The sequence below is a fragment of the Bombina bombina genome, chromosome 5 (assembly GCF_027579735.1).
Source record: "Bombina bombina isolate aBomBom1 chromosome 5, aBomBom1.pri, whole genome shotgun sequence".
Taxonomy (NCBI): domain Eukaryota; kingdom Metazoa; phylum Chordata; class Amphibia; order Anura; family Bombinatoridae; genus Bombina; species Bombina bombina.
The window spans coordinates 680,863,241-680,935,329 of record NC_069503.1 but is presented as its reverse complement, the minus strand read 5'-3'; the positions used below and the strand labels follow the sequence as shown (position 1 = coordinate 680,935,329).

Genomic DNA, 72,089 nt, shown 5'->3' with positions numbered 1-72,089 from the left:
TAAAATGTCTACTAGCAATCCTGGAGCCTTAGATCCTACAAGCGGCTGCTAACTGAATAACCCCTGAAAACTGACAGGCTGAATTGCAATCAAGCTGAACAGTCAAAGGTGCCGTGGGCCAAAATTCAGATACGCCGTCTGTCACAGGAATACCGGCTCTATGCGAATAGAGATAGTGACTCCGTGAACGGAGTGAATATGAGCAACGCGTTTCAATTTTTCAATCTTTGTCAAGCTCGTTACCGGAGGACTCTTTCCCGGGTAAATATATACCTGTATCTACTTTCTGATTGGATGACTTCATAACCAATCGGAATAGCTGTAGGCGCGAACTGTCAATCATTCCTTGTTCTATGCCGCGGCCAAAAATACAAACGGCATATTGCCATGCCAACACTATAAAGTTACAGCTCGCTATATACAAACCACTACTTTTAAATGTCAAAGTCTCACTTAAAAATTAGAATATAATTGACATCATGAAAATGTGTAAAAACCGATATAAGGAAAAACAAATCAAATAAAACTGCCAGAGGATATCACATTTCATAATTTAAAAAGTTTTAGAAGCTTAATTAAAATATTTATTTAAAATTCTTTCACTAGCTCTTATATGGTGATAGTTAATGATAGAACTCCATCAAATATTTCTAAAACTTTTTAAATTATGAAATGTGATATCCTCTGGCAGTTTTATTTGATTTGTTTTTCCTTATATCGGTTTTTACACATTTTCATGATGTCAATTATATTCTAATTTTTAAGTGAGACTTTGACATTTAAAAGTAGTGGTTTGTATATAGCGAGCTGTAACTTTATAGTGTTGGCATGGCAATATGCCGTTTGTATTTTTGGCCGCGGCATAGAACAAGGAATGATTGACAGTTTGCGCCTACAGCTATTCCAATTGGTTATGAAGTCATCTAATCAGAACATAGATACAGGTATATATTTACCCGGGAAAGAGTCCTCCGGTAACGAGCTTGACAAAGATTGAAAAATTGAAACGCGTTGCTCATATTCACTCCGTTCACGGAGTCACTATCTCTATTCGCATAGAGCCGGTATTCCTGTGACAGACGGCGTATCTGAATTTTGGCCCACGGCACCTTTGATTGTTCAGCTTGATTGCAATTCAGCCTGTCAGTTTTCAGGGGTTATTCAGTTAGCAGCCGCTTGTAGGATCTAAGGCTCCAGGATTGCGAGTAGACATTTTACTTGTAATTTTATATCAATATTTATACCAATATCGTAATTTTACTTTTATCCCATATATCAATACAACTGTCATCGATTGTATGGTGTGGTGAACCTTTGGGACTTATCCAGCAAACAGTATATGCACCTGGGCAATATACTTTTGCAGATATCAACTTTCTTAACTGTGAGTACAGATTATATAGATAAGGCTCTTCACACTGCCTTAAGGAATCTGTCCTTTGTCAATAGGAGGCTTGTCGTCTACACGGATTCTCAAGTTTGCAAGCACAAAGGACTTAAAGACTCTTTTATAGACAATCTAACATTTGTTCTATTGGATACACAGTATCAAACAATTGTATTTTGTTTTTTGTACACTTATTTATTTACTTTTCTGTATTGTATTTATTGATGCATTGTTATTTAAGGTCGACCTTTTATTTATTGTATTAAATGTTATTTTTATGAATTTCAGTATATCTATGTAATGTTCTTTTTAACATATATATGAATTGCTCTATATAAAATACCCATTTTATCCGCATTTTTTATTGATTGCATTTATTGTAGTTATATATTTGCAGTATTTCCCAGTACATATACATATTTAGGACATATAGATTAGGCATTTGTGGTTAATCTTCTGCGCTTGCTATAGTCTTTTCATATCTGGTATATTATATATCTGTCCAATACGGCTGTACTTTAGCTCTCCTCGAGCGCTCCATATTCCACAATTTTAATATTTGCTAGTTTCTATAGAATTTGAGAGACTTCTATTTATTTTGGAGTTTGTGTAGTAGTTTTATTTTGGCGCAGTCTCACACCTTCTGTTTTCCCAAATCTTCAGACAGCAATACTGGTGATTCAGGAGAGAGGTGCTGAGCTAAGTCAATAATATATCTTTTGAGGTGGTCAGGGGTCACATCTTCTGGGATACTGCAGAACCTCAAGTTGTTCCTACGTCCACGGTTATCCAAGTCCTCTATTTTATCTTGAAGAGATTGTACTTTAGAATCTTGGATAGAGAGTTGTTGCGTGTTCAGGCTGACCAGGTTGTTCAAGGTCTCCTGACCTTCCTCGAGATAGTCCATACGAGCCCCCATTTCATTAAGGTCTCTTTTGAGATCCCTCATCTCCTCCTTAATAAAAGATTTGAGAGAGTCCAGGTCAGACTTAGAAGGAAGCGCGGCAAGCCTCACCTCAATAGCCTGCAGCGGGTCCTGTTGGTCATTTGGGTTTTCAATTGGGCTTGGGGGGCTCGACTGGTCCTGTAGGGTATCAGATGTTATTGATGCGGTATCTGATGTCTGGAAGAAGGAGGATACCAATGGGGTTTGCGATGACGATTTGGCTGGTTTATCAGATCTCTGTCCCTTTTTTGAGGCCATATTGGACATAGATAGAGGGGGAAGGTTGTCAGAGTCTGTTGTCTTCTGATGTGATAAAAAGGCAGTGGCGGGCAGACTGAGGTGTTTGCTAGCAGGGAATAGGGGATAACACTATACAGTGAAGAAAAACTGCAAAAGACATTTCACACACTCAGCAGCAGCCAAGTGAGGAGTGGGTGCAATGATAGAAATGTATGTATATTCTTGTGACCCCTCAATTCTATAGTTGGGAAGAGGTGGTCAGGAGAAAGGTCCTTTTGATCAGGTGTGAAAATTGAAAGTTGGGCTTAATTATGTTTTATGGGGAGTCCTCTGGGTGTTTGTTCAAAATGCCACGTGGCTTGCGCGGGCTGAAGGAGAGATGTATGCTTCTCAGTAAAGGTATAAAAGTCACTTCCCAGGCCACCCGCAGAGGCCAACTGCCAACCACAGCCCAGCAAAAACTGTAGATACCTCGTTGTTGTGGTCCCGATAGGGACCGGCGGGCAGGTATGATCCTGCGGAAGGAGACTCCAGCCGTGGCGTCGGCTCACAACAAGACCGCAGCGTTCGGCCGTGCGCAGTAATTCCCAGGTGCACACAAGTAGAAGCAGCCTTCGCCGGAGGCACCGGTAAGTCAGTCGGGGACCCAGGAGCTAGCAAGGTGAGCTTGAGGAGGGTAAGGCGATCTCGGCTGTTGGGTTATGTCGGGGGTAGCAGCGCTATGGCTCCACAGCTGAGGCGGCGGGCCCGCGGCCCCTCAAGGTGTTTATTGTGATGCTAAAGTTAGAGATCCAAAGGCTAGCTTGCAAGAGGGTTTCTCACAACTCCCGGCATTAGTTAGGTTGAAGTCCTGTTTAAGCTAATGTTGCTAAGAGAAAAAGCTGACACGGAGCTTTACAGATTTGCGGCCATGTTCCTGCACGGCTTGGCTCCGCCCCCCCTTTAAATTAAATTTAAACTAAGAATTTGCACAAGATTTTCTTAATCTAGAGTAAATTAAATAGACAGACAGTTGAATAGCCATCACATCAAATTCACTTAAAAGTATATATTATTATTATTATTTACTGTGACTCTTTGTTTTGTCATCCTGTTCCCCAGTCCTGCATAATATAATATCGTTCACCAATTTCTTTACTCTGGCCTAGTGTAGTTAGTGTAGTTTTGTTGACTTCTTTCATATACAGTATATGAAAAAATCTTCATTCAGTGTTTTTGAAATATTTATACACAAAAAAGTTTTATTTGAGCATATAATCCAAACCCTCTTAAACATTGTCTTACAGCAAATCTACCAACAATTTAACAATTCGAATTCGGAATTTAATCCGGTTGGAACCCTAGTCTTTAGTCTGAAAATCCGGAAAGTTTCTCTTTGTGCCAACAGATCATTCCTATTACCTCCTCTCTTCTTCTGCTTAACTTGTTCAATGATAGTCCACTTTAATGTATCCATTCTCTTGAATAAGAATTTCTTAATACCCTCCACAATAGGTACATGAGATTTGTTTTTTAAAAATAATATTTGTTTATCCCTATAATCATCTGATAAATTTGTATATTTGTGTACATATGCTATATTAATTGATTATTATAAAATATAAATAAAATATATTTATAAAGTATAAATGAAATAGGAATTGTTTATGATGCACATATCACTTTATTATGCACATATCACTTTAGATAAACAATTTAAGTTGTTCTTTATTTATTATGAAAATACCACCTTATTACAGACCATCTATGAACTTTTTGATTCCACCTTAAACTTTGGAGAACGGGAAACCTATCACAAGCACCTTAAGGATATATATGAGTGGCCCTTAACACATCAAAGCATCTTGATAAAGCCCTATAAACGGGTGAAACGCATTGAAGGCAAAGGACTGTGGGGTGCCAGTGTGATTTCAAAAGTCTTTTGTCAAGTTTTTGAACTATTTCCACTTCAAACAAACCAAACAAGAAAAACAGATTTGCACCAATCAGAAGGAACTTATAGGTCATGTGACCGGCCGTACTTCCAATCACGCACATTATTGCACAGGAACAGAGGAGCAGGTAACCTCTACTCTAAGTAAGAGTCAAGAAGAGAGGAACTCCCGGTTTCCATTTGGCAAGGTAAAAAGGATATTGTGATGCAGCAAAGGTAATACGTTTTTTGTCCTCAAAGGTTGCAAGCAGCCGATACGGCACTCACTTGTGGAAATTTTACAAGTGTGACTCTCCAGGATTGTGTGTATATATACACTTCGCTGAGCAGAAATGTTCTACTTTAGGCTGCTGGGATACAAACGGCTGGATTACGAGTCTTGCGTTAGCCTTGAAAAGCAGCGTTAAGGGGTCCTAACGCTGCTTTTTAACGTCCGCTGGTATTACGAGTCAGGCAGGTACAGGTGTACCGATCACTTTTTTTCCGCAATTTTATCTTACCGCAAATCCCCTTACGTCAATTGCGTATCCTATCTTTTTAATGGGATTTGCCTAACGCCGGTATTATGATCGCTGGAAAAAGTGAGCGGTACACCCTCTCCTGTCCAGACTCCTAACGCATTTAAAAGTCAGTATTTAAGAGTTTTATGGGCTAACGCCGGAACATAAAGCTCTTAACTAAAGTGCTAAAAAGTACACTAACACCCACAAACTACCTATTAACCCCTAAACTGAGCCCCCCCCCCACATCGCAAACACTATAATAAAATTATTTAAGCCCTAATCTCCGGACCGGACATCGCCGCCACTTTAATAAATGTATTAACCCCTAAACCGCTGCACTCCCGCCTCGCAAACACTAGTTAAATTTTATTAACCCCTAATCTGCTGTCCCTAACATCGCCAACACCTACCTACATTTATTAACCCCTAATCTGCCGCCCACAGCATCGCCGCCACTATAATAAATATATTAACCCCTAAATCTAAGTCTAACCCTAACACCCCCTAACTTAATATAATTTAAATAAAACGAAATTAAATTACTACAATTAAATAAATTAATCCTATTTAAAACTAAATACTTACCTATAAAATAAACCCTGAGATAGCTACAATATAAATAATAATTACATTGTAGCCATCTTAGGGTTTATTTTTATTTTACAGGCAACTTTGTATTTATTTTAACTAGGTACACTAGTTATTAAATAGTTATTAACTATTTAATAACTACCTAGCTAAAATAAATACAAAAGGACCTGTAAAGTAAATCCTAACCTAAATTACAATTACACCTAACACTACATTATAATTAAATTAATTACCTAAACTACCTACAATTAAATACAATTAATTTAAATAAACTAAATTACGAAAGAAAAAAACTAAATTACAGAAAATAAAAAAAGAATTGCAATTTTTTTAACCTAATTACACCTAATCTAATCCCCCTAATAAAATAAAACAGCCCCCCAAAATAATAAAATTCCCTACCCTATATTAAATTACAAATAGCCCTTAAAAGGGCCTTTTGTGGGGCATTGCCCCAAAGTAATTAGCTCTTTTACCTGTAAAATAAAAGACAATACCTCCCCAACATTAAAACCCACCCACCACACACCCAACCCTACTGTAAAACCCACCCAATCCCCCCTTAAATAAACCTAACACTACCCCCTTGAAGATCACCCTACCTTGAGCCATCTTCACCCAACCGGGCAGAAGTGGACATCCAGAGGGGCAGAAGTCTTCATCCGATCCGGCCAGAAGAGGTCCTCCATGCGGCAGAAGTCTTCATCCAGGCGGCATCTTCTATCTTCTTCCATCCGGAGCGGAGCGGGTCCATCTTGAAGACATCCAGCATGGAGCATCCTCTTCCTTCTTGATCCGACGACTGAATGAAGGTTCCAAGATGGCGTCCCTTCAATTCTGATTGGCTGATAGAATCCTATCAGCCAATCGGAATTAAGGTAGGAAAAATCCTATTGGCTGATGCAATCAGCCAATAGAATGCAAGCTCAATCCTATTGGCTCATTGGATCAGCCAATAGGATTGATCTTCAATCCTATTGGCTGATTGCATCAGCCAATAGGATTTTTCCTACCTTAATTCCGATTGGCTGATAGGATTCTATCAGCCAATTGGAATTGAAGGGACGCCATCTTGGATGACGTCACTTAAAGGAACCTTCATTCAGTCGTCGGATCAGAGAGGATGCTCTGCGTTGGATGTCTTCAAGATGGACCCGCTCTGCTCCGGATGGAAGAAGATAGAAGATGCCGCCTGGATGAAGACTTCTGCCGCTTGGAGGACCTCTTCTTGCCGGATTGGATGAAGACTTCTGCCCCTCTGGATGTCCACTTCTGCCCTGCTGGGTGAAGACGTCACAAGGTAGGGTGATCTTCAAGAGGGTAGTGTTAGGTTTTATTAAGGGGGGATTGGGTGGGTTTTAGAATAGGGTTGGGTGGTGGGTTTTAATGTTGGGGGTATTGTCTTTTATTTTACAGGTAAAAGAGCTGATTACTTTGGGGCAATGCCCCGCAAAAGGCCCTTTTAAGGGCTATTTGTAATTTAGTATAGGGTAGGGAATTGTATTATTTTGGTGGGCTTTTTTATTTTATTAGGGGGATTAGAGTAGGTGTAATTAGCTTAAAAAATTGTAATTAATTTTTTATTTTCTGTAATTTAGTGTTTGTTGTTTTTTGTACTTTACTTTATTTAATTTCATTGTAGTTAGTTTATGTAATAAATTTAATGATAGTGTAGTGTTAGGTTTAATTGTAATTTAGGTTAGGATTTATTTTACAGGTAAATTTGTACTTATTTTAACTAGGTAGTTATTAAATAGTTAATAACTATTGTACCTAGTTAAAATAAATACAAAGTTGCCTGTAAAATAAATATAAATCCTAAAATGGCTACAATGTAACTATTAGTTATATTGTAGCTAGCTTAGGGTTTATTTTATAGGTAAGTATTTAGTTTTAAATAGGAATAATTTATTTAATTATAGTAAATTTATTTTGATTTATTTAAATTATATTTAAGTTAGGGGGGTGTTAGGGTTAGGGTTAGACTTAGGTTTAGGGGTTAATAAATTTATTATAGTGGCGGCGACATTGGCGGCGGCAGATTAGGGGTTAATAAATTTATTATAGTTGTGGCGACGGTGGCAGCGGCAGATTAGGGGTTAATAAATTTATTATAGTTGTGCGACGTTGGGGGGGGCAGATTAGGGGTTAATAAATAAAATGTAGGTATTGGTGATGTTGGGGAAGCAGATTAGGGGTTAATAAATAAAATGTAGGGTTTGGCGATGTTGGGGGCAGCAGATTAGGGGTTCATAGGGATAATGTAGGTGGATGCTGTGTCCGGAGTGGCAAATTAGGGGTTAATACTATAATGCAGGTGTCGGCGATGTCGGGCGGCAGATTAGGGGTTAATAAGTGTAAGATTAGGGGTGTTTAGAGTCGGGGTTCATGTTAGGGTGTTAGGTGCAGACATAAAAAGTATTTCCCCATATGAAACAATGGGTCTGTGTTAGGAGCTGAATGTTGCTTTTTTGCAGGTGTTAGGTTTTTTTTTCAGCCAGCTCAGCCCCATTGTTTCCTATGGGGAAATTGTGCATGAGCACGTTCAGCCAGCTCACCGCTGACTTAAGCAACGCTGGTATTGAGGTGGGATGTGGAGCTAAATTCTGCTCAACGCTCACTTTTCTGAGGCTAACGCCGGCTTGCAGAAAACTCGTAATACTAGCGTTATCTTAAGTGAGCTGTAAGAAAAAAAGGAGCGTTAGCACCGCACACCATTACCAACAAAAACTCATAATCTAGCCGAAAGTTTCTATAGACATATACAGGCAAATTTTGGCCAAAGTGAAAAAGGTGGTTTTGAAACTAGTTTCTGTGGCTTTTAAGTGTTTTAAACATTTTTAAAACGTCTTTTAACATTTTATTTATTTGTGTTGTTGTTATTTGGAGATTTGTCTTTGTAAAATAACTAGCTCATTTAAGGGAGACGTTCCAATATGATATTTTATATTTTATGCTAATAAAACGAATATCGTTTATATTGTTAAATAAATCCTCAATTATACACCCATACGTCATTACGGTAGGAACTATACATATTAGGAGTTTTGAGACATATACTATATATATATATATATATATATATATATATATATATATATATATATATATATATATATATATATATATATACATATACAAGTTTGGAGACATACTGTATATATAGATATTTTGTATTAACAGTGTCAGCTGTATAAGCTCCCTTTTCTTTCTGCACTAAATTCAACCTCTTATCTCCTATAAGCTAGTAAGGAGCTTATTTTGAAAAGAAGCTAGACACCTTCTGCGCCTACCTTTCACACACTATTATACTATAGTTAATATACAGCCAATCTCCAGCCACATGGTGACAGGCCCCATCGCAGTGCATCTACCTTTATGACCAAACTATTCCAGAGAGAGCATTCCAGACCGCTGGACTATCCCAGACCAGACCCAGCACAGTCTCAAGGTTATGGTATACACCATAAAATATAGTATTCCAAAGGAAACCCCATATTGCCCTGTAAGCTTATAACTTATAAACACTACCGCAGACGCTTCTAGAGACTGCAAAGTATTTAACAACTATAATAACTATAGAGCCTGCATCTAGCACAAAGGGCTTACTCTATACTAAACACTATATATATATATATATATATATATATATATATATATATATAAAAAAAACTGCAATACTTCTTCACACAAAAGACTGAGGGGCCTATCTATTAAGCTCCGAACGGAGCTTGACAGTCCGTGTTTCTGGCGAGTCTTCAGACTCACCAAAAACACAAGTTATGGAGCAGCGGTCACAAAGACCACTGCTCCATAACCCTGTCGGTCTGCTCTGAGCAGGCAGACAGGAATCGCCGGAACGATCGGGTTGATTGAAACCCCCTGCTGGTGGCTCATTGGCCGTGAGTCTGCAGGGGGCGGCGTTGCACCAACAGCTCTTGTGAGCTGCTGGTGCAATGCTGAATACGGAGAGCGTATTGCTCTCCTCATTCAGCGATGTCTTGCGGACCTGATCCGCACTGTCGGATCAGGTCCACAAGACATTTGTTAAATTGGCCTCTGAGACTTTTGTTCATAAGATTATCCCACAATATTTGCAAGATGAACTATAAGCATCACAGTCTTAGCTACTTTCAAACCTCACAGGTAACCTCAACTGTAGAGCCAAACATCATCTGCCTGTTTGCAATACTGCTTTTTTTTTTTTTTTTAAACTCTGCAACATATAATCCTAAGACTATTTCCCCCAGAGCAGCTACACCTACTATACGCACACCTGATAACCTACAACATATACTATTTACACTAGAATATGGTCCAACCCTTTTAAATTCCCACCATGGCATCCAGAAGAGCCCTTGAACAGGACAAAGCTACCAAACCTGTGACAGGGAAGTCTCTTACAATGACATCTTTCTTACACGGTGCAGACACCTCTGATATCTCCCCCGCACATCCCAGCAGAGTATTAAATCCTCTATCCCCTCTACGCAAGAACATACTACCAATGAAAAAGAAATACAACTTCCAGCTTCTGTATTACTTAATTCGCCTTCTAAGCAAGATATTGCTGATATTGTGCGCACATGTATCAGAGATGAATTTCCCATTATGAAGCAAGATATCCATACCCTCTGCTTCCAGGTAGAATCTCTAGAAAACAACCAAGACATTATAAAAGAAGACATTCAACAATTAACTGACCAAGTAACCTTGCAGCAGAAAATGATACTCACTCTCCAGGAAAAACAAGGAAAAAAAACGCATCAGGCACAAAAACATGAGAATCAGAGGAGTACGTGAGTCAATACTATAGATGCTATAGAGTCTTGGCACATAGTGAACTCCAAAATGAGTGGAACACTAGAAACACATCACAACATGCTCAACCTAACAGCTATATATTCTCCTGCCAGACTCAAGTGAATTGTAAGGCCACTCTTATCCAATAGAAGGGCGAGTACTAAAATATCTCTATATTTTGACTAGTTTAACATTCTACAGGTGGCCCTCGGTTTACACCGGTTCAATTTGCGTCGTTTCAGAATAACAACCTTTTTTTTCAGTCATGGGACTGCTATTGAAATGCATTTAAAAAGCAGTGCACTATTTAAAATAGCCAGTAGGTGGAGCTGTCCGCTTGTGTTTCAGCAAAGTTAACAGCCTGAAATTGAGCGGTGTACATAGATCAGACCAGAGCTATCGAGCAAGATCTTGCAGCTACTTCCCTATTATCTTCCTGTCCAGCTGCTTGAGGTGAGGGTGCCTAACTGCTTATTGATCACTGCAGTTTGAAATGCATAGAATAGGTGCAGACCCAATATTATCTAAAATTCTAACAATGCAGAGAAGTGTTTGCAGAAAAATGCAAGTAAAAAACGTTTTTGTTCATTAAACTTAGTTTGATGATGATGCAATCTGTTGTGTAATTATTTTATTAGGTGATGTTTAGCAAATGTTTTTTTCATTAAACTTAGTTTGAGGATGATACAATCTATATTATTAGGTTTATAATGCTGTTTAGTATTTAAAGTCTTCATTTCAAGCCTTTAAAAATAATGTATTAGGTGTTACTTATGACAATTTTGAGAGGGGCCTTGAACCCAACTCCCTCACTTCCCATTGACTTACATTATAAACTGGGTTTCAATTTACAACGGTTTCGATTTACAACCATTCCTCCTGGAACCTAACCCCGGCGTAAACTGAGGGCTACCTGTACATAGTTAAAATATGCACATGAGCTAAGATTAAAGAGTTTATCTTTAAGACAATTTAACACCACAAACTTTTTTTTCTCTTTTTACCTGATGGCCAGGATTTACTGTTCTATTATATACCAAGAAGATTTAAATATCCTAAATAGGGCTAGTTGTGGATAATCCCCTTATTCACTCTCATTATGTCCTACATTAGGAAAAGAGGCTTGTTTTTGTTGTTAATGTTATTTATGTTTGTATTATGCTGTTTATTGTTTTCCGTTCTAGGTTTTCAAAACGTTTCTATATTTGACAAATACCTCACATATTGTAAACATTACCTCACATCTAATAATACTATACAACCACAATCGTATACATTAGACGGACCTCTCCCACTCATTATAATGCCTCATTCTGACAATAGCAAACTCCAACACCTGACCCTCTTAACCCAAAATGTAAAAGGTTTAAATTCACCTAACAAATGGTCAAAAGCTTTTATTGATGTCAATAAAAGACAAATAGATATTATTTTCCTTCAAGAAACTCACTTTAAACGCAATAAGGAACAAAATTATTTTGGGAAAATGTGCACTACACGCTATTACAGTTCTGGACTCACCAAAAAGAGAGGAGTTATTATTCTACTCCATAAATCTCTTCTCTTTTCCTTAACACAAATCACTAAAGACACGGAAGGCATGTTCCTAGGCCTAGTTGGTCTTCTCTATGGGAGACCAGTCACCCTAATCAATGTGTATGCTCCAAACACAGACCAAATCCTTTTTTTTTTTTTTAAATATGTTTAACAAAGAACTAGATATTGCCAAAGGCTCTGTCTTCATCACAGGGGACTTTAACACCCCACTACAACCATCTAAAAATAGTTCAAACCCTAAGATTCAAATCTCAAAAAAGTTATATTCACACTATGAAGAGGACTGAAAGATCTCAACATTTATGACACCTGGCGCTTCATACACCCAAACAAACAAGACTTTACCTTTCTCTCACATCCTAATAAAACACACAGTAGAATTGGTTATGTCTTCACTAACCAATTGGGTTTATCCTTTGTAAACAATGTGATATCTCCCCTACAGCTTCATCGGATCATGCTGCAGTAAAACTTAAATTTACATGACATAACACCCCCATGACACCTTATCGCTAAACATTAGATGACACCCTCCTAGATAAACCAACAGCACTTACTAATCTCACTAACATTATCACAGAATACTTCCAACTCAATTCCGAGTCGGTTGATAGTACGCAAACAATTTGTGAAGCGCATAAATGCGTATTGAGAGTTGAGATCTTAAAGTTCAAAACCCAATACCAAAAAGCACACTGCAAAACTTACAAAGAACTTACTGAAAAATGTATCCGCTTAGATTACGCACATAAACAAACCCCCACAGACCTTATCACAGCTACTAACCTGCAAAAGGCAAGAGAAGAATTAGACAATTTCCTACACATAGAACATCAAGCTCTGCAACGCAAAACCAATAGTATGTTCTATTTTGAAAGCAATAGAACCGGTAAACTATTAGCCAGAGATTTAAAAAAAAAATTTGATGAAATCATACATCTATGAAATCCATCAACCAAATAAAATCACCCTTGAGACCACAAATGATATCCTAAATTAATTTCATGAATATTATACCACATTATACAACCTTCTTCATGAGACTCCCACAAATGATCATCACGCCAAAATGCTATCATATATGAATAAATGCCAATTACCAAGTCTGACATCAGAACAAATACTAACCCTAAACAACTGAATTTCCAATCAAGAAACTTTAACCGCAATCAAAACATTAATGAATGGGAAAAGTTCAGGTCGAGATGGATTTTCGGCAAAATCCTACCAAACATTCTCATCAATATTATCTCCATACCTTACTGCAATATTTTATGACACTAACACAGACAACCCTTTCCCACCCTCCATGCTTGAAGTTCAGGTAGTAGTAAGCCATAAGCCTTGCAAACCACCCACAATACCAGCAAACTTCTGCCCTATATCCCTACTGAACTTAGATATCAAATTGTTCACAAAAATGCAAACCACCCGCAGTTACCTACACCCAGACAGGTTTCACGCCCCATAGAGAAGCAAGAGACAACACCACTAAAATGATTCACCTTATGGAATTTGCCACTTCCCTCTGTATTGATTTCAATGGATGCAGAAAAAGCTTTTGATAGTCTAAATTGGTTATTCCTTAAAACAACACTCCTTAAATTTGACTTTGATAAGGATTTTGTAGGGAAAATATTCACCTTACACAATAACCTGCAGGCATCTATTAAATTAAATGGATCATTATCCCACCCTTTTCACATTTCAAATGGTAGGAGACAGGGTTGTCCCCTCTCACCCATATTTTTTGTCCTCGCCATGGAAACCCTCTCTTCCATCATTAGGAACACAACAACACGGTCAAACACTCTCTCGGCAGCATCACAGAACCACTACTTGACAAACTTATCCTCAAAGTAGGTACTTACCAACACAAGCCTGTAAATATAGCTTATACTTTCATGCGTGCATTCTTGTACTGCAGCTTAGGAAAGTCACACTGTACAACAACCTTTATACCTTCCGTGTCTCATTGTATCAGTTGCTCATTGTCAGCATGCTGGTGTCCTCTCAGACACTCTGTGTAACTTTATCACCAGACCGTTGTTTATTTCACTTGTTGCCAGCATATTCATACAGAATAATTACTTTCTCTTACGTTATTCACTTATTGAGTCCACAAAAACTAATGACAATACATATATAAGAATGCTAAGAATAAGAATAATATATAAGCTAAGAATAAGAATCCCTAGCGAGTGGGTACCTAACCGCAGCACTAAATACATTCACTCACACAGAACCTGCTGGTGCATCACAGAAACTCATCCCCCCCCCCCAAGTATTCCCAGCTGATATACAGGAACCTCGGTATCGGTCTGGGGGATGTGTTCGAGGCGACACCAAGCAGACAAGCAGGCACACAAACGCGTTTTGGCCCATATACGGGCTTTTTTCAATGTGACTTGTGCGAACGGCAATACCTGAATGTTAACATTACACTCAGGTATTTCCAGTTTTTGGGAAACCACCCCTCACATAGCATCATGGAAGTGCCAATGAAAATCCACTACACTCTGTGTTTATTTGTTCACGAAAATCGATTAGACTTTAGGGGGTGTTATCAAGAATAAGTAGCAACATTTTTGTAAACACCTAACACATGGCTAGTGTTTACATTCTAAAACATGCGTGTCATGATCATCTTCATAAATATTATTACAAGGTACAGTTATATACAATGTTTTAACAGAGTTATAAAATCAAAACATTTTTTATTATTGAAGATCTTTTTACCTTTCTCCATTTTTATATATACATGTATCCCTATTCTTACTGCTTGTACAACCGTGTATTTAATCATGAGCTGAATTCGCAACTGATCCTATCAGCAGCACTAGTTGCACATCTATGTCTTGCAACTAGTGCTGCTGATCAGCTGCAGGTTCAGCTTGGAATAGCAGTGCATCGCAGGTCCAATGCGGGAAAACATCTACTGTGTGTTTAACCTCTTTGAGGAAGTTAAAGGGACAATCAAGTTAAAATGTAACTTTCATGATTCAGATAGGGAATGTCGTTTTAAACAAGTTTCCAATTTTTATCATCAAATTTGGTTTGTTCTCTTGATATTCTTAGTTAAAAGCTAAACCTAGATAGTTTATATGCTAATTTCTAAGCCTTTGAAGGCAGCCCCTAATCTCAGTGCATTTTGACATATTCTCATAGCTAGAGGGCGTTAGTTCATGTGTGCCATATAGATAACCTTGTGCTCATGTCTGTGGAGTTACCTGGTAGTCAGCACTGATCTGTCAAAAGAACTGAAATAAGGGGGCCGTCTGCAGAGGCTTAGATACAAGGTAATCACAGAGGTAAAAAGTATATAAATATAACTGTGATGGTTATACAAAACTGGGAAATGGGTAATACAAGGATTATCAATGTTATTGAACAATAAATAGATTGAAGTAGACTGTCCATTTAAATACACAGTAGACCAGGATCAATAGTCCAAAAATGACATGCTTTAAAGGATTAGAGCTCAACTATGATGGCCCTTTAAAAAGCTGGTCTATGTGCAAAATTGCAATTGTTTAAAAAATAAATAAATAAAATAAAAACACACACATATATATATATATATATATATATATATATATATATATATATATATATACACTGTATATAAAGCATTTACTACCCATTATCCAGCTTTGCATAACAATTATTGTTATATTAATATACTTTATAACCTATAACTTTCCCTGATTCTAAGCCCCTGCAGCCTGCCCTTTTTACAATCCTTTAATACAGCCAGACAGTGCAAGTTCATGTGTGCCATATAGATAACATCTTGCTCACCACTCCCGTGGAGAATGATAATGTTATCGAAGAACTAGCAGTGTTTGGCTAAAATGCAAGATTGTTGAAAGCCATGAAATAAGGGACAGTTTGCAGAGGCTTAGATACATATGATCATAAAGGTAAAACATATATTAAAAGGACACTGAACCCAAACATTTTATTTTGTGATTCAGATAGAGCATTCAATTTTAAGCAACTTTCTAATGTACTCCTATTATCAAATTGTATTCATTCTCTTGGTTTTTTATTTGAAAAGCAAGAATGTTTAGATGACGACCCATTTTTGGTGAACAACCTGGGTTGTTCTTGCTGATTGGTGGATAAATTAACCCACCAATAAACAAGTGCTGTCCAGTGTCCTAAACCAAAAATTGTCTGGCTCCTTAGCTTAGATGCCTTCTTTTCAAATAAAGATTTATAATAGGAGTAAATTAGCAAATTAGCAAATTGCTTAAAATTTCATGCTCTATCTGAATCACAAAAGAAAAAAATTGGGTTGTGTGATTGTGTCCCTTTAATATAACTGTGTTGGTTATGCAAAACTGGGGAATGGGTAATAAAGGGATTATTTATCTTTTTAACCAATAACAATTTTCAAGTGGACTTTCTCTTTAATATACGAGGTGCAAATTCCGATTATCCTAGCTTTAGTGTAGCTATAATCTAAATTTTATTAAAGACACAGAGACAAATATTTTACTTTACTTTCAATTTATTGCTCTGACAGCTTTTAAAAGTATACATTGTTAGTATTAGTAAACATAAAACAAGTGAAACAACCGAGAAAACAAAAGAACCAAAAAGGACAAAGCCATGGATGTGGAAGATGAAATCAGCCAATCAGCATACTCATAGTGTCCATAAACAGTCCAGAGTGCACCAATACCTCCTCTTTCTTGTTTAAAATGAATAAGTAACAAGGACATTAGCAAAGGTAGGAACAGATTACAACACTATAACAATTGGAAAAGGAACAGCCAATAACAGAAAGTCAAACTATTTCTGAAAACAGGATGGAGAATCTTGGAGTTGAGGCAGGAAAGGATCCTTCTAGGAATCCGTCTAGGCTAGAGGAAGATTTCAAACAGATGGTGTAGATTTTGAGGAATGATAGAAGAATCCAAATCAGTTGAAGGAGACGTTTGAAGAGGTTGATGCTGAAAATAAAATATATATTAATAAACCAGTCAGATAAAATACCAATAATAGGAGGGAACAGAATATTCACCAGGGTGGGAAAATATTCATCTCTGTGTCTTTAATAAAATCTAGATAATAGCTACACTAAAGCTAGAATAATTGGAATTTTATTACAAGACCAGAGACTCATATTTTGCTAGTTTAACGCAAAATGGTTCATGAAATTAAGGAAAAAGCAGCGTTATTGATAGGTTTAAAATAAAATTGTCTAAAGGTAGAGTTTGAAGACCAGTCTGCTGCATTTAAAATATCTTGGAGGGAAAAGGATTTTAAAAAGGCTTTAAAGGCAGAAGCTCCACAAACGGAGTGAGGCGAAAATGACTCTACCACACCAGCAAGAAGCATAATCTATTTTACCGACCTGGCAATAGAAGTAGAGGAGACAGGTTTGAAAGGAGAAATTAAGGAAATGAGAAGTTGGGAAGATGAAGAAAGACGTAAGGGTTGAGTATGAGACAAATACTCTTTTAGACTAAGAACAACACATAAATTTGGTTGATCAGAGAAATAAGGGTAGAAAATAGATTGAGAAGACACTTTACGGCTAGATTTAGAGTTTTGTCGGTAAAGACCCGTGTAGCTAACGCAGCTTTTTTTCGCAACGCACCCTTAAGACAACGCTGGTATTTAGAGTTGTCTGAAGGGCTGCGTTAGGATCCAAAAAGGGTGCGTTGAGCCGAATGTACCGCCACTTCAACCCTCAATACAAGCGTTGCTTATGGTAGCGGTAAGGTGGCAAAACGTGCTCATGCACGATTCCCCCATAGGAAACAATGGGGCAGTTTGGGATGAAAAAAACACCTGTAAAAAAGCAGCGTTAAGCTCCCAACGCAGCCCCATTGTTTCCTATGGGGAAACACTTTCTAAGTCTGCACCTAACACCCTAACATGAACCCTGAGTCTAAACACCCCTAACCTTACACTTATTAACCCCTAATCTGCCGCCCCCGCTATCGCTGACCCCTGCATTATACTATTAACCCCTAATTTGCCGCTCCGGACTAAGCCGCAACCTACATTATATCTATGTACCCCTAATCTGCTGCCCCTAACATCGCCGACCCCTATATTATATTTATTAACCCCTAATCTGCCCCCCCAACATCGCCACTACCTTACCTACACTTATTAACCCCTAATCTGCCGACCAGACCTCGCCGCTACTCTAATAAAGTTATTAACCCCTAAACCGCCGCACCCCTGCCTCGCAAACCCTATAATAAATACTATTAACCCCTAATCTGCCCCCCCCCAACGTCGCCACCACCTAACTTCAAGTATTAACCCCTAATCTGCCGACCGGACCTCGCCGCTACTCTAATAAATTTATTAACCCCTAAAACTAAGTCTAACCCTAACACCCCCCTAAATTAAATATAAATTTAATCTAACGAAATAAATTAAATCTTATTAACTAAAGTATTCCTATTTAAAATTAAATACTTACCTGTAAAATAAACCCTAATATAGCTGCAATATAACGAATAAATATATTGTAGCTATTTTAGGATTTATATTTATTTTACAGGCAACTTTGTATTTATTTTAACTAGGTACAATAGCTATTAAATAGTTATTAAAGGGACATGCCACCCACATTTTTTCTTTTATGATTTAGAAAGAGAATGCAATTTTAAACATCTTTCTAATTTACTTATATTATCTAATTTGCTTTATTCTCTTGATATTCTTTGATGAAAAGCATATCTAGATATGCTCACTAGCTGCTGATTGGTTGCAGCACATAGAAGCCTCATGTGATTGGCTCACCATGTGCATTGCTTTTTCTTCAACTAAGGATAGCTAAAAAATGAAGCAAAATAAATAATGGAAGTAAATTGTAATGTTGTTTAAATTTCTATTCTCTATCTGAATCATGAAAGAAAGATTTTGGGTTTAGTGGCCCTTTAACTATTTAATAGCTACCTAGTTAAAATAATTACAAAATTACCTGTAAAATAAATCCTAACCTAAGTTACAATTAAACCTTACACTACTCTATCAATAAATTAATTAAATAAATTACCTACAATTACATACAATTAAATAAACTAAACTAAATTACAAAAACAAACACTAAATTACAAAAAATAAAAAAAGATTACAAGAATATTAGGCTAATTACACCTACTCTAAGCTCCCTAATAAAATAAAAAAGCCCCCCAAAATAATAAAGGTCCCTACCGTAAAATTAAATTAAAAGGGCTTTTTGCGAGGCATGCCCCTAAGTAATCAGCTCTTTTGCCTGTAAAAAAAATACAACCCCCCACAACATTAAAACCCACCACCCACATATCCCTACTCTAACCCAAACCCCCCTTAAATAAACCTAACACTACCCCCTGAAGATCTCCCTACCTTGAGTCGTGTTCACCCAGCCGGGCACCGATGGACCAAAAGAGGACATCCGGAGCGGCAGAAGTCTTCATCCTATCTGGGTAGAAGAGGACATCCGGACCGGCAGACATCTTCATCCAAGCAGCATCTTCTATCTTCATCCATCTGGAGCGGAGCGGAGCCATCTTCCAGCCGACGCGGATCCATTCTCTTCAACCGACGCCTACTCACCGAATGAAGGTTCCTTTAAATCACATCATCCAAGACGGCGTCCCTCGAATTCCGATTGGCTGATAGGATTCTATCAGCCAATCGGAATTAAGGTAGGAAAAATCTGATTGGCTGATTAAATCAGCCAATCAGATTCAAGTTCAATCCGATTGGCTGATCCAATCAGCCAATCAGATTGAACTTGCATTCTATTGGCTGTTCTGATCAGCCAATAGAATGTAAGCTCAATCTGATTGGCTGATTGGATCAGCCAATCAGATTTTTCCTACCTTAATTCCGATTGGTTGATAGAATCCTATCAGCCAATCGGAATTCGAAGGACGCCATCTTGGATGACGTCATTTAAAGGAACCTTCATTCGGCGAGTAGGCGTCGGTTGAAGAGGATGGATTCGCATTGGCTTGAAGAAGATGGCTCCGCTCCGGATGAATGAAGATAGAAGATGGCTCTTGGATGAAGATGTCTTCCGGTCCGGATGTCCTCTTTTGGTCCATCGGTGCCCGGCTGCGTGAACACAACTGTTCTGCCAGTCTGGATGTCCTCTTCTGCCCCATCGGATGAAGACTTCGGCCCGGCTGGGTGAAGACGACTCAAGGTAGGGAGATCTTCAGGGGGGTAGTGTTAGGTTTATTTAAGGGGGTTTGGGTGGGTTAGAGTAGGGGTATGTGGGTGGTGGGTTTTAATGTTGGGGGGGTTGTATATTTTTTACAGGCAAAAGAGCTGATTACTTAGGGGCATGCCCCGCAAAAAGCCCTTTTAAGGGGTGGTAAAAGAGATGGTTACTTTTTAATTTAGAATAGGGTAGGGACCTTTATTATTTTGGGGGGCTTTTTTTATTTTATTAGGGGGCTTAGAGTAGGTGTAATTAGCCTAATATTCTTGTAATCTTTTTTTATTTTTTGTAATTTAGTGTTTGTTTGTTTTTGTAATTTAGTTTAGTTTATTAAACTGTATGTAATTGTAGGTAATTTATTTAATTAATTTATTGATAGTGTAGTGTTAGGTTTAATTGTAATTTAGGTTAGGATTTATTTTACAGGTAATTTTGAAATTATTTTAACTAGGTAGCTATTAAATAGTAAATAACTACTTAATAGCTATTGTACTAGTTAAAAGAAATACAAAGTTGCCTGTAAAATAAATATAAATCCTAAAATAGCTACAATATAATTATTCATTATATTGTAGATATATTAGGGTTTATTTTACAGGTAAGTATTTAGTTTTAAATAGGAATACTGTAGTTAATAAGATTTAATTTATTTCGTTAGATTAGATTTAGCTTTAGGGGTTAATACATTTATTAGAGTAGCGGCGAGGTCCGTTCGGCAGATTAGGGGTTAATACTTGAAGTTAGGTGGTGGCAATGTTAGGGAGGGCAGATTAGGGGTTAATACTATTTATTATAGTGTTTGCGAGGCGGGAGTGCGGCGGTTTAAGGGTTAATACATTTATTATTGTGGCGGCGAGGTCCGGTCGGCAGGGGTTAATAAGTGTAGTTAGGTAGCGGCGACGTTGTGGGGGCAGATTAGGGGATAATAAATATTATGTAGGTGTCAGCGATGTTAGGGGCAGCAGATTAGGGGTTCATAGGGATAATGTAGGTGGCGGCGGTGTGCGGTCGGCATTTATTATAGTGGCGGCGAGGTCCGGTTGGCAGATTAGGGGTTAATAAGTGTAGTTAGGTAGCGGTGATGTTGTGGGGGCAGATTAGAGGTTAATAAATATTATGTAGGTGTCGGCGATGTTAGGGGCAGCAGATTAGGGGTTCATAGGGATAATGTAGGTGGCGGCGGTGTGCGGTCGGCAGATTAGGGGTTAAAAAAATTTATTATAGTGGCAGCGAAGTGGGGGGGACCTCGGTTTAGGGGTACATAGGTAGTTTATGGGTTTTAGTGTACTTTAGAGCACTGTAGTTAAGAGATTTATAAACTGGCGTTAGCCCATAAAGCTCTTAACTACTGACTTTATTTTGCGGCTGGAGTCTTGTCAGTAGAGGCTCTACCGCTCACTTCAGCCAAGACTCTAAATACCGGCGTTAGGAAGATCCCATTGAAAAGATAGGATACACAAATGGCGTAAGGGGATCTGCGGTATGGAAAAGCCGCAGCTTGAAAGTGAGCAGTAGACCCTTTCCTGCCTGACTCTAAATACCAGCGGGCAGCCAAAAGCAGCATTAGGACCCCTTAATGCTGCTTTTGACGGCTAACACAGAACTCTAAATCTAGGCGTTTCTTGTTTTAGAAAGGATCAAGGTGACACCAAAAGGAGAAAATATCTGAGAATTAATGTTGATGGACAAACATCAGAAACTCTGCGAAAAGAGAGAAGGCAGAGAAGATTGGCAAGTTTAGCTGACAGTTGTTTGAGAGAAAAAAGATAGTTGGAAGGCCAATTTCTAAGAAAAGAAAGAACCAAATCCACGTCCAAAAAGAAAGAGTACTTAGAAGATGGAGGTTTTTGGATGCGATTCGCTTTGAGAAGCCTGCAGACCTGATGAATTTTCCCAACAGGGGTATTGTTAATAAGGACATAACCAGCAGAGATAGCAGAGTGAGCTATATTGATAGATCTATAGGCAAGACCTGAGTCGAAAAGAAAAGAAGAATAATCTAAAATAAAATTTAAAGGAGCTGAAAAGAGATCCATGTCCCTTTAGACACACCAGCTAGACCACTTGGACCAAGCTGAGAGATAACATATTTTGGTTCCTGGAGCCCAAGATTCCTGTAATAAAGATCTAGCACATTCCAAAAGTCAATCGAGAGACCAAGATCCCCTGAAAGCATCCAAGCTACAAGTTAGGGAACCTGAAACCAACAGGGGATGAGGGAAGCCTAGGGGATCAAGGAGGAGGTGAAGGAGGGAAGGAAGGAGCAGGAGAGTAAGGAAAGAGAGTTCCAGAAGAGAGGGGTACCACTGTTGAGAGGAAGGTGGGTGATCAGAAAAAGTGATGGCGGACTCCTGCAGAGATAAGCCAGGGTCCGAGCAATCATAGAAAGGGAGGGAAGGCGTAAGTTTCTGATTGAAACAAGACTTGAAGGAAAGCATCCATGGCTGAGGCATCTGGATCCAGTCTCCAGCTGAAAAAGGGTTGGACTTGGAAGTTGGAATGCGAGTCAAAAAGGTCTAAAAGGAAAGGACCCCTGAGAGAAGAAATCTTTAGGAAAATATCCCTGTCCAACTTCCAATCGCTGGAGTCCTTCAAATAACGTGAACCCCAATCTGCGGCTTGATTGGATAAGCCCGTACTGAAATAGAAATATTCTTGTTGAGGCAAAAGTAAATGAAATTTTTTGTAAGGTCTGACAGAGGTTTTGATTTTGTGCCTCCTAAACGATTTAGATACTGAACTGCCGAAAGGTTGTCCATGCGAAGGAGAACTGAAGTAGGAAGGTTGCCCTTAAGAAACCTTTTTAAAGGTGAAACATTTTCAGGAGTTGAAGAATCCGATAGTGTAGCGGGGCCGGAAAGATGGCTTGAATGGAAGAGGAGAGGAGGGCGATGATACGGGCTAGTAAGCGAAGGGGAAAGCAAGTTTTCTTCAAAAGAGAAGAAATCTCCTTCTTGATGTAATTCAGTTTCTCTAATGGGAGACTTAAAGTGGAGTCTAGGGTGTTGATCAGAAATCCCAAGAGGACAATGGATTGGGACAGGAGAAGAGAGGATTTTTCTTTATTGATTATGAATCCCAGATTCTCTAGAAGGGAACAATTGATGTTCAAGTGAAGAAGAAGAGTGGAAGGAACCTGATTCATGATAAGGATATCCCCACATCCAAAAACAACCTGAAGCGCAGAAAGGGAAAAAAACAAACAATCTAAGTGCAGTATTATCAATTTAAAAACAGTTCCTTTATTAACAACAAAGATTGCACTCACAGATTACAACCTCAGCACATGAGGTATGTATATGGCACAGAATCGATGTTCCTCACGGCAGAGTCCTTTCTCTTTCCTCCTCTGTTAATGGTGTATTACCCGATATGATCCCGGTAAGTTCCGTCTCACAATGCACATCAATGTGCCAGCAAAAAGACCATAGAAAATGTTTTGTCCAAACAGTCCCCTCCAACTGCCGCTCCTCTACGTGTCCGTCACAAGCCGGCTGGCAGACACGCAAGTGTTACACGGCAGTATCGGGTAGTTCAACGTCACAGCGTGACAAACGTGTGCGTGGCCTGACGCGTTTCGCAGGGCTCCTCCCTGCTTCCTCACGGACTTTTTATCTGGTTACCAAAGGAAACAGGTTTCTTCTTTTTTATTTAGGATTTATATTTAGGACTGGTATTACAATAATGTATTGTATGTAAATTGAATTTTAAATGTGTTTTTTTGGTTTTTATCTATCAAATGAAATAAGTTAATACACATGTGCAAATAGAAATAGAAATCAATAGTTATACTACAGAAAAAAAACCAAACCATATATACCTTTTAGCGCTTATTTTTTCTTTAGTGGTATGATAAGGATATCGTCCAGATAAATAATCAAACGGATCCCTCTGAATCTTAACCAGGCTATAATTGGTTTCAAATTTTTTTTGAATATCCACAGGGCAAATGAGATTGGTTCCAGAAGAAATTAATATATTTCCTGTGGGAAGGATAGATAGGAACGGTAAGGTATGCATCCTTGAGATCTAATCGGACAAGCCAATCCTTGTCCAGAAGGGAATCCCTCAAAAAATGTATACCTTCTATCTTGAAATGTTGATAGAATACATAATGATTTAGAGTTTTTAGATTGATGACTGATCGAAATTGGCTATTTTTCTTTTTTACTAAGAAAATGTTGCTTATATAGCTGTCTTGTCTACAAGAACAAGTTCCACTGCTTGTTTTGAAATTAAAGAGGAAATCTTTGAATCCATTGCCTGAAGATCTGAATTTGAAAAAAGAATTGGATATGGACACAAAATTTGAATGGGAATGGAGATTAAATCTATAAGGACTCCAGACACAGTCTGAAGAATCCAGGGGTCTGATTTTATTAGATGCCAATTTGGAAGAAAATGAGCCAGTCGACCACCCATCTTTTTTAGGGAAAAAGGAGAAAAAGGAGAATAAGAGAAATTACCTGAAGGGGTTCCATAGTGACCTCTTGATCTTGCACCTCTGGGCCAGAAGCGAGCTCTTGTGGCAAAGAAGGGGGAGACAAATTGTTGTTGCTGCTGTTGTTGTTAATAAAATTGGGGTCTAAAGATGAAGGGTTGGTGGCCGGGAAAACAACCCCTTTTTTTTCCGGTCCTATCAAAAAGGGGATGAGGATTTTGGTAGAGGGTCTTTCTTACTGTAGCTTTGGTTTTGGACAAACTAGAAAAAGATTTTGTAAAATCACTGATAACTAGATTACGAGTTTTGCGTTTGTGTTTTAACACTGAAAAAAATTGCCATTTCATAGTTAAAACCATAACGCAGCCATTAGGAGTCTTGTCGGTATAGCTGTACTGCAAGCATTTTAGCTGTAGATGTCTCATTATTGGCAAAGTCAGACAATTTAGGGTCAAGCCTGCAAAGAATGGACCTCCTGCATTCGCAAGCTATAGCAGTTTTGGCATTGCCTAATAAAACAAAGGCTCTTTTTACATATTCTCTGATAATTTGAGGATGAAAGGTAGAATTATTAACAACAGAGTCCTCAGCTAGTTCAAAAAACTTTGACAAGGGGCCAGAAATATCTAAAAGCTTGTCTTGACAAGACTTAAGCAACTTATCAGAACCTATTTTAATACTAGATCCAAGAGTACCCAGGAATTAAAATTTGGGGGTCAATGTCAGGAGTGACCTGGAAGGAACGAGGGCTTTCAGCACAAAGTTTACTGCAAACTTCTTGCAATAAGGGGTGCCTTAAATAAAAATCTATATATTCTGCAACACCTGAGGAAGGAAACCACTCCAAAGATCTGGGATGCTTAACCTCCTCAAGTTTAAATCAAGGCTTACCAAGGGAGTCGAGAAAAACAATTTCAGAATCATTAACAGGCAAAAATCAGAATAATATGAGTCATCATCAGAAGATTGAAATTTATCATATTTATGATCATCTGAAAAATTCTCCTCATCCGAAGAGGGGGAAATAATCTCAGAGAGAGTTTGCAAAAATCTTGATTTTTGTCTTTTTAGGTAACAAAGAGAAACAAAGGCTAGAGCGGCTAAAAGAGAAATGCTTTATTTGAAGAGACGTGCTTAAAATAGTATCCAACGAGGGTTTACACAAACATAACTCTGTTTAAAAATTCACTTGATCAGACATACATCCTCTTGGATTGGAACAGCCAATAGAATGCGAGCTCAATCCGATTGGCTGATTGGATCAGCCAATCGGATTGAACTTGAATCTGATTGGCTGATTGAATCAGATTTTTCCTACCTTAATTCCGATTGGCTGATAGAATCCTATCAGCCAATCGGAATTCGAGGGACGCCATCTTGGATAGCGTCACTTAAAGGAACCTTCATTCGTCGGGTAGTTGTCGGTGAAGAAGGATGTTCCGTGCCGGAGGTCTTGAAGATGGAGCCGCTCCTCGTCGGATGGATGAAGATAGAAGATGCCGCTTGGATTAAAATGTCTGCTGGTCCGGATGTCCTCTTCTGCCCGGATAGGATGAAGACTTCTGCCGGTCTGGATGTCCTGTTCTGCCCCATCGGATGAAGACTTCGGCCCGGCTGGGTGAAGACGACTCAAGGTAGGGAGATCTTCAGGGGGTAGTGTTAGGTTTATTTAAGGGGGGTTTGGGTGGGTTAGAGTAGGGGTATGTGGGTGGTGGGTTTTAATGTTGGGGGGTTGTATTTTTTTACAGGCAAAAGAGCTGATTACTTTGGGGCATGCCCCGCAAAAAGCCCTTTGAAGGACTGGTAAAAGAGCTGATTAATTTTTTTTATTTTATTAGGGGGCTTAGATTAGGTGTAATTAGTTTAAAATTCTTGTAATATTTTTTTATTTTCTGTAATTTAGTGTTTGTTTGTTTAATTGTATTTAATTGTAGGTATTGGTAGTTAATTTATTTAATTAATTTAATGATAGTGTAGTGTTAGGTTTAAAGGGACATTAAACACTTGACTGCTAAAAATAATTAAAACTAACTTCTACTGTGTAATAATAATTTTTATGCTGTAACTTCAGCTTACACAAAACATTTCAAGAAAATTGTTTCTATTACTATACATATCTAGGGCTTGATGCAGCTATGTATGCCGCCATATTTTAACAGCACAGTAGTCACATGACACACACTTCATATCTATCACATACCTATCACACACTTCATATCACATACCTAGAGTACCTATAATGTGTGCATATAAAAACACAGCAGCACTCAATGTTATGCAGACAGAGCTTGTCCTGCAGTTTATGTTATAAATCTGTTACAGGAATAAAAGATTTTATTATTATATTTTTCTATGCAAACAAAGCTTACTTTTTCAAACGTTACCACTGAATTCCTAATGTGTGTGACTGTACATAGCACTCGGCAGGGTTATAAATGTAAATCATTCTCTATTCTGAGTCTGACAAGCTCCGGTCTGGAGAGGGAGGGGCCGAGGGGGAGAGAGAGCAGAGAGACTCCGTGAAGAAAATAGACTAAATAACTCATGCTGGAAATACTTTTTACTGGAGATTTGTTCTATGCAATATTTTATTTTCATACATCTACATCACATATATACAGTAATATATGTAATGCAGATGTATGAAAATAAAATATTGCATAGAACAAATCTCCAGTAAAAAGTATTTCCAGCATGAGTTATTTAGTCTATTTTCTTCACGGAGTCTCTCTGCTCTCTCTTCCCCCTCGGCCCCTCCCTCTCCAGACCAGAGCTTGTCAGACTCAGAGAAGAGAATGATTTACATTTATAACCCTGCCGAGTGCTATGTACAGTCACACACATTAGGAATTCAGTGGTAACGTTTGAAAAAGTAAGCTTTGTTTGCATACAAAAACATAATAATAAAAATTTTTTTTCCTGTAACAGATTTATAACATAAACTGCAGGACAAACTCTGTCTGCATAACATTGAGTGCTGCTGTTGCTGTGTTTTTCATCTGCACAAGTCACATGACTGCTGTGACCCAGTGTAACGTGCGTTCTAACATGGCACCTTACATGGGAGAATAAGGCACCTGATTAGCATTCATCTTCAAATCGATTTTTTTCAACACTTAGGGGTAAGGTGAACAAATAAACTAGACAGTAGTGATTACTTGATTTTAATTCATAATAAAACATACTTTTTAATGATTTTTATCAGGTGTTTAGTGTCCCTTTAATTGTAACTTAGGTTAGGATTTATTTTACAGGTAATTTTGTAATTATTTTAACTAGGTAGCTATTAAATAGTTAATAACTATTTAATAGCTATTGTACCTAGTTAAAATAAATACAAAGTTGCCTGTAAAATAAATATAAATCCTAAAATAGCTACAATATAATTATTCGTTATATTGTAGCTATATTAGGGTTTATTTTACAGGTAAGTATTTAGTTTTAAATAGGAATACTTTAGTTAATAAGAGTTCATTTATTTCGTTAGATTAAAATTATATTTAATTTAGGGGGGTATTAGGGTTAGATTTAGCTTTAGGGGTTAATACATTTATTAGAGTATCGGCGAGGTCCGGTCGGCAGATTAGGGGTTAATACTTGAAGTTAGGGGGCGGCGACATTGGGGGGCAGATTAGGGGTTAATAAATATAATATAGGGATCGGCGATGTTAGGGGCAGCAGATTAGGGGTTCATAGGATAATGTAGGTGGCGGCAAGGTCCGGTCGGCAGATAAGGGGTAATAAGTGTAGTTAGGTAGCGGCGACATTGGGGGGGCAGATTAGGGGTTGATAAATATAATATAGGGGTCGGCGATGTTATTTCGTTAGATTAAAATTATATTTAATTTAGGGGGGTATTAGGGTTAGACTTAGCTTTAGGGGTTAATACATTTATTAGAGTAGTGGCGAGGTCCGGTCAGCAGATTAGGGGTTAATAAGTGTAATTAGGTAGCGGCGACATTGGGGGGCAGATTAGGGGTTAATAAATATAATATAGGGGTTGGCGATGTTAAGGGCAGCAGATTAGGGGTTCATAGGTGGCGGCGATGTGTGGTATAGTGGCGGCGATGTGGGGGGGGCCTCGGTTTAGGGGTACATAGGTAGTTTATGGGTGTTAGTGTACTTTAGAGCACTGTAGTTAAGAGCTTTATATACCGGCGTTAGCCCATAACGCTCTTAACTACAGCCTTTCCATGGGCGTTAGGAGTCTTGTCGGTAGAGGGTCTATGTAAAAGTCTCTAACTAGCGCTAACAGATATGTATCAAACATAAGAAAGAAAAATTTAATAGCCTATATACCAGTGTGTACTATATATGTAAGGACAGTTTCCCCAGCAGCCAAACTACACTAGTAACGTGGTGGAACAAACATTGGCACATAACATCCAGATTTGAATCGTATTTATTTTGATAATTAAGTATGAATATTAGTGTAATAACCCTTAGAATTTTATCATAACCAGCTCCATAATAATGTGCGATTACGACAAAAAATATACCAAGACATCTTGGTAGGCGTGCTTTCAAACATCACAAGCATCAATAATCCAATTGATTGGCGGCGATGTGGGGGGCCTCGGTTTAGGGGTACATAGGTAGTTTATTGGTGTTAGTGTACTTTAGAGCACTGTAGTTAAGAGCTTTATATACTGGCGTTAGCCCATAAAGCTCTTAACTACAGCCTTTCCATGGGCGTTAGGAGTCTTGTCGGTAGAGGGTATATTGCTCACTTCAGCCAAGACTCTAAATACCAGCGTTAGGAAGATCCCATTGAAAAGATAGGATACGCAATTGGCGTAACGGGATCTGCGATATGGAAAAGTTGTGGCTTGAAAGTGAGCGGTAGACCCATTCCTGCCTGACTCTAAATACCAGCGGGCGGCCAAAAGCAGCGTTAGGACCCCTTAACGCTGCTTTTGACTGTAACGCAGAACTCTAAATCTAGGCGTAAGTTTCCCTTAGGAATAAATGAACACATATGTTTTAGTGCCTTCCTGTAATAGTCACCTACATTGAAGCACTTTTTAAGGCACTCTATCATTATAAGTACCCATGTTTTCATTCATAGCAACAAAGGGATATAACAAGCCCTGTCACTTTAAGGCTTAACGAGTCATTATAGAATATAGCAACTATATATGTTTCTAGGGGGAGTGAAGCAGTGATCCATACATAGCTTATGAAATATATGATAGCAATGTTAGATTGATATGAGAGTTGTTTATTGATAAACATACGATATATATCCTATACTTGGAAATTTAGACTATCTAATACTTTCTATTCATGAACGACATGGGTCATGCATCTAATAACTTTGTGAAGCGAGATATATAGATCACATAATAAGGACATAAGGACTAAAAGAATTGCTTCTGTGGTATCTCTACACATAACACACCCCTCAATAATTTACCAGTAATACTGGGTGACTATATTTATGTGACTTATAGTCTGGGAAAATAACCTCAGCTCTAAAAGATGCCTTCTCGTTACAAGTTTTGCCTTTTTCCTATCGATATATATATATATATAGGAACATGAAGTAGTGTATGAGCGCACAACGGGACCGCAATAAGGTAACTAATATTAGAAAATTGTTACCTGTGAAGCGGTAATGAAAAACGGCTTTGAACCGGCACATCCGTAGCAATGGAGGTATAGTTGTTGAGAACTGCAGCTGTGTGTACTCCAAATCCTGGTCTGTGAACCAGGTCACATGTGAATAAGTATCCAATAGTAGGCAGAGTACTGGAAAAAGTGCAAGGAACTCCTTGTTAAAGTAAAAAGTCCATTTATTTTAATTTACAGGGTAAAAACATAACAACCATGGGGTTGTAAAAATAAGCACTAAAGTTAAAATCAGACACAATGTTGCAAAGATCAGGACCTCATGCAGACATGTTTCGTGCGTGTTGCGCACTTGGTCACTGCTTGTGTGAGGTCCTGATCATACAAGCTTTATAGCACATTTCTTAAAGGGACAGATAATCTTTAACCCCTTAATGACCGAGGACATGCAGGGTACGTCCTCAAAAAAAAGGCAGTTAACGCCTGAGAACGTACCCTGCACATCCTCGGTGTGGAAAGCAGCTGGAAGCGATCCTGCTCGCTTCCAGCTGCTTTCCGGTTATTGCAGTGATGCCTCGATATGGAGGCATCCTGCAATAACCTTACATGGCCATCCGATGCAGAGAGAGCAACTCTGTGGCCCTCTCTGCACCGGACATCGATGGCCGGTATCGTTGGTGGGTGGGAGCCGACTTGGGAGGCGGGTGGGCGGCCATCGGTGTGCTGTGTTAAGTCACGGGGGTGGGATCGGGGGCGGCAACGCCGGGGGCGCGCACGGGCGCGCGCGCGTGCACGGAGGGTGGCGGGCGCGTGCACGGGGCGGGAGCGGGTGGGAACCGCTACACTACGGAAAATTTTTTAAGTAATAATTGGCCTAATCTTGTTTGTGCAAAAGCACAAAAAGAGATCGTGGAGGGGTGGGGGGTTGGTTTTGTGTGGGGGAAGCTACACTACAGAAATGCTTACAAAAATAAAAATAAAAACATTTTTTCTTCTAAACTGGGTACCCAAGATGGCGCCTATCAAGTTAGAGTGGGAGGGTTATAGAGCTGTTTGGGGGGGGGATCAGTGAGGTTGGGGGCTAAGGGGGGATCGTACACAGCAGCATATGTAAATATGCTTTTTAAAAAATATATATATATAGCTTTTATTTTAGTACTGGCAGACTTTCTGCCAGTACTTAAGATGGCGGGGACAATTGTGGGGTGGGGGAGGGAAGAGAGCTGTTTGGGAGGGATCAGGGGGTCTGATGTTTCAGGTGGGAGGCTGAGCTCTACACTAAATCTAATATTAACCCTGCAAGCTACCTAATTAACCCCTTCAATGCTAGCCATAATACACGTGTGATGCGCAGCGGCATTTAGCGGCCTTCTAAATACCAAAAAGCAACGCCAAAGCCATATATGTCTGCTATTTCTGAACAAAGGGGATCCCAGAGAAGCATTTACAACCATTTGTGCCATAACTGCACAAGCTGTTTGTAAATGATTTCAGTGAGAAACCTAAAATTGTGAAACATTTTACGTTTTTTTTAAATTTGATCGCATTTGGCGGTGAAATGGTGGCATGAAATATACCAAAATGGGCCTAGATCAATACTTGGGGTTGTCTACTACACTAAACTAAAGCTAAAATTACCCCAAAAAGCTCCCTACATGCTCCCTAATTAACCCCTTCACTGCTGGGCATAATACACGTGTGGTGCGCAGTGGCATTTAGTGGCATTCTAATTACCAAAAACCAACACCAAAGCCATATAAGTCTGCTATTTCTGAACAAAGGGGATCCCAGAGAAGAATTTACAACCATTTGTGCCATAATTGAACAAGCTGTTTGTAAATAATTTCAGTGAGAAACCTAAAGTTTGTGAAAAAATTTGTGAAAAAGTGAACGATTTTTTTTATTTGATCGCATTTGGCGGTGAAATGGTGGCATGAAATATACCAAAATGGGCCTAGATCAATACTTTGGGTTGTCTACTAAAAAAAAATATATACATGTCAAGGGATATTCAGGTATTCCTGAAAGATATTAGTGTTCTAATGTAACTAGAGCTAATTTTGAAAAAAAAATGGTTTGGAAATAGCAAAGTGCTACTTGTATTTATGGCCCTATAACTTGCAAAAAAAGTAACGAACATGTAAACATTGGGTATTTCTAAACTCAGGACAAAATTTAGAAACTATTTAGCATGGGTGTTTTTTGGTCGTTGTAGAAATGTAACAGATTTTGGGGGTCAAAGTTAGAAAAAGTGTTTTTTTTTTCAATTTTTCCTCATATTTTATAATTTTTTTATAGTAAATTATAAGATATGATGAAAAATAATGGTATCTTTAGAAAGTCCATTTAATGGCGAGAAAAACGGTATATAATATGTGTGGGTACAGTAAAGGAGTAAGAGGAAAATTACAGCTAAACACAAACACAGCAAAAATGTAAAAATAGCCTTGGTCCCAAACGGACAGAAAATGGAAAAGTGCTGTGGTCATTAAGGGGTTAATCAACATTGTGTGATTTCCTGCAAAATAAATCTATACTGTCTAATACATGATATATATTTATTTATTTGTCCTAGACAATATTTAGTGAATTATTTCTCAGAAGTGTATAAATAGTTTATCATTGTATTACAGCTAATGTTACCTATCAAATGTTTATATATTTCATATTTTTCTTCAAAAATTTCCTTTTTAGGTATTAAGCTATAAAGAAGCTTTCTAATAAGATAAATAAAATAATTGTTGTTATAGTTGAAACTTTATATTTAATTCACAAAAATATAAAATACACGCTGGCTATGTAAAAGTCTCTGTTCAGCCCTAACAGATATGTATCAAACATAAGAAAGACAAATTTAATAGCCTATATACCAGTGTGTACTATATATGTAAGGACAGTATCCCCAGCAGCCAAACTACACTAGTAACGTGGTGGAACAAACATTGGCACATAACATCCAGATTTGAATCTTATTTATTTTGATAATTAAGTATGAATATTAGTGTAATAACCCTTAGAATTTTATCATAACCAGCTCCATAATAATGTGTGATTACGACAAAAAATATACCAAGGCATCTTGGTAGGCGTGCTTTCAAACATCACAAGCATCAATAATCCAATTGAAGGGCATAACTTGATCCGGATTGACTAATAGGCATGAGAGACAAAAAAGACGGACCTGATTGGTCCAAATAACACACTCCCATATTCGCATCATAACCTGCGGTTTTGTTTACATTGCGGTTACTGGTGGTTGGCTAAAACAGACCCCGTGGTCTCTCTGGTGACGTAACCTGATTTGATACTTGCACTATTTTAGGGGAGAAAGTCAGGGCAGACTTTGCCTTTGAAAAAGCAGTGGCGAAACGCGCGGCAGGCGTTCGCACTGCCCTCTGTTATTTTTTAATTGTTGGTGCATATGCACATTATAGTTTACACTTAAAAATAGTTGGTGCAGCTTGGGGTAAAAGTACCCTCTGCGTTGTGACTCTCAACACACTCAGAAGTTCTGGGGCCGGATGACTGCCAGCTAACAGTACAGGTGCTTAATGGCAATAAGCTATGAGGGTTGTCTGTCTTAAGCAGACTATCAGCATCTTTTTCAATATGAGAAGGGGAAAGATGCTTAGTTTTAGAAGTATGTTTTTTATGAATCTGTGGAGATTCTGACTGAAAATTAGCAATAAAACTGTTAATTTTGTTGTCCATCTTTCTCATAAAGGACTGCATAGAGGCCATAATATTTTGCAAGGAGGGGTTATTTTTCTCCTCATGAGACATCTAGAGACCACAAAAAATGGGGAAAAAATAAAAGTACAAACATTTTTAATACTTTTTTGTGGAAAAAGTTGGACTTGAACAAACGTTGTCTACCTGAAATAAAGAGAAATAGTGACACCCAGAGTAAAGAAAAAAAAGTGTTTCTGAAACGTCAGGGGAATAATAATTTAACTTACAATGTTGCAATATATGCACTGACACCTCCTACTGGAGAAAATCAACTTCCCTTCACTGCTGAACAATGTCAGGCTGAGGGAGGAGGCGGGAAGAAAGGGGCGGGAAAAAGGGTCGGACAAAATGGCAGCGATGACGCACACAGCAGAAGGAGAAAGAAGTCCGGAATGAGAGAAAACCTATAACCAACAAATAGAGTTAGAAGGTAAGAGGGAGATTTCAAATAAAAGCAAGAAGAACAAGAGAAAATATAATTCCCACAGGGGAAAAAACGGAAAAATAACAGAAAAAAAAGTTACAAAAAACGAGTACAAAATAATAGAAAAATAAGTTAGGAAACAAAAAAATACAAAACGGAAAAAAAATAATAAAGTGAAATAATTCTTACAGAAAGAAAATAATAATAAAACTTGAGACACTTTATTAATGAAACAATGCCAAGTACTTATCTTCTCAGAGCAGCAAAAAGAAAGTTGAGGTATTGGTGCGCTCTGGACTGTTTATGCTGATTGGCTGATATCATCTTCCACATCCATGGCTTTGTCCTTATTGGTTATTTTGTTTTCTCTGTTGTTTCACTTATTTTATGTTTACTAATGTTAATACTGTATACTTTTAAAAGCTGTCAGAGCAGTAAATTGAATGTAAAGCAAAATATGAGTCTCTGGTCTTTTAATAAAATCCTACTCTGAAGAGCTCACAGACTAGAGACTGAAGGTTATGGGTATTATAACAGCCTTGATTTATACTTTCCAATGTTTTTTTCTATCTCAGGCTGTCTGTCTGTCTATCTGTCTCTCTCTTTCTATCTATCTAGAGGCGTAACTAGAAACCACAGGGCCCATGTGCAAGAACCTAAGAATGACCCACACACCCCCAGACCCCCAAAAAAGTGAATTTGATACATATCTTTTTTTTTTTTTTTTTTTACATTCAACACAGAAAAAAATGTGAATCAGATTACATGTCAACAAAAGGAGGTGCCCTGTGCCCACAGTCTGTGAGATGGTCTGACCCCCCCATTACTGTATATAGTGACACTGTTTAACCCACCAGTGCTGTATATAGTGAGTCAGTGACACAGTCTGTAATCTGCCGGTGAGATGGCTGGCCTGACCCTACCCGCCCCAGTATTTTATAAAGTGACCACAGTAGTCTGTGACATGGTCCAGCCCCCCGTACTGTATATAGTGGTACTGTATAGACTGACACTGTTTACCCCCCCATGCTGTAGTAACAAGGTCTGTAATTTGCTGGTTCCACAAACATACACACACATACATGAATAAATACACACACAGTCACATACACACATACACACATAAACACCAATGGGTAAAACAGAAACACTAACCCCTGTAGTCTTAGACACTAGTGAAGCATCATGTCACACTCACATGATATCAGTGCAGGCAGTGGCAGGTCAACGTTTTTTATTGTAAAAAAAAAACATTTTTTGTTTTTTTTAAGCTGGGCTCCCACCCTTGGAAGCCCAGTCGCAATTGCTACCTCTTCACCCCCTGTAGTTTTGCCCCTGTATCTATCTATCTATCTATCTATCTATCTATATCTATCTATGTATCTATGTCTGTTTGTCTGTCTCTCTCGATCTTTATCTATTTATTTATCTATCTATCCCTGTCTCTCTATTTATCTCTTTCTGTTTGTCTATCTATATATCTATCTATCTCTACTTTGAGAGTGAATAGTTTTCAAACTTAGATATTAGTTCTAATTATTATTACTCTAATGTTTACTTGCTGATCACAAGTGTGTAAGGACTTAAGCATTTGTTTCTATGTATTGTGAGAATACTCTGTAGTTTTTACAGATACACTTGATCAGAAAAGAAAACATTTATAAACATATACATATTATGATTTTAATATATACATGTTTACAGGGAAGTGATTAATATATTTTAAAAAGCCGCATAGATAAAATACACGATGGACTTTTCATTTGATATTATTCATACCTGAGCTTATAGTGCTTATAAAAGTGTAGGGCTGAAACTTAGCCAGTAATGCCTTAAGGGTTAAGGACCTGAAGGAGGAGGAGTGAATGTGTGTTTGGTGATAGGTTGCCGAGCTAAGGGAGGGCTTCTTTACTCAATGTTAAAAGAGGTATCCAGTAGTTGTAGGCCCTCTTTCTGCTGCTGGATGTCACAGATCTTCTCCCTCCCCCTCACCCTGTTAGACAGCAATTAGGCTGAATGTTATTAGAGTATTTAATCACCCTGGCTCTGGACAGGGTTAGTCGACCCACGTTTTTTGGGTTAGTCCAGGGCCCATAATTATAGTCAGCTCCCTTTTTGACAACTTGGTGTTTGCTAAGGCTGGACCTGGGGTCCCTTATGGTTTGAGCGGTGTTACACCCTAAAGACGGTATTGGCCCAGGCTGCAGACAGAAAGCGGGGAGGAGTGACGGCCATTGCTGGGGGAGCGACGTCCACAGGCACGTGCCTGAGGAAGCTCCCTCTGGTTTGCAGAGGGCTGAACAGCTTGAGTTCAAACCTTCTGTCTGGTACTGGTTGTAGCCGGACTCCGCTTTGTGTTGGTTTGCCTGGGCCTGCTACCTGCTTCATATGGGTTATAGGTAGGACTTCATTGCCACCCCTTGTTAATTTTATAGGCTTATTTATATTTATTTACATGTAAACATGTAAATGATTAAAATGCTTCAAGTTTATGAAAAAGGCCTTGATGTTTTTAATAGTTAATAGTTTTTAAAGTTATTTTAAGAGTGCCTTGTTAATAAATGACCTACACGGTCTTACCTCCAACTGTTTTATTGTCTTTATTTATTTCATTTAAGTTGTTAAGGTTAGATCATGTGCTCGCACGACAATTGGTTCTTTAATCCCTTATTGTTTTTGTCTAAATGCACAAACAGCACCATTTTTTAACAATTAATCATTTAATCAATTATTTACCTTCTAATATTTCGTACTGTCCTGCCCCTTTGATGAGTAGGGTTGCCAGCTATTCTCTGCAAAAATACTGGACAACAACTGGGCAATCAGGCAGGAGTGCAGGTGTGGTCTCTAGGTGGCCCCTGCCCAAAGTTCCTCTCGTAGACTTTATCTTAGCTCCCACACCAAACCTGTCCTAAGCCTGCCCATATATTTCACAAATGAGCAGTGATTTTAACTCTCCAGGCTGCCAGTAGCAAAGAAAGCAGTAATTTTACCATTGGCTGCTTGTAATACCTGCAAAGCAGTAATTTTATACTCCCCTTGACTGACAGCAACACACATAAAACAATGAGCTTACCGTTACTTGACTGAAAGTAACACACACGTCATAGTAAAAATACCCCCTCTCTGGCACATGATTCAGTGAAGACTCAATTCATTACATATATGATAATTGTATACCTACCAACATTTGTGGTTAGGTATTAGGGATTCAGGAGGTTGAGGGGAGCTGTCATTGTTTTGAGGGTAGGCCGTGTCAGGAGGGGTGGGGTACAGTTGGATAATGGACGGGATCATGGGAGTGACTAGATGATTGATGGGTTTGTCTGAGTGGTCTATGGGGCTAAGGTAAATTCTGAAAATTATACATATATCTGTCTCAGATGCACAGTGGGAGAGAGTTCAGAATTAGGTACTGCCACTCTCAAATAGGCACACCTGGAAGGTGTGTAACTGACAGAAAACAAGTGTCACTGCTTATGGGACTTATATTATAAACTATTGAGGTATTTAAAACCCTAGCCACAGTTCAGAGAACCTAAAATAATGTAAAAGTAGAGATTTTCCTGGACTATCCAGTGTTGTGTCGAAAGTGGTGACCCATCAACACCGGTTTAATACTGGACACTTGGCTGACATACTGAAGAGGTCTTATATTGAATAATATATCTGTTCATATTAATTTGCACAAGTGTAAGAATGGGGCAAGTTCTATATAAAAGGAATTTAACTAAAGTTTGTCATTATTTGATAACCTTAGTGGGATATATTGACCATTTATAATATTATAAATTGAATTAATGAAGCCTATCTTTTGTTTACACATATTCAATGATAGATGCCTTGTTTTTAACAATATGAGCTTAAATTTACTTAAAGGGCCATTAAACCCAAATTTTCTCTTTAATGATTCAGATAGAGAATACAATGTTAAACAACATTCCAATTTACTTCTATTATATAATTTGCTGCAATCTTTAGATATCCTTTGTTAAAGAAATAGCAATGCACATTGGTGAGCCAATCATTTGAGGCATCTATGTGCAACCACCAATCAGAAGCTACTGAGCCTATTTAGATATGCTTGTCAGGAAAGAATATCAAGAGAATGAAGCAAATTAGATAATAGAAGTAAATTAGAAAGTTGTTTAAAATAGTATACTCTATCTGAATCATGAAAGAAAGAATGTAGGTTTAATGTCCCTTTAATAATTGAATTGCTAAGATGTAAGAATGTTACGGTCATCCTTGCTTGTAATTATATGTCCACTAGGTGTCAGTATTTCATTACTTTTTTGATGCTGCTTATTTATATGATAACGCTCTCAAACCGAAATTGGTACATATCCCCCGCCATAAGCTCAACTCACAGTTCAGCAGACACAGAGAGTGCGGTCCACCTGTGTGTTTTTTGTATGTGTCTAGATACTGATATAAAAATCCAGTATAAAACTGTTTAAAAACTTACTTAGAAGCTCCCAGTTTAGCTTTGTTGAAAAGGTAGTTGGAAAGCCCACTGCAAGTGGCAAATAAGACCCCCCCCTTCTTTTGCATATGAAAAGACCCTTTACACAAACAGGAGCAAGCTGGAGTAGGTAACTGACGGTATTCTCATAAAACTTTGGGGCTTGGCTAGGAGTCTGAAAATCAGAGCAATGTTATTTAAAAATAAGCAAAATTATACATTTAAAAAAAACCATAAAACTTTATGGGCTATATAAATAGATCATCTACAAAACATTAATGGAAAGAAAAAATGAGTGTATAATGTCCCTTTAAGCCTCTGAAATTGTATATATTTTACAATTCCTTTCTATAAGTTCACCTATGACAAGATGCTTTTTTAACAGGTATGTAAATCTCATCCAAGATTCTATTCTACATTATTAGTTCTATTTAATACAATAAAAATGTTATGCATAGCTTTTATTCAAACTCTTCGTAATAAGTACAGATTAATATTCTTGTAATACATAAGCTTTTCAAATTTTGTAAAATATGATCAGAAGATGAAAATGAGTACAGTTAATAATGTCAACAATACAACAAATGAGAAAAGAATTCATCTCAAGGTGATATTAGTCTTCCGTAGAACAGAATACATTTAGTAGCTTTGTGCTGTATTGTGAAGAAAAAAGGGTGATTTGCTTTAAACTGGATAGGAGTTGGGCCAATACTTGTTACTGAAACTGTAACAGCAGTAACAGCCGCTGCTTCCGTTCCATCTTCATCAATATTCACATATGCCCTGTGATGTAATCCTGACACATAGAAATCACCACTTGCAATTCCTGAGAGATTTGCACCCGGAGCGAATAATTCCCCCATTCCCAGGCTTGGTAGTACATCATTTAGAGAAATGCTGTTTTCAACTCTGAATCTAGGAAGTTGCACATTTACTATTGTATTTTCCATGTGCTCTGAGTTTGTCCAGTCCATAATTGTTTCAAGTGAAAAGTTTTCTTCAAGCTAATAGGATAAAAGGTTGAAAATAATATCAAAATAATATTTAAAACCAAATCAGTGAACTCTGGACTTTTTGTTTGATTTATAATTTAATGATGGGTTTCTCTTAGTTTACTGTTCCAGTAGTTGTAAACCACCAGAGCAGAATCTATTACATTTCTGAGTATCTCTGCACTGCTACTAATAGGCCTTACTATTTCAAAGCTATTTTATGTAGTAAACTGAGTTGCCCTCATTGATTTACCAAGATCTACATATAATATTGAAGCTGCTTTTATACATTTTTTTTTTACATATAAATATAAATTCAAAGTTTATTTCTGGGTTGACCACATAATATAGTGTTTTCCCCAAAAAGACTATGCTCCTTTCAGAAGATTTATTATACAAAAATAGATATCTCTAAAGTGTCAAAAAGCCAATACCTAATGTAAATAATAGAGAGAGAAAGAGAGAATGTATGTGGTTTTGATTTATTTTTTAAAGAAATGACTCACCATTGCTAAATTGGTGCCTGCATCAGGAAGTATTATGAACATACTGAGGTTTGAATCATCTCCATAAGGAAGTTCAAGAATCTGTGCATTTTGTCCATTTACACTTGTGTTAAGATAATTAAAATCACTGGTTGTAGACATCATTTCTACAATGACTTCTTCATTCTGAAACACAAATAAAAAATATTGTTACCAAATCCTAATAGCAAATAATACAAACTTATTTACTGATTGTCTGACTTTCTACAGAATTAAATAATTAATTGTTATTAAGGACACTAGCCCGTTTGCCATCCACACACCATATCAGACTATAGATCAAACCCCTGGCCTGCAGCCTAACTGCAAGTCACATACCATATCATATCTAAGATCAGACCCTCAACCTTGCAATTCTTTGTTCATTAAAAACAATCCTGGAATGTTAATTTATTGCAACTCTGCAGAAAATCCTATAGTTTTAGTCGGAGCTCTCTTATCTATACTATAATCGCGTTTATAACGCTTCTGTCACCGTCGCCAGTTGCGCATGCATCCTCAGCCAAAAGAATTCACCTGGATGCAGTTGGCATAACCGAAGCCTTAAAAATTAAAAAAAAAACACGCAACCGCCCGTCCGAAATATAAAAATAAAAAACAAGAAATAAATAAAAAACACGTAACCACCCAAAAGAAATAAATAAAAAACACTTAACCGCCCACAAGAAATAAATAAAAAACACGTAACAGCCCGCAAGAAATAGATCACAAGCAAGAAGTATAACAAAAAACACCTAACCTCCCGCACAAAGTATTAACAAACACCTAAACCGCAAACCCCCCACATCACAAAATAATAAAGTAATTAAAGCCTAATCCGCAAATAACATAATTAAAATATTAACCCCTTAACCGCCAACCCCTCACATAGCAATAAACCTAATTAACCTATTAACCCCTAAACCGACAAACCCCCACATCGCAATAAACCTAATTAACCCATTAACCCCTAAACCGCCAACCTCCAACATCGCAATAAACCTAATTAACCTATTAACCCTTAAACCACCAAACCCCACATCGCAATAAAACTAATTCACCTATTAACTCCTAAACCGCCAAACCCCCACAACGCAAATAACTAATTACTAAGCCCCCTAACCTAACACCCCCTAACTTAACCCCAATACTAAGTTACACTAAAAAAAAAAACCTAACATTAAATTACAAAATAATAATCTAAAATTACAAAAAATAAAAAACTCTAAAATTACAGAAAAAATAAACAAAATAATCAAAAATAAAAAAAATTAAACCTAATCCCTATGAAAATAAAAAAGCCCCCCCAAAATAAAAACACCCCCTAAACTAAACTACCAATAGCCCTTAAAAGTTAAACAGCTCTTTTACATTTAAAAATTACTAAATCCCCCCTAACAGTAAAACCCCCCACCCACCAAACCCCCAAAAATAAAAAATAAACTAACACTTAAGGGGCATTTGTATTGGGCATTGCCTTTAAAAGGGCATTCAACTCTTTTCCAGCCCATTAAATCCCTAATCTTAAAAAAAAAAAAAAATCCTAACACTAAGCCTCAAATAGGTACTCACCGTTCCTGAAGTCTGGCGGAGAAGGTCTTCTTCCAGGCAGCTCCATCATCTTCTATCTTCATCCTGTGTGAAGGTGCGGCGGAGCGGAGGTGTGGAGCTGGCTTCCCCAATGCGTGGATCCTCAGCGGTGGTCCTCAACGGTGGTGGTCCTCGGCGGCGGCGGTCCTAAGCGGCGGTGGTCCTCAGCGGCATGGAAACTCCTCTTCATGCGATCGTCCGTTGCACATGGAAGATTGAATGCAAGGTACCCCATATTTATTGGGGTACCTTGCATTCCTATTGGCTGAAATTTTGAAAACATTGAAATCAGCCAATAGGATGATTTGAGCAGCCAATAGGATTTCAGTAGCTCTAATCCTATTGGCTGATTTAAAAATTTCAGCCAATAGGAATGCAAAGTACCCCAAACTGATTGCGGTACCTTGCATTCAATCTTTAGTGTACGACAGACGTCGGATGAAGAGGAGCCTTTATGCCGCCAAGGACAGCCGGTGCCGCCGTCGAGGACTGCTGCTGAGGATCCACGCGTCAGAGAAGACAGCTCCGCACCTCCGCGCCGCTGATGAGGACCATCACTGAGGATCCACAGCTCCACAGCTCCACACCACCACTCAGCGCTGCCTTCGCTCTGGATGAAGATAGAAGATAATGGAGCCACCTGGAAGAAGACCTTTTTCCGCCAGACTTCAGGAACGGTGATTACCTATTTGGGGCTTAGTGTTAGGATTTTGTAAATGGGCTGGAAAAGAGCTGATTGCCCTTTTAAGGGCAGTAAAATAGCTGAAAGCTCTTTTAAGGGCAATGCCCATACAAATGCCCCTTTATATAATATTCTTTACAGGTTTCTAAAAGTAGTAATACCTATTTTGTATACACTCCAAATATAAATTAAACTAGAAAAACGTAAACACTACTCACATTGCTCAAAGTAAAAGATTCATTATAAGTTCCGCATTCTGGAAAACGATGTGTCCAGTTTGCCAACAAATATATCACGTTTGCAATAACAAGTTGAGTGTCAGAGTTAACTGAATTTTCTGGCAGTAGATTTTGAATTTTACCTTTAATTAAAAAAAGAAACATAGAGAAATGTTAGTTACTTTTTACCTAAAATAATTTACTTTTCATGTTCCGTATTTTGATGACAACACTCACTAAGTAAGATAGCATGACCCTCATTGAGGACATACAGATTCTCAATATACCCAATATTTAGTTTTGTGTGTATAGCTACAGCTGGAATACTTTTAACATAGATCTCTCGATAAAAGTGGCAGTTTGGCTTGACCATAGGAAACTAGTACATTCAGCAATAAGGACTGAGACATCTGTTGTTGTACTCATCAGCACAATATGCTGCAGCTGTTCAAGACCTTCCAGTTTTGGCTAGCAAGTGTTAGGCTGCTCTGTTAATATTGCAACTTCCAAAATGCTGCTGGAGTGCAGATCATAAGAGCAGTAGACCAAACTGCATTAATACAAGTCACTGAAAAATAAAAATAGGTTCCACTCTTGAAGGTACAAGCTTACTAAAAAGCATGGAAAGATGGCTTGCGAAACAACATCCATTTCATGCCCAGAGTGAACATATTTTTTTTTATTTTAAATTATCTATTATTGCACTGCCATTTCTTTATAAACATCATAGAGGAGACTTACATCACTGTATTTCATTTGCAGTAATTACATAGGCTGACCATATTGCCGCTTTAAAAAGGGACACATATGAAAAATACATATGTCAGGGCTGTTTTCAGGGCTGTTTAAAGAAATGGTTTTATATAAGAACCCTCACATATGTATTTTTCATATGTGTTCCTTCTTAAAGCGGAAATATGGTCAGCCTATAATTACAGGACCAGGAGGGAGGAGTAGGATAGTCTCTGACTGGGGTTTGAGAATTTATTTTCAATAGGAGGTAACAATGTTATTATATATCTAAACAAGGGAGCTTATATCTTATTGATGTGTCAACCATTAATGAAGGGCATGTGTTATAATAAGGTTTCCTTTATATGCTACATATCATAGGAACAAAAATAATTCAGCTAAGATGTAATTCATTTATTTACTTTGTACTGTAGCTCACAGAGGACATAAAAAAATGTGCCACAAATCTAAATGGGTGTTAAAGAAAAACAATCACCAACTTAGATTTTAGGTATTTAAATTAGAACAGTACTGGAAGCAGAAAAAAAATGTCTAACAAAGCAACAGTAGTGTCATATGTGAATATGTCCAACATTTCCTAGAGGCTTTCCTAGACAGGGAGTTGAGAAGGAGACGTGTGTGGAATGGCCCACTGGTATTGGCTGGAGCAGAGTCATGGCAGGAAGGTCAGGACCATTGAGTGTGTGTTAGGAGTAGAGATGGGCGAATGTTTTGCAACATTCGAAAAATGAAACAAATTTTAACACATTCGTTCTTTCGAATCAAATTTCAAATGTTTACATAACATTCTAACATTCGATTTTCGAATGTTCTGTTTTGAATTTTACGATTACATTCGAAAATATTTGTTTCGAAAAATTATAATTTATATATTTGTAATAGTATTTCTAATGCTTTCTTTAAATGTAATATTCGAATTACGCAATATTCAAATTAAAAAAAAATTTGAATTGATATATTTGTAATAGTATTTCTATAATGCTTTATTTAAATGTAATATTCAAATTATGCAATATGCGAATATGTTTTTAATAGTATTTCTAATGCTTTCTTTAAATGTAATACAGTATTTCGAATTATGCAATATTCGATCGAAATAGAAACATTAAAATTGATATATTTGTATCTATTATGTATCAATTTACTAGATTCCCTACCACATTAATTATTGAACTTCTGAAAAGTATTTGTTAAATAGAATGTTAAATTCGAAATTTCAAATGTGGTCATTCGATCTAATTATAAACATTCAAATTCGAAAGTGACATTCGAAAACTGTAAATAGCATTCGATTATAGAATTTTTAAGAATATTCGTTCGTATCAACATTCAGATTTGTAATTCGAATTTCAGTAATAACATTCGTTCTAACATTCGAATTTGGAAATTTACACATTCGCCCATCCCAAGTTAGGAGCATGGATGTGTTGTGGTTAGGGTTGAGTGGTGTCAGTTGTCCAGTATTTCCTCGGACAGTCCAGTACTTTGCAGGCTGTCCAGTAAAATCTATACAAAAATTTCGGACACTTAAATGTCAACTTTTTAAAAAGAAAAATCCCCTGAGTGGCTGCTAAAGACCTCCTATGCCACTATGCATTACAAATATGGCCCACAAAAAGTGACACTTCACATGGACTACTCTGTGTTACTGGCAACCGAGGTGGGTAAAACAAAAATATCACTGTCTTAAAGGAACATGAAACATACATTTTTTATTTCATGATTCAGATAGAGAATACAATTTTATGCAACGTTCCAATTTACTTCTATTATATAATTTGTTTCATTCTCTTGGTATCCTTTGTTGAGGAAGCAGCAATGCACTACTGCGAGCTAATTAACATGGGTGAGCCAATAACACAAAGCATATATTTGCAGCCACCAGTCAGCAGCTCCTGAGCCTACCTAGGTATCCTTTTCCACAAAGGATAGAAAAGAATAAAGAAAATTAGATAATAGAAGTGCATTGGAAAGATTTCTAAAATCAAAAGCTCTATTTAAATCATGAAAGAATAAAATTGGGTTCCATGTCCCTTTAAGGATTACTGCAGTTTTTTGGGGTGTTAAAACTTCACTCTGTATGTGTGATGTGTAACCCTTGGGATAATTCTGCTCTGTTTTGTTTTTTTTTAAAGGAGAATGGTTCGAATTAGGGGCCTGTGCTCTAAAGCTCACTGCTCAAGTGAGATAAGCTCAAAAGATTTACCTTGAGAGAGGTTTATCTGACTGTGCAGGGTTCTGTACGTGAAGGAGAGACTGCTATATTATAAAATATGGTTAAAAAATATCCCAAAGATTTAGGGGAATTTCTCTCCATGGTGGTAAGTTTTTGATCATTGGGCCCTAGGTGTAACATTTTAGGTTTGTGGGCATCATGGCCCTTGACAACTTTTGATTGATTAGAACAAAAATAAAATATGGTATATAAACTCCCTTCCCCTTTAGCTTATATTATTATAACAAAAATGATCAGGAGTAATGTTAAACAAATACCCAATTTTTATTACAATAGGTTATTAATCCAAATTATACAGACATTATCTAACGATCATAGAAATCTAAAACAAATGCTGTACATGTTAGTATGGTGTTATTGTTTGCATATAAGTATGTGTTTATCCCAGCAAATTGGGTTAAAAACATAATTAAAGTCAACTCTAGAGATACAATGCTCTAGTGGGAACAGATCTGTTGAGCCAATGACAAGAGACATATGTGTGTAGTTATCAATCACTATCTTGCTCCCAGTAGTGCATTGCTGCTCCTAAGCCTACCTAGATATGCTTTTCAACAAAATTTACCAAGAAAACAAAGTCAAATTTGTAGGGGAACTAAATAGATTTTTTTCTTAAAGTTGCATGCTCTATCTAATCCATGAAACTTTAATTTTGAATCTCAATCCCTTTAAGGGAATAGATGTATGATTAAAAAATAGCAAGAAACTTTAAAGCAACATAATGATTAGAATATGAAAATATCAGATATGATTCTGTGTTGTTTAATTAATGTGCATTACAGAATCTGTTGGCAGATAAATGGTTTAAATGCAACATTCAGTACAATAACATGAATACATTTATTAGTCATTTTTACCTCTTGTCTGTTCTTCAATCCAGTTATTAATGTACTGACGTGTAGGCTCTGGATTATCCCGAAAGTCAACCTTTTTTAGTTCTGAATTATACCATTGTCTAGAGCCTTCTAAATATGCCTAAAAGGAAATATAAAGACATAAAAATATAGTTATATTTAGCATCCCATAGTAATATATGGTACTGCTATTCAGGGCCGGTGCTAGAATTTTTGCCTCCCTTCCCTCAAAAAATAATAATAATAATATATATATATATATATATAATTACTGTTTCTTAACAAAATGCTCCAGTGATGTGTTAAGCAGCTATAGATGACTATTTTATTTTTATCTGTGCAGAACCCAGCAGCTATCTGTGGGTGCGGGTGAGTACCAAGGGCTGGGAATGTAACAGTGGCATGGGATGTGTACCCAGTCCAGTTATTATTTTTTTAAAGCATTTAAAATAGTATTTTAAAGTCTCTGAAGGGATACGCTCCTTGAAGCAAGGGTACAGGTGTAACCAATAAAGTAGCTTCTGAGATTATGTATGTATGTATGTATGCAGGTTTGGATTTAAAAATATTCAAATTTTATTTCCAATATTAAAGGGACATAATACTCATATGCTAAATCACTTGAAACTGATGCAGTATAACTGTAAAAAGCTGACAGGAAAATATCACCTGAGCATCTCTATGTAAAAAAGGAAGAGATTTTACCTCACAATTTCCTCAGCTCAGCAGAGTAAGTTCTGTGTAAAAAGTTATACTCAGCTGCTCCCAGCTGCAGGTAAAAAAATAAAAAAAAATGAAGAAATGAACAGCAGCCAATCAGCATCAGCAGTGCTGAGGTCATGAACTCTTACTGTGATCTCATGAGATTTGACTTAACTCTCATGAGATTTCATAGTAAGCTTCCTTTACCTGATTGGTGAAATAATATGAGAGTGCACGATGCTAGTCCCTTCAGATGTCCCAGGACAGACACACTAAAATGCTGCTTAGAAATCCTTTACAATGGGAGGTGGCTACTGAGGAACTTTTGAGGTAAAATGTCTTTCTTTTTTACATAGAGATGTTCAGGTGATATTTTCTAACCAGCTTTTTACAGCTATGCTGCATCACTTTCAAGTGTTTAAACATTTGGGTATTATGGCCCTTTAATTAAAAAGTAGATCAAATGTCGATGTTTCGACCCTACATAGGGCCTTCCTCAAGACAATTTGTTATGCAGCCATGAGCCAACACGGCTATATGACGGCGTCTCATCCGAAATCCCAATGACCAGGCCTTCTCAGCCAGTGACCACTAATTAATATTGGAAATAAAATTTTAATATGTTTAAATCCTGCAAGTGTCCTTCAATGTGAAGATATATATATATATATATATATATATATATATATATATATATATATATACATGGGTGTCCGCAGACATTTTTCCAGAGGGGGGCAAACAAACAAATAAACTGCTCTAAGCATGATCTTCACAAAATTTTAAACACGGTAGCTCATTGGTGTCAAAACAGTGACTTAAGTGAGTGCTTATACTTAGACATAAGACAGGACTTGAGAAATTAAATTTGAAAACTAGGGATAAAATATGATGAGAAAACATAATATTTACATATATATATATATATAAAATTGGTACACAGTTGTTATATAAAGAGGTTGATACCAGTATTCTATAGCATGATTAAGGGTCATGGAGACCCGAAATGTCGTTGTTACTTTTTTGTCTTCATGTCACTTCAATAAAGAAACTTTTTATAATGAAGAAACGGTGCTGATGCTACTTTGCTTTTTTGAATATGGTATGAGAGGAGTTGCAGGACCCTTGAGCAAATGAGCGCCTGAAGGAAAAAGTACTTTGGAAACTTTGTGTATAGTGCTATTTCAAATGCTTTAAAAACAATGATAACTGCACTGGGTACACATATCATGGCACTGTGAACTTCACAGCCCTGGATACTCACCAGCACTCACAGACATCTGTGTGGCTCCCAGCAGCTGTCTGTGAGTACTGGTCAGTACCCAGGGCTGTGTGTTTTGCAGTGGCATGGGATGTGTTGCCAGTCCCGTTATCATTGTTTTTAAAGCATTTAAAATAACAGCGATTACAGCACTATACAAAGTTTTCAAAGTACTTTTTCCTTCAGGTGCTCGTTTGCTCAAGGGTCCTCTCATATCATATTCAAAAAAGCAAAGTAGCATCAGCACAGTGTCTTTATTATAAAAAGTCTCTTTATTTAAGTGACATGAAGACAAAAAAGCAACAGCGATGTTTCGGGTCTACATGACACTTAATCATGCTATAGAATACTGGTATCCACCTCTTTATATAACACCTGTGCACCATTTAATAACTTTTTACTTTGCTATAACATGAAGTAAACATTTTTTGTACAACACTGCCATCTAGTGTCCACTAATATTATATTTTAAACTATCATTAGGATACCAATAAGATTAATATTTAGTCAGTTTTTCTTCTACAAACATTTTAGAAATATGTACAAATTAAAAACACATAATCTAAACATCTTTAAAAACAAATGTAAATAATAATCGTTGTTTAAACCAATAGCACGTAGAGTCCATAGGTGCTGGATCCAACAAACCTCTTTCTTTTTAAGTAACAATTCCCTATTTCCACCCCTTCTTAGCTTGATTATTTGAAATCTTAGCTGAGTTACTGTATGACCTGCTGTGTTGAAATGTGCAGAGACTTGTAACAACATATCTTTACATCTTATAGATGATTTGTGGGCACATATTCTATCCTTTATGGGGCGTATAGTCTTCCTGACATAGCCCTGCCCTCAAGTACATTTTAACAAGTATACTACATGATCAGTATATCAAGTATAAAACCCCTTGATATCTCTCTTTTTTTCTATCATGAATTTGTGCAATATGTCGACCCTTAATCATAGAGTTACATTGAGCACAATGTAGGCAAGGATAGGATCCCTTTTTGGTGTAGATAAATAATTTATTCTCTCATCACTATAACTGCCTACATCAGCCTTAATCAACATATCCCTAATATTTTTCACTCTCTTGTATGAATGCATAGGGGGGTAAGGAATTCACGTATGTTTGGATTAAATTTACTTAAAGGGACACTGAACCCCATTTTTTTTCTTTTGTGATTCAGATATAGCATGCAATTTTAAGCAACTTTCTAATTTACTCCTATTATAATTTTTTCTTCATTCTCTTGCTATCTTTATTTGAAAAAGAAGGCATCTAAGCTTTGTTTTTGGTTCAGACCTCTGGACAGCACATTTTTAGTTGTGGATGAATTTATCCACCAATCAGCAAGAACAACCAAGGTTGTTCACCAAAAATGGGCCGGCATCTAAACTTACATTTTTGCATTTCAAATAAAGATATCAAGAGAATGAAGAAAATTTGATAATAGGAGTAAATTAGAAAGTTGCTTAAAATGTCATGCTCTATCTGAATCACGAAAGAAAAAAATTGGGTTTAGTGTCCCTCTAATAAAGAGACTTTTTCTAGTGAAGAAACGGTGATGATGCTTTTTTCCGTTTTTAAATATATATATATACACACATCATCCTTTTATTTACTTTTATATTTAGAAATATATATTGCTATTTGTTAGCCATGTATTTATTAGAGAGAGAGAGGTGGGAAGCCAGACATATGCAGAGTGATACATATAAGGTAAATCATTTTCCTGCGCATATGTATGAAATGCAATACTTTACCTCCATGAAGTCCAAAGTCTGTTCTCCAAAAAATCTGTTTACAATATTAAGTGTGTAGGAAGACGACCCATTCATTACAGCTAAGAGTTCTTTAAATCCAGAATGAACATCTGTAATATTCTCAAAATGAAGTGCCTGGGAAAAAATATTAGAGATGTTTCAAATGCAGAGTTCTTTAAAGGGATAGAAAAGGCAAAATTAAGCTTGCATGAATAAAAAGCGATTTAAATATTTTTTTTTATATCAAATCTATTATTACATCTACTTTGTTCTCTTGGCAACCATTGTTCAAAAGAATATGTACATATTCTCAGCATCTGCAATGCACTACAGGGAGCTGACTGGTAATTGTTGGCTGCACACATTTGCCTCTTGTCATTGGCTCAGTAAATGTGTTCAGCTAGCTCCCAGTAGTGCATTGTTGCGAATTATCCACATTTGATAAGAGAAGTAAACTGAAAAGTTATTTAAAATTGCAGCTTTATCTGAATCATGAAGAATTTTTTTTATGTTTTATGACCCTTTAAAGGGCATTCTTGATAAAAAAAAATATATATATATACAATATATACATATAATGAAAGCTAAACATGGAATAAAGTGATTATATTTGTTGATCTCTGATTTGTTTTGTTTTTAATACAGTCTCATTCTTCAACATAATTGAGATTGTGGGGCATATTTATCAAGCTCCGAATGGAGCTTGATGCCTCGTGTTTCTGGCGAGCCTCCAGGCTCGCCAGAAACAGCAGTTATGAAGCAGCGGTCACAAAGACCGCTGCTCCATAACCTGTCCGCCTGCTGTGAGAAGGCGGACAGACATCGCCGGAAATCAACACGATCAAGTACGATCAGGTTGATTGACATCCCCCATAGCAAACAACCCCAAGCACATCAGATCAGCCCCTGCTATGACCCATGGTCATGCCAGACACCCAGTACTAATTATAACCAAACCAGGCCAATATCACACAATATCACAAGTAACTATTATTTAAACAAGAAACGAAATACCAAAATAAGGGGTCACAATCTTAAATTAGAGGGCAACAGATTCAGGAGAAATGTGAGGAAGCAGTTTTTTTATAGAAAAGGTGGTGGATTCATGGAATAAACTTCCAATAGAGGTGGTAAACAGCCCCCTTCTCTATTATCTATGCCCCCTTGTCACAATTAACATATCACTATAACCCTTAAACTTTGGATCTTTGAGAAAGAGATGCCATGCTTTCATTCACCTGTTACTATGTCCTCTTTACTTCCTTTCTCTTTACTTTCCCTCTCCGTTCGCGTACTCTTTCTTTTCCACTACCCATAATCCCTTCCACAACGCTCTCTTATAAAGCCAGGGATTGTTATAGAACTATTTAAAGGTTTGTGCAGTTTAGAACTGACACTGACTTAATCAGTACTCATACATACATAGCAATGTTTTTGTAAGTGCTAAAATAAAATAGAAAACTTACTGAGCTCTCAAACTGAGATGTCATAATATGAATAGGACTATGGATATTACCTGTTTCATCTGTGAAGCAGTGTTACCTCTGGCTCCAAAATAGACCATATACAATGAGGTCATGATACTGAATGATGACAATATCAAATTCTCATTCAAATTTAATCCCCTCACAATATCAAGGCCAAACTGGTTATTTGCTGCGCAAATCTCCTCCATGGTGACGGTAATGAAAATTCTAAAAATAAAGTAAACATAAAGCTTTGTAAAACTTTCAAATATATTCTTATATAGACATATTTTCCCATAAATTGGACAATGGGGTACATTCCAATCCTATAAATATTATTTATTGACAAGCTTTTGTTTAAGGCCCCAAGTTCTGAGTGAGAACAATACAGAAATTCCCATATTGGGAAAAGTTCCGCTCGGATCTCAGCAGATAGCAGGAAAATGCACATGTGATGCATGGACAGCAAAAGCTTTGGCAATTACAATTCTGCGCAACAAAATGGTCACATCAAATTCAGCATGCAAAGGGTGTTGATTAACTGCAAAAATAGCCTTTCCGACATGTTTGCTTTTATTACAAGACAATTTGCAATAATTCTATTTTCTTGCACATGTGCAATACACTCAAACATTCACAGATGCCATTTTAGATGTAAATATCAATATATGGATTAGATTCAATAAAACTTTTTTAGCACTATTCAATAGTCCCTCGGTTGGGGGTGGGACAGATATTTACATATGTATTTAATAGACAGAAATGTGATATTGTATACAGCTAACAAGATTTGCAGGAAAAGCAAGAAAATTAAAATCATGACATCAATAAATGATATTTAGCAATTTCACTTTTAATATCTTTGTTTTTATTTCATACTCACATTTCTGTTAAAAAAAAGTAATTTCCTGTTTTTCCGTATAAAAACAACAGAAAGAATGGAATTTACCCCTATGTTTTTTAGCCATTCACAAGTGTATAGAAACAGTGCACACACAAAGTTCGAATGGCCCCTGTTCCCCTTGTTTCCACGCGAGCCTTCAGACTCGCCGGAAACAGGAGTTAAGAAGCAGTGGTCTTAACACTGCTGCTCCTAAACTCATACGCCGCCTCTGAGGCGGCATATAGCAATCAGCCAGATCATGTACGATCGGGCTGATTGACACCTCCTGCTAGCGGGCGATTGGCTGTGAATTTGCAGGGGGTCGTATTGCACCAGCAGTTCACAAGCATTTATCGATGTGCGGCGGACATGGTTCGCTATAGCGGATCATGTCCGTCCGCACATTAATAAATAGACCCTCAAGGCTCTTTTACCCTTAGAACTTTGTTTCAGTCACTAGCAGTTTGGGTTATTCTACATATACTGTATCTACATGAAAAATGTCTGGTTTCTTGATTTTTTTGTTACCACCTTAATTTGAAATAATTTACAGCTAAGCAACAGTCAATGTGAAAGTATTTTTACTGACTTAGAATTTTAAAGATTATCATTGTAATCACTAATGTCACTCAACATCCTTTCTAAGCTAAGAAAAAAAAACCTTCTCTTTCTATTCGCTGTTGAATGTACAGCATAGAATAACATAGGGGAAAACTGCATTCCAAATGCAAACATAGAGGAAATATGTGTAAAATGCATGATATGCAGACACACACTATTCTGAATCATGCACAGCAGCGGAAACAACACGCATTCTTTGTGAAATAAACAGCACATCCATAGATGCATTCATTATAACAGGAAGCAATTGCAATACTTCAATGCCTCTTGTTTGAAATTGCTGTTAAAAATACCTTGGAAGTGTCTCGACCAAACAAATTCATCCCTAATCTATGCAATAGGGCAAAGAGAGTCAAGAAATAGGCAAATACAAAACAAAACTACATTTTTATGGCACCTGAACACCCTGTAACAACAATTACACATAGCTATAGATTAAAGCCCTGGTTTTCAAACCAGTTTAGGTTTTCAGGATTACCTTGGATGAGAGCAGGTAAAATAAACATGGTTACTGATCAGCTGATTATTTCACCTGTGCTCTAGTTGAGATATCCTCAAAACGAGGCTTGTTAGGGAGGCTTAAGGGCAGGTTTAAAAACCATTGGATTAAATTGATCAATTTCACATATTTTCTTTCATAGATAAAATATTGTTATTGATAAAAATCTGAATACATGACAAATTACAAACTTTTATGTATTTTTGTTTTGTTTTTTTACACAAATGTTTCCCAATAGTATAAAAGACATTTCTATGCTCATTAATTACAGGTCATGGTCAGTTATTTCATTTCATTTTGAATACGCATCAGTATCATCTTTACAAGGCTATTTGTATACCCATTTGCAATGTAAATCACATTACGTAGGCTTCTTTTTTTAAGATTTATAGGCTTAAAAAGTTAACCATCTAGTGGCATGCACAACTTTACAGGTTCCCCATTACACTGTAAACGTTAGCTTTTCTTTGGCAATAACCAGCAACTGTCTATTTTGAAATTCTTCCATATGTTTCTCTGTAACAATAGAATAACACTGATAGAGGGAAATATATTTTAGAAACACATTACGCTATTGTAATAATTAAGACACACAAGAAAATAATTATAATAGAAAAATTAAAAGATCACTCTCTGTATTACAGCTTATGTGAAAAATTGACCTAAATTCCATCTTAAATTACAAAAATGACAAACTGTTAATGTACTCACCCTCTCTTATCTAAAGATTGGTTATTGAACTCAAGGGCAGTCACTGAGATTATTTATAGGCCGTAGGCCACTCCTACTGACCATTTTCCTTTATTGGGTTTGGCAACACTTTAAGGTTCTTCATTGTCTTTAACTCTAATTAAAGCTTGAATACATTGTTTTTATTGTTATTTGTGGTAATAATATGGAATGAATGATCATATTATAAATAGGCATACATTGCATTATGTGTCATGCTTTCACCACTATTTGGAAATGTTATTCATTTGTTAGGTACACTATGTTCATCATTATGTGCAATTTTGTATCTGAGATTGTGGCTAGATAAAAAAAATCAAATGTAAACTTAATTAATGGTTAGTTAATTGTAAAATAAACAAGTGGAAATTCCCCCAGTGGGGACTGGATAATGATTCCATTGTTCATGGAGTAGGCAATGTGCTATTGATATGAATAAAAGCTGATTTCTTCACAAAATTCTTCTTAAAGTATATGTGTTGTCTCTCAGATTAACAAAACAAGTGGTCTAGAATTTAGAGGGATATGGATGTCATGTACTAAGTTTAATACATCACTTCCAGTTCTGACACAGAGTGTACATAATTTCTTTGTATGTTTATATTTTGCATTTTTAACTTTAAAAGTATACTTTTTATACTAACTTTGCAGCCTCTGATCTGTGCCATATTTTATATTTTTACTAAATGAAGACCATGCGTTTATACAGCCAGTCAGAGGCTGTACTTCTTGAGCAGTTAAGTGCTTTGGAAAGCCTTGCTACTGTATCTGCCCTTTTCCCAAGCATAGACTTTAGTGTATGGGACAGCTCCAGATTATATTCCCATATTGTCTGTCACAAAGATCTAGCATTGTTTAAAACTAGTATCAATCTCCAGTTGGTTCTACTTCATTATCTTCCTGTTTCTAACTTGATCATATTCGGAATTTGGCTTTTGCTTCACAGACCCGACAGCTTATGGCAACTTATGATCATTTACTAAGCTTTATGTCCTTACCCATGCCGGTGTTGGGACTAATGGTCATAAGACATTTGGTCATAGGACATATGGTCATTGCCATATGGTCATAAGGACTTATGGTCATAAGGACATTTGATCATAAGGACATTTGATCATAAGGACATATGGTCATACGACATATAGTCATAGAACATTTGGTCATAAATATGGTAATAGTACATTTGGTCATAGGACATTTGGTCATAAGACATATGGTCATAGGACATTTGGTCATAGGACTTTTGGTCATAGGACATTTGGTCATAAAACTTTTTGGTAATAAGACATATGGCCATAGGATATTTGGTCATAAGACAAATGGTCTCTATTGCTCATAGCAATATCAGGGCTCAAAACTGACTTTTGGTCAGAGGACTTTTGGCCACAAGACATATGGTCATAGGATAATTCGTCATAAGACAAATGGTCACAATTGCTCATCAGGACTCAAAAATGAGCCTTTACTAGAATGCTAGTGTCGGCATGGAGCTGACACTAGCATTCCCTCTTACGTGCTAGCATTGGTTCCATGCTGATGCTAGCACTCACTGAGGACCTCAAAAGTCTTTATGACCATATAGCTATGACCATATGTCCTATGACCAAATGTCTTATGACTAATAATCCTAAATCCATATATCCAGGGGTCCAAAGATAATCTATACTTGTATTCCATTTACCTCTATAGTACAGAGGTATATGGATAGCCCACATCTCCAGATACTTTGCCACCCAATGCACCGATGTGGTTTTATAATATTAATATTTCATGCATGGCAACCTATAAAATGGGGAGTATATAATAATATAAGTACCAAGAGGGGTCCCAATCACTCTAGGTACGTTCATATAATACCACATGGGCAGGGGATAGGTATCTTCCATAACCATTACATACAAATAAAAAGCCCTGTTGGAATAATAAAATAAGTAATCACAGTTTTCTCCATTAAGTCAAGTGATTGGTCATCTTTGGTCCCTTGAAATAGGGCATCCATAACAAAGCAATTAAAAATAAATCCAGAATAAACCAATGAAGTACTAAAAAAATTAAAAAAAACTAGAACAATACAAAAAATCCTAGCAGCACAGACTCCACTTGAAAATCGAGCTTATTGAGAGGTTTATAGTCACTGCTCCTATTGGGAATTTACCCACACCCCACATGAGGTGAGGACAATTAACTATATGTTAAATAAATAGAGAGAAGCGCTCAACCTGGGAACGAACAATAGCATAATAGCTTGTTCTATGACTAGTTACCACCCAAGAAGCAGTCTCTTTTTGCTCAACATGTGCCTTTCACAGTGAAGAACTTTCCTGAAGCATATCAGTCTGATCCTGACTTAACGGTACAGTCCAGCCCCGAAATATCAGGCAATCCCTCTCTGAACGAGAAAAACACCAAAACCCCAGACAAACGTTTCAGCCTATTGTGGGCCTCGTCAGTGAGGTGCAGCCAAATCTCTCTAGGCACACTGAGCAATGGGTCAGTGTCTGGATTCCCGCATCACACCTAGGGAGAATTCTCTAAGTGTCATAATTTGCATAAATAAAAAGAGAGAAGCGCTTAACCTGGGAACGAACAATAGCATAATAGCTTGTTCTATGGCTAGTTACCACCCAAGAAGCAGCCTCTTTTTGCTCAACATGTGCATTTCACAGTGAAGAACTTTCCTGAAGCATATCAGTCTGATCCTGACTTCACAGTACAGTCCAGCCCCAAAATACCATTCAATCCCTCTCTGAACAAGAGAAACAGCAAAACCCCAGACGTATGTTTCGGCCTATTGTGGGCCTCATCAGTGAGGTGCAGCTAAATCTCTCTAGGCACACTGAGCAACGGGTCCACATCTGGATTCCCGCATCACACCTAGGGAGACTTCCCTAAGTGTCATACGGCTAGATTACGAGTTGTGCGTTAGGGTAAAAAAGCAGCGTTAAGAGGTCCTAACGCTGCTTTTTTATGCCGCCTGGTATTACGAGTCTTGCAGGTTTAGGGTCAACGCACACTTCTTTGGCCTTACCGCAAAACGACACGTAAATTTCGTAAAGTCTTTTTTCTATGGGACTTCCATAGTGCCGGTATTACGAGTCTGTCCTGGGAGGCCAAAAAGTAAGCGGTACACCCTACCCTGTCAAGAGTCCTAACGCATTTAAAAGTCAGTAGTTATGAGTTTTATGGTACAACGCCGTAGCATAAACCTCATAACTAAAGTGCTAAAAAGTACACTAACACCCATAAACTACCTATTAACCCCTAAAGGCCCTCCCGCATTACAAATACTAAAATAAAATTTTTAACCCCTAATCTGCCGCTCCGGACACCGCCGCCACCTACATTATACTTATGAACCCCTAATCTGCTGACCCCAACATCGCCGACACCCACATTATATTTATTAACCCCTAATCTGATACCCCCAATGTCGCCACCACCTACCTACACTTATTAACCCCTAATCTGCCACCCCCAACGTCGCCGCCACTATAATAAAAATATTAACCCCTAAACCGCTGCACTCCCGCCTCGCAAACATTAGTTAAATATTATTAACCCCTAATCTGCCGGCCTTAACATCGCCGCCACTTACCTACATTTATTAACCCCTAATCTGCCCCCCCAATGTCGCTGCCACTATACTAAATGTATTAACCCCTAAATCTAAGTCTAACCATAAACCTAACGCCCCCTAACTTAAATATAATTTAAATAAATCTAAATAAATATTACTATCATTAACTAAATTATTCCTATTTAAAACTAAATACTTACCTGTAAATTAAACCCTAAGCTAGCTACAATATAACTAATAGTTACATTGTAGCTAGCTTAGGGTTTATTTTTATTTTACAGGCAAGTTTGTATTTATTTTAACTAGGTAGAATAGTTATTAAATAGTTATTAACTATTTAATAACTACCTAGCTAAAATAAATACAAAAGTACCTGTAAAATAAAACCTAACCTAAGTTACACTAACACCTAACACTACACTATAATTAAATAAATTAACTAAATTAAATACAATTACCTAAATTAAATTAGCTAAAGTACAAAAAAGCAACAACCCTAAATTACAGAAAATAATAAACAAATTACAGAAATTTAAACTAATTACACCTAATCTAATAGCCCTATTAAAATAAAAAAGCCCCCCCAAAATAAAAAAAACCCTAGCCTAAACTAAACTACCAATAGCCCTTAAAAGGGCCTTTTGCGGGGCATTGCCCCAAAGTAATCAGCTCTTTTACCTGTAAAAAAAAATACAAACAACCCCCCCCAAAAGTAAAACCCACCACCAACAAAACCAACCCCCCAAATAAAATACTATCTAAAAAACCTAAGCTCCCCATTGCCCTGAAAAGGGCATTTGGATGGGCATTGCCCTTAAAAGGGCAGTTAGCTCTTTTGCCGCCCAAACCCTAATCTAAAAAATAAAACCCACCCAATGCACCCTTAAAAAACCTAACACTAACCCCCTGAAGATTGACTTACCGGGAGACGTCTTTATCCAAGCCGGGCAAAGTGGTCCTCCAGACGAGCAGAAGTCTTCATCCAAGCCGGGCAGAAGTGGTCCTCCAGATGAGCAGAAGTCTTCATCCAGACGGCATCTTCTATCTTCATCCGGCGCGGAGCGAGTCCCTCTTCAAGACATCCGACACGGAGCACCTCTTCATCCGACGACTAAAACAAAATGAAGGTACCTTTAAGTGACATCATCCAAGATGGCGTCCCTTAGATTCCGATTGGCTGATAGAATTCTATCAGCCAATCGGAATTAAGGTAGAAAAAATCCTATTGGCTGATGCAATCAGCCAATAGGATTGACGTTCAATCCTATTGGCTGATCCAATCAGCCAATAGGATTGAGCTCGCATTCTATTGGCTGACTTAAGCAGTGCTGGTATTGGAGTGCGGCAATTAGCAAAATTTTGCTCAATGCTCACTTCTTGTCTTTTAACGACAGGCGAGCGGTGAGGGAAAACTGCTCGTTAGCAGCGCACAGCTTCTAACGCAAAACTCGTAATCTAGGTGATAATTTGCATAAATAAAAAGAGAGAAGCGCTCAACCTGGGAACGAACAACAGCATAATAGCTTGTTCTATGGCTAGTTACCATCCAAGAAGCAGCCTCTTTTGATCAACATGTGCCTTTCACAGAGAAAAACTTTCCTGAAGCATATTAGTCTGATCCTGACTTCACAGTACAGTCCAGCCCTGAAATACCAGGCAATCCCTCTATGAATGAGAGAAACAGCAAAATCCCAGACGCACGTTTTGGCCTATTGTGGGCCTCGTCAGTGAGGTGCAGCCAAATCTCTATAGGCTGCTTCTTGGGTGGTAACTAGCCATAGAACACGCTATTATGCTATTGTTCGTTACCAGGTTGAGCCCTTCTCTCTTTTTATTTAATTAACTATAGGGGTCTTACAGATCCCAACTCAATATTATTTAACCCCATCACCCTGCACATGGCATGGGGAAAGTGTAATTTATGTTTTATATGTTCCATGATAACTTGGGGCAGCAGGGAGGGGTGCCTAGAGGTGTGGGCTACCACTAGGCAAATGGGTTAAATGGGAGTTGGGGATGGATTATTTTTTATATTTTCTTATATGTACCTAGAGGGACTGGGACTCCCCTAAGTATTTTTTAATTTGCATGCATTTATTATTATTATTATTATTATTATTATTATTATATGAATGTATCTAGAGAGATTGGGACCTCTCTTGGTACTTATATTATTATATACTCCCCATCTCCCAGGCTGCCATGCATGAAGTGTCAATATTATTAAATCCCATACTTGCACAGTGGCAGAGTGTCTGAAGGTGTAGGCTACCTCCAAGCATGGGTTTTATTTGGGGGATGAGGTGCACATTTATTTTTTAATATATAACTATAGAGGAGTGTAGAGGGGTAGCTCCCTCTAGGTAATTATTCCTATAAACCTCCCCATATCACAGGACAGTGTATGGGGTAGAAGCGAGTGGCAGAGTTCTCTGGACTCCTGGATTATTACGTCATGCAGCGTAGCTTGCTACACACAGTAAGCCCCAACCATGCCATGAATACGTCATTCATAGTGTATATGGTAAGTAGGGTTGCCACATGTCTGGAATTCACCTGGACAGTCCGGGTTTTCAATTATGTGCTCGGGTTTCAGGTGGCCTGAAACCCGGACAGCCACAGCTATAAGACTGGTGGTGCTGGGGCCGTTATAAGGTGAAACAAGGCAGATCTTACGGATTGAATGTCCTGTTTTATCTTGTCTTCCCTTATTATTTTGGAGTGTGCTAAGCTTTGTATATCTTAATATGTTACACCAAGATACCAACGTGTATGTTTATTCCTGTTTTTGGGATTGTTTGGTGCCACTGTTTCATTTATTTCTGTCACATTTTACTCTATGTAGAATTCAATAAAAGACTATAGTTTAAAAAAATGATATTGCTGTTCATGCCTAATAAAAAATATCTTATACTATGATTGTTAAATGCTTGCAGCTAAAAGTTGCATCATTTAACACAGTAAAGGAGGAGAGTATATATTAAAAGGAAGGAAAACTACCACAACAATAGGTCATAGGGGTAGATATATCATAGTGCGAGCGGACATGATACAATGTAACGTATCATGTTCGCTGCACATCAATAACTGCCGACAGCATACGCTGTCGGCATTTATCATTGCACCAGCAGGTCTTGTGAACTGCTGGTGCAATGCCGCCCCCTGCAGATTCGCGGACAATCGGCCTCTAGCAGGGGTGTCAGTCAACCGGATCATATTCGATCGGGTTGATTTCTGTCCGTGGCCTCAGAGCAGGCGGACAAGTTACGGAGCTTGATAAATCGGCCCCATAGTCTTAAATTATAGGGGCAAAGGTTAAAAAGTATTATCAAAAAATATCCCTTTATTGAGGGTAGTGAATGCATGGAATAGCCTTTCAGCAGAAGTGTAAGAGGTTAAGCATGCGTGGGATAGCCATAAGGCTATACTAGGTATAAGATGAGGCCAGAGACTAATTAAAGGATTAACATTTTTATTTTATTTTTTAGGCAAAAATTTGGCAGACTAGATAAGCTGAATAGTTCTTATCTGCCAACACATTATATATTGTCTTAAGGAAAAGTCTTATGACCAAAGACATTGTGACCAAAAGCTATAGACAAAAAACACTTATGACCAAAAGTAATAGTTACTCATTCTGCTGCTCCTCAAACTGTATCAGCTGCTCCTCCTCTGCATCATTAATGAATTATGTGAAGGTAAGCATTGTTTGTACATGGTTTCTAAAATCAAATATTAAAATGACACAAAATTGGGAAGTGGTAGAGTCAATGGGAAACCAGGGGGGTGTCCAAATGGGGGTGTGACATGGTTACGATGGGAAACCAGGGGTAGTGTCACAATGAGGGTGTGACATGGTTAAGAAAAGGGATCTTGTATTATTAGTCAATGGATATTTGTTCTTGGCAGTGCACCTCCTATGATATAAAAAGTCTTATGACCAGTTGCCCTATGACCAAAAGTCCTATGACCAAACGTCCTGTGACCAAATACCCTATGACTATATGTATTATAACCAAATGTCCTATGACCAAATGTCTTATGACTAAATGTCCTATGACCATATGTCCTGTGACCAAATGAGCTATGACCAAATGTCTTATGACCAAATGACCGATAACCATATGTCTTATGACCAAGTGTCCTATGATGAAATGTCCTATGACCATATGTCCCATGACCAAATATCCTATGACCATATGTCCTATGACCAAATGTCTTATGACCAAAAGTCCTTGTGATCAAATGTCCTTGTGACCAAAAGTCCTTGGAACCAAAAGTCCTTATGACCATATAGCTATGACCATATGTCCTATGACCAAATGTCTTATGACCAATCATCCAAAATCCCCTATGCCACCTTACAATAGTGTGAGACTATGCACAATACTATGCACTATAACAATATCACATAATATACATCCTGGATCCAGCCTGTGATTCCCAAGATATCTCTCAGGAAAATAAATTGTTGCTTATTTTGTTTTTCTTTGAGGGGTTGGACTTTAACAACAGTTTATTGTAAATCATATTCAAAGATTGTTTTCACAGTCTCTGTATCTATGTAAACATTCGAATTCCACAAACTGGAGATTCCTGTTCTTGATAACAATGATAGAAAAAACAATCTCATTTACCGTAGTTTTTCAAGAATTATTGTCTATTATGCATTAATTTAGAGCCTTTCAGATAGTGCCAAGATTGCCTACATAGACCAATATCATGATCAGGTCTCACGTGATAGTGACTGGGTTGCTACATTATGAAAACACTGTTATCAGATGTGGTTTACAGAAACAAAAACATGTCTGCAATATGAAATGCCTGTCATTATGCCAAGTAAACCCTCTTTCCATTACACCATCTCTGAGGCAAACTAAAACTCAAAGTATTTGATTAAAAACTCTATCCATTAACTCCCTGATCATCCCTTCTTGCAAACTGCCCCCTACCTGATCCGCAATGGAAATCTTCCAAGAGGCCCTCTACATGATCACCCCAAATTATACCACTTAGGTCTCAAAGGTTTCCTTACCTAACACCTCAATACAAACCCTCAACAATCAAGTGAGCCCCATATACTCTTCCCCAACACCCAAGGGACTCTATCTAGAAAATACCAAAACAAAAACTGCCAAAAAACAAACAAAATGAAACCCTTTTTCCTGAATATATTCCATGTTCTAGTGTATCGCTTTTATAGATTTAAAAAATCTTTTTGGCTAAGCAACTAACTAATCAGGATTTAGGTGGGAGGGCTCAGTCTAACAACTGAACCCTCTGATTAATCATCTGTCCCAATTCTGATAACATTTAGAAAAGTGCGAATGCTCAATTCTGACAACCTATCCATCTAATATTATCTTGAAACCTCAATCTCTTAATCTCTGATCGTGGGCGCTTCCTGATTTGTGCAATTCATACACATAGTGCTTGGTGGTATCAAACTTACAGGAGGCTTCATTTGTAATGTTTGAAGGCCCAGTGACTAGCCATTAGGTGGGGAATCTCTAGAAGCAACATGTGTAGAAATTGGGGGATAGTATTGTTCCATTGTTCCGTATTACTTAGGGAAATTAAACAAAGGCACTTTGATGTCTAGCACAATCAAGCAAGTAACAAGCTGTATTTCCTTACATATTTTAGCTGTTGAAATCAGCATGAATCATCCAGCAATTGTTTCAGTTTTTTTGTAGAGCCATGTCTATAATCCTAACACCCAATACTGCCTTTAGCCAAAAATATATCTAAGTCCTTTATAAAGCTATCTATTGTATATTAACAATCACTACCCCCTCAGACAACGTGTTTCACAGTAAACAAAAAAAAAAATTGCAGGAGATAAAATATTTATAGCTTTAAAAAGTAAACCTGTATGTATTTAACACCTCTATCTATCTATTTTATATATATATAGGTAGATAGAGAGCACTCTCACTTGCAAATCTTGATGCCAGGGTGCCAGCAGTTAAGTATACACGGTGAAGGAAGGCACTCACTGGTCTTTGATTCAAAAGAAAACTTTTAATAAGCGTGACGTTTCGGGGACACACTCCCCTTCCAAAAGTGAGTACACCCCTCACATTTTTGTAAATATTTTATTATATCTTCTCATGTGACAACACTGAAGAAATGACACTTTGTTACAATGTAAAGTAGTGAGTGTACAGCCTGTATAACAGTGTAAATTTACTGTCCCCTCAAAATAACTCAACACACAGCAATTAATGTCTAAACCGTTGGCAACAAAAGTGAGTACACCCCTAAGTGGAAATGTCCAAATTGGGCCCAAAGTGTCAATATTTTGTGTGGCCACCATTATGCCTTAACCCTTTTGGGCATGCAGTTCACCAGAGCTTCACAGGTTGCCACTGGAGTCTTCTTTCACTCCGCCATGACGACATCACGGAGCTGGTGGATGTTAGAGACCTTGTGCTCCCCCACCTTCCATTTGAGGATGCCCCACAGATGCTCAATAGGGTTCAGGTCTGGAGACATACTTGGCTTGTCCATCACCTTTACCCTCAGCTTCTTTAGCAAGGCAGTGGTCATCTTGAAGGTGTGTTTGGGGTCGTTATCATGTTGGAATACTGCCCTGCGGCCCAGTCTCCAAAAGGGAGGGGATCATGCTCTGCTTCAGTATGTTACAGTACATGTTGGCATTCAAGGTTCCCTCAATGAACTGTAGCTCCCCAGTGCCAGCAGCAGTCATGCAGGCCCAGACCATGACACTCCCACCACCTTGCTTGACTGTAGGCAAGACACCCTTGTCTTTGTATTCCTCACCTGGTTGCCACCACACACGCTTGACACCATCTGAACCAAATAAATGTATCTTGGTCTCATTGGACCACAGGACATGGTTCCAGTAATCAATCTCCTTAGTCTGCTTGTTTTCAGCAAACTGTTTGTGGGCTTTATTGTGCATCATCTTTAGAAGAGGCTTCCTTCTGGGGTGACAGCCATGCGGACCAATTTGATGCAGTGTGCAGCATATGGTCTGAGCACTGACAGGCTGACCCCCCACCCCTTCAACCTCTGCAGCAATGCTGGCAGCTATCATACGTCTATTTCCCAAAGACAACCTCTGGATATGACGCTGAACACGTGCACTCAACTTATTTGATTGACCATGGAAAGGCCTGTTCTGAGTGGAACCTGTCCTGTGAAACTGCTGTATGGTCTTGCCCACCATGCTGCAGCTCAGTTTCAGGGTCTTGGTAATCTTCTGATAGCCTAGGCCATCTTTACGTAGAGCAAGAATTCTTTTTTTCAGATGCTCAAAGAGTTCTTTGCCATGAGGTGCAATGTTGATCTTCCAGTGACCAGTATGAGAGAGTGTGAGAGCGATAACACCAAAAGTAACAAACCTGCTCCCCAGTCACAACTGAGACATTGTAACACTAATGAGTCACATGACACTAGGGAAGAAAAATTGCTAATTGCGCCCAATTTGTACATTTCCACTTAGGGGTGTACTCACTTTTGTTGCCAACGGTTTAGACATTAATGGCTATGTGTTGAGTTATTTTGAGGTGACAGCAAATTTACACTATTATACAGGCTGTACACTCACTACTTTACATTGTAGCAAAGTTTAATTTCTTCAGTGTTGTCACATGAAAAGATATAATAAAATATTTACAAAAATGTGAGGGGTGTACTCTCTTTTGTGAGATACTATATATATACACAGTCATGCGAAAAAGAAAGTACACCCCCTTTGAATTCTATGATTTTCCCGTATCAGGACATAATAACAATCATCTGGTCCTTAGCAGGTCTTTAAATTAGGTAAATTCAACCGCAGATGAACAACAACACATGACAGATTACATCATGTCATTATTTATTTAACAAAAATAAAACCAAAATGGAAAAGCCATGTGTGAAAACTAAGTACACCCTTACTGCTTCCATAGAATTTAAGAGTAGCAGCTAGGTGCTGAATATAAATTAACTTGATTAATTGATCATCAGCAAGTGTGACCACCCCTATAAAAGCTGGCGTTTTAGCAGTTTGCTGGTCTGGAGCATTAATGTGTGTGTTAACACAATGCCAAGGAGGAAAGACATCAGCAATGAACTTAGAGAAGCAATTGTTGCTGCCCATCAATCTGGGAAGGGTTATAAAGCCATTTCCCAACAATTTATAGTCCACCATTCTACAGATTATTCACAAGTGGAAAACATTCAAGACAGTTGCCAATCTTCCCAAGAGTGGACGCCCCAGCAAATTCACCCCAAAGTCTTGCAATGCTCAGCGAGATAGCAAAAAAAACAAGACTTAAATCTCAGACTCTATAGGCCTCAGTCAGCATGTTAAATGTTAAAGTTCATGAGAGTACAATTAGAAAAAGACTGAACAAGTATGGTTTGCATGGAAGGGTTGTCAGGAGATAGCCTCTTCTCTCTAGATAGAACATGACAGCACGGCTTAGGTTTGCAAAGTTGCATCTGAACAAACCACAAACTGTCGTTTGGACAGACGAGGCCAAAGTGAAGATGTTTGGCCATAATGCACAGTGCCATGTTTGGTGAAAACCAAACTAAAGTAGCATGTACCAGGGTCCTAATTTGTCAGAAACAGATTCAGCAATTGCATAACACAGCAGAAAATATATCTGCACAATAAAGGTTCCAAAATTAAAGGGTCATTTGCAATGAAAAATTAGTGAAACCATACTGATTTCCTAGCAGATATTCACCTAAGTGACCTACGAGAGACATTATGTTGTACATATTTTTAAGATATCAGTTAGAGGGCCATTACAGGGAGTGCAGAATTATTAGGCAAATGAGTATTTTGACCACATCATCCTCTTTATGCATGTTGTCTTACTCCAAGCTGTATAGGCTCAAAAGCCTACTACCAATTAAGCATATTAGGTGATGTGCATCTCTGTAATGAGAAGGGGTGTGGTCTAATGACATCAACACCCTATATCAGGTGTGCATAATTATTAGGCAACTTCCTTTCCTTTGGCAAAATGGGTCAAAAGAAGGACTTGACAGGCTCAGAAAAGTCAAAAATAGTGAGATATCTTGCAGAGGGATGCAGCACTCTTAAAATTGCAAAGCTTCTGAAGCGTGATCATCGAACAATCAAGCGTTTTATTCAAAATAGTCAACAGGGTCGCAAGAAGCGTGTGGAGAAACCAAGGCGCAAAATAACTGCCCATGAACTGAGAAAAGTCAAGCGTGCAGCTGCCAAGATGCCACTTGCCACCAGTTTGGCCATATTTCAGAGCTGCAACATCACTGGAGTGCCCAAAAGCACAAGGTGTGCAATACTCAGAGACATGGCCAAGGTAAGAAAGGCTGAAAGACGACCACCACTGAACAAGACACACGAGCTGAAACGTCAAGACTGGGCCAAGAAATATCTCAAGACTGATTTTTCTAAGGTTTTATGGACTGATGAAATGAGAGTGAGTCTTGATGGGCCAGATGGATGGGCCCGTGGCTGGATTGTTAAAGGGCAGAGAGCTCCAGTCCGACTCAGACGCCAGCAAGGTGGAGGTGGAGTACTGGTTTGGACTGGTATCATCAAAGATGAGCTTGTGGGGCCTTTTCGGGTTGAGGATGGAGTCAAGCTCAACTCCCAGTCCTACTGCCAGTTTCTGGAAGACACCTTCTTCAAGCAGTGGTACAGGAAGAAGTCTGCATCCTTCAAGAAAAACATGATTTTCATGCAGGACAATGCTCCATCACACGCGTCCAAGTACTCCACAGCGCCGCTGGCAAGAAAGGGTATAAAAGAAGAAAATCTAATGACATGGCCTCCTTGTTCACCTGATCTGAACCCCATTGAGAACCTGTGGTCCATCATCAAATGTGAGATTTACAAGGAGGGAAAACAGTACACCTCTCTGAACAGTGTCTGGGAGGCTGTGGTTGCTGCTGCACGCAATGTTGATGGTGAACAGATCAAAACACTGACAGAATCCATGGATGGCAGGCTTTTGAGTGTCCTTGCAAAGAAAGGTGGCTATATTGGTCACTGATTTGTTTTTGGTTTGTTTTTGAATGTCAGAAATGTATATTTGTGAATGTTGAGATGTTATATTGGTTTCACTGGTAAAAATAAATAATTGAAATGGGTATATATTTGTTTATTGTTAAGTTGCCTAATAATTATGCACAGTAATTGTCACCTGCACACACAGATATCCCCCTAAAATAGCTATAACTAAAAACAAACAAAAAACTACTTCCAAAACTATTCAGCTTTGATAATAATGAGTTTTTTGGGTTCATTGAGAACATGGTTGTTGTTCAATAATAAAATTAATCCTCAAAAATACAACTTGCCTAATAATTCTGCTCTCCCTGTATAGTGTTAAAATGACATGCTCTAATTTGTTAGAGAATGTAATTTTTTTTAATCATTTATTTATTGACGGATTTCACATGTAAATTAATTCAGAATGCATCACAATGCATCATCATTAAGGTTTTACATACTAAAAATAAACAAAGGTGTGACTCGCAGATCACAAATTAATTCCACAAAATACATACATAAATATTTGCTAAATTACATAACATCTGCAATATTTTTAAATAAACAATTTTAAGCAAAAAATAAATTTATATTTATTTTTCCTTCTCCTTCCTTCCCTTCTTCCTTTTCCATACTTTTTCCTATCTGTATTCCATCATATCTAAGCCACATGGATTCAAAATTCTCCATTTGAAAATAATAATAATAATAATAATAATAGAAAAAAAACAAAAAACAAAACAACTCCCTACCCTTTTATCCACACTCCACTTTTATAACCTATTTGCCAAGTTCTAGTAGCCAATTCCCTCTAAGTTGTTCTTCTTGTATAAATACTGAGTTTCCAAATATTTTTACTATCATTTGTTGTACTGGTATTTTCAGAGATTTTATATTTTTTTCCCATTTCCACAAAAATCTTATGTTTTTTTCTGTTTGCCTATTTACTTCAAGTTGTTCCAAAATCATTTGTTGATGAAGCCTCTTCAATAAATTGCACAAGCTGGAGGGTTTCCTTGATAGCCAATCCTTAAAGATTCAATTCCTTCCAATTAGTATAATGGTGTTTAAGAAGCGTGTTAGCTTGCCATATACTTCTCATTCTAATAAGCAAAAATAGTGTGAGAGATCAGCACATACCAGCTCCAACACTGTGCAGGCTGCAGGGATAGAGATACAGGTCCCAATAACAGTATAAATGAACACAAAGGCAGCAACACCAGTGAAAAATGATCCTTTATTTAGGACGAAAGAGAAACAGAACACAACGTTTCGGGGATCACCCCTTAGTCATGTGTATAATTCTTCACCCACTTCATGGTGGGTCATTATATTTATACCTTTCAGGTGAAAGTATTCACAGGTGTATCAATCACAAAAATTACCTCATATTGCCATCTACTGGCATACAATTGGCATTACGTTAATAGTGGTACATACACAAAAAAATACTAACACTGATAAAGCTAGCAAAAAATCACTACACATCGCCACCCACTGGTGAATATATTAAATTACAGGATGCAAAGTTAAAAACAGCCAGACTTATGGTTACATGTTTTAAACTGCAATTCATCATTAGAGGCTGGAGTATAGAAGATAACGACTAGGGATATATATTTATTCACATTATACATTAAATCTCTCACAGACTATTAATGCAATCAAGAACCTAGCCAGAACAGTCAAAGATTATAATATTTTACAGAAACAGTGACCAATCAAGGTCCCTATTAAGACCCCTAGGATATAAGATATCCAATTTAAATATCCAAAATGCCTCACATCTCTTTAGAATTAGCTCTCTGTCTCCCCCTCTCCTGGGTCTCTGTATCCTCTCTATTATTTGAAATCTTAACTAGGAAATTTGGTGTCCAGCTCTCACAAAGTGATTAGAAACAGGGGCTTCCTCATCACCCCTCCTTATATTAGACTTAAGTTGGTTCATGCGTTCTCTGGCTTTCCTGGTGGACTTGCCAACATATACCAAACCACATGGGCATTTAATCAAATATATAATAAAATCTGAATTACAGGTGTAGTAATCTTTTATGTCAAATTTCCTCCCAGTATGTGGATGAATAAATTGGTGACCTTTGATAATGTTACTACAACTAAAACACCCCAAACAGGGGTAACAGCCTTTATTCTTATCGGTAATGTATCTGAGTCCACCAGTTCTTGCACTACCAATATCACTCTTAATTAGGGCATCTCTAATGGAGGGGGCTCTTCTATATGCAGGCATTGGATATTGGCTAAACTCAGTAACCAAAGGGTTACAAATCCCTAAGAATACGACAATGTTTTCTTATAACATTCTGTATTAGTCTGGATTGTTTGTTATATTGGCTAACAAACACTAATCTGTCTTTATTCTTATCATTCTGTTCACCCCTTTTCCTCTCTTTTAATATGTCCTCCCTATTTAATGCCAAAAATTCAGAATGTTATCAGTTTTAGCCATTTTTTTTACAGATTCATTTATAAACAGAATTATTTTTTGTTCATTAACTATTTTGTACAATAATAAGCCTGTCATTATTTCCTGTGAGAACATTATTATATTTGGCATTATTAGACTGTCCCAGTTATTTGTTTCGTATATTGAATTTCCCATTTTATTACCGTAATGTCACAACAATAAATAAAAAATTGTTTACTGGAGCTACCAAAGCAATTTTTAGATAGTCAAAGTCTTGTATAATTTCTCTTTCTTTGTCTATTAGCTGGTGTAAGTGCGTTATTCCTCTTGTTTGCCATTGATTACATATCTTATGATCAATCATCACTTCTGGATTACCTTTAATGGGTAAATATATTAAAAAGTGATGATCGATCCCAAGTATTCTAAATAACTTTTGCCATGTAATTATTAAGTTGCTTACACATTTTAGCCTTCTAATCTTGCAAGGTAATTTTTTTATAATCTAAATGAATCAAGTCATTTAATTCATAAGGTTTGGCTATGTTGTTTTCTAGATCTAAATTGACAAAGTTATTATCTGTTAACCAGGCAAGAATTATATTTGATAGGTTTGTCCAATTATAAATTTCTATATCTGGTAATCATAGTCCTCCCCAATCAGTGGTAATACCTAATTTTGTATAGGCTATTTTTGTTTTTTTCCTTTCCAAAAAAGATAATTTAATACTTTCTTAAACTTGATGATGTCTTTTTGTTTGATAATTAAAGGTAGGTTTTGAATTAGGTATAGGGGCCCATTTATCAAGCTCCGAAAGGAGCTTGTGGGCCTGTGTTTCTGGCGAGTCTTCAGACTCGCCAGAAACACAAGTTATGGAGCAGCGGTCTAAAGACCACTGCTCCATAACCCTGTCCGCCTGCTCTGATGAGGTGGACAGGAATCGCCGGAAATCAACCCGATCGAGTACGATCGGGTTGATTGACACCCCCTTGTTGGCGGCCCATTGGCCGTGAGTCTTCAGGGGGCGGCGTTGCACCAGCAGCTCTTGTGAGCTGCTGGTGCAATGCTGAATACGGAGAGCGTATTGCTCTCCACATTCAGTGATGTCTGTTGGACCTGATCCGCACTGTCGGATGAGGTCTGACAGACATATGATAAATAGGCCCCATAGTATTTTTGGCAAGGTGATCATTTTTACCATATTCATTTTTCCAGAAATATTTTTTGGGAGATGTGACTATCTTTTCATTTCTTCAAATATTAATACTTTCTGATTTTCCCTTATTAATTCTATATCCCCAGAAAGAGCCAAATATATCAAAAATTCCTATTATTATAGGTAATTGGGAAGGTGAATCAGTAATAAATAATAACATATCATCTGCATACGCAGCCACCTTTGATTCGGAGCTGCCTATCTTAATTCCATTTATTGATTCACAAATTGAAATCATTAACGGTTCTAGGGATAAATTAAATAGAATTGGTGAAAGAGGACACCCTTGTAATGTACCTCTTTGTAGTGTGA

At 37.6% G+C, this 72,089-nt stretch overlaps 1 protein-coding gene across 1 annotated transcript; it reads right to left on the bottom strand.

The window, feature by feature from the left end:
* Positions 1-39,224: 39,224 nt before the first annotated feature.
* Positions 39,225-55,638, bottom strand: LOC128661591 (leukocyte elastase inhibitor-like). Its single transcript, XM_053715828.1, has 8 exons — positions 55,551-55,638; positions 54,270-54,339; positions 51,871-52,048; positions 50,355-50,489; positions 46,631-46,748; positions 42,785-42,927; positions 40,277-40,441; positions 39,225-39,782 (listed from the first exon to the last, which is right to left on the bottom strand). The coding sequence occupies exons 1-8, from the start codon at positions 55,636-55,638 to the stop codon at positions 39,381-39,383; spliced, it is 1,299 nt and encodes a 432-aa protein (XP_053571803.1). The 3' UTR covers positions 39,225-39,380.
* Positions 55,639-72,089: the final 16,451 nt, after the last annotated feature.

Bases quoted from the DNA above. Each gene is read 5' to 3' on its own strand.
- LOC128661591 (XM_053715828.1), bottom strand. From the start codon at position 55,638: ATGACCATAAGTCCTTATGACCATATGGCAATGACCATATGTCCTATG. The intron at 50,490-51,870 runs GTAATATCCATA...ATTTTTTCCCAG, and splicing joins CTGCTTCACAGATGAAACAG to GCACTTCATTTTGAGAATAT. The intron at 42,928-46,630 runs GTAAAAATGACT...TTTTAATTAAAG, and splicing joins GATTGAAGAACAGACAAGAG to GTAAAATTCAAAATCTACTG.